Below are 61,223 nucleotides of genomic sequence, written 5' to 3'. Positions count from 1 at the left end.
AGCAGTGGTATCAACGCAGAGTACTGTGGTTTATTGACTTCACATAAATCGTACACTTATTTGGATAATTTGTGTTTATTGAGCTTTGAATATGGTACCAAAAAACCATAGAGAATACGTAAACTATTGTTCAAAATATTCATGAAAATGATTTATTAATTTAGAAGCAAACACTTGAAATTATTTCAACTTGTAGACGTCCAAATGAATCCATGCGAACTCTTGTAGGACCGTTCTAAATTTGGCACTCATATAAATTATCATTACCTAATCAAAGGGTTTGTTATAAGAACTTGTTGGAAATGTTGTCTCAATCAATGGATTAAAATTTCAAGTCGATTTTGATTTTTGAAACAAACATATAAATGTGAGTATATTAATAAATATGTAAGCAAGTTATTCTATTTTTTTGGAGTTCAATACTAGGTTATTAGGATGTGGCGGGTTCTATTGGTTGTGTTCCTAGTAAAGCCCCGTTCACTTATTTAGGTCTCATGGTGGGTGGTAATATGTCTCGTATTGCTTCATGGGATGTTGTGATTGAGAAAGTTACTTCTAAACTTTCTTATTGGAAGGCTAAAAGCCTCTCGGTAAGGGGAATATTGATGTTACTAAAATCAATTTTGGGTGCTGTCCCGACGTAATTTATGTCTCTTTTTAGAGCTCCAAAGTTTGTGGCAAATCTATTGGAGTCATTTAGAAATTCTTTCTTCTTGGGGGTTGATTTGGAAAAACACCAAATGACTTGGGTGAGATGAAAGAAAGCTTTTGCTCACAACCAATATGGTGGTCGCGGGGTTAATAGTATGTTTGCTTTGAATCGTGCTCTTCTTTTTAAATGGGTTTGACAGTTTCTTTCGTTTCCTAATGTTTTATGGGTTAAAGTGATAGAAGCCATTCATGGTAATCATGGTTTGATTGGGAAAACTTTACCTAGACATATTGGTAGTTCTGTTTAGGTTTCTATCATTAAGACTTTCGATTCCTTAAGATCTAAAGGTCTTGAACTTTTGTCTTTTTGTAAAAGAGTGATTGAGTTTACTACCTCTTTCTGGGATGATAAATAGATTGGTAATGGGGCGTTGAAGTTAACCTTTCATAGGTTGTATTCTCTTGTGGTGGATAAGTAATTTACAGTTTCCTTGAAGATGCAACAACTAGGGTGGAACATTTCTTTTAGAGGAAGTCCGAGAGGACGGGTATAAGTGGAGCAATGGGCCAACTTTTGCACCTTATTGTCTTCGGTTTTGCTCTCTTCTTCTGCTGACAGATGGAGTTGGTCTCTTGATGGCACGGGGTTATATTTAGTGGGGTTTGCTAGATCGAAAATTGATAAGCATCTTCTTATTGATGCTCTTATTGGTATGAGATGGTGGTGGCTTACTCCTATAAAAGTGAATGTTTTTGTGTGGCGTCTTCTTTTGAGGAAAATTCCTACTTGAAATAACCTTTCTTCTAGAGGTTTGGAGATGAATTCGATTTTATGCCTATATGCAACAAGGAAGTGGAGAGCGTTGGTCATCTTTTTCTTGGGTGTGATTTGATTTACTACATCTTCTTTGTAGATGGTGGAAAATTTCAACTCCTATTATTCTTTCTTTTCAAGATTGGATTGACTAGTTTACTTCTCTACGTTTGTCTTCGGTTTGTAAGGAGTTTTGGAGGTCGTTTTCTACACTATGTGGTGGTCTATTTGGTGTTTTCGATATTCTTTGGTTTTTGGTAAAATAAAACCAAAAAAATGTTTATTGTTTGATAAGGTAAATGTCAGGAAACTAATATTAATTGGGTTTCCTAACTACAAGATCCTATTATGTCTATTTCCTCCTTGTAATTGGTTGTTTTGTCTAGTTTCTTGTTAGCTTTCATGTTCTAAAAAAAGTTATTATATAATTACTTAAAATGATTTGATAACACTACACTCATCATCATAAAATTCCCTTTGTCAATAATTTTTCTTTAAATTGTAACACCGTAAATTTCAAAACAATTTTTCGCATTTTATAAAAACATAATTCATTCATTATTCATAAAAACATCATTGTTTAAAACTCAATTCATAACATATATCAATCCCAAGATCTCATAACATAAAAATCCCGTGTGTGTACTGATCAAGTCGACGCCTTCCCGCGATCCTTACTCGTACCTGAAACACATAACACAAAACACTGTAAGCACGAAGCTTAGTGAGTTCCCCAAAATACCATATATAACACATATTAGCCACTCGAGGCTATAACTCTGTGGGTCCGTGCACCCAAACTCTGTGAACCCTCAGGTTCTAACTCTGTAAACATGCACATCATAAATCACATAGAATAATGCAATGCAACACATAACACATATAGCATACAAACACTGTATCACATAACTCTGGTTACCTACTCAAGGTAAAGTATAATGAGAAGACTCACCTCGGATATCTCAGTAAATCTCTGACTCGGTAAACTCTGGTCTAGCCCCTTCCTAATCACATGAAATAAATACTCTAATTAATACAACCCTCAGGGCTAGGCTAATCTCTCTCTCTCTCTCTCTCTCTCTATATATATATATATATATATATATATATATACATCCTCTAGTAAGGGTAAAAGACTATCCTACCCTTCTGATGACTCTAAGGTCCAAACATTGACTAACCCTAAAAGTCAACGAAGTCAATGGTCAACCTTGACCAAACTCGCCGAGTGCACAACTGTGACTCGGTGAGTCCACACACGTTCTTCACTCTCCTAGTCCTCATTCGACTCGCTGAGTCAACCTCAATTCTGCAAATCATCACTGATCACAATCTGTGAAATGTCTCGACCCAACTCGCCGAGTCTGGCTCCCGACTCGGCGAGTACCATCGTGCACTCTGTCCTCTAGATTCCCTCTGACTCACCGAGTCACTTCCCCAACTCAGTGAGTCACCAACTGTGTGATTATCGGAAAAACCCTCGTCCTACTCGTCGAGTCGGCTATTGGACTCGGCGAGTTCACGCCATGCTTGAGCTGAACTGACCTCCTGAGGTCAGATCCACTCCTCTAAACCGTAGATCCAGCTTCCCAAAGCATTATAATCACGTAAAGCTAACATCTTGGTGCACATGCAAAGGCTCAAAGGCCTTATTTGAAGATATGACCTCTAAAATGACATCCTAAGCTCATAACCCCCATTAACACCCATAAAGCTCAAGGGAAAAGGGTCTATGGATCTCTTTGGGTCCAGATCTACAGCACCAACCCAAGAAGGGACCAATTACTCCATATAACCATCCTCTCAAGGGGCTAAAAAGCCCCAACTCTAAGAATTACACCATAAACTGAAGAAGGGTCGAATGAATACCTCAAAATGAAGTCTCTGAGCCCTGGAATCACTGGATTAGCACCCTCTTCAGCCTCCTCTTGACTTGGTCCTCTTCTATTTGCAAAAACACTAACAAATGATCAAGAAATGACTCCTTTCCTCTCACAAACGCTCTAGCTCACTTAGGGTTTCTCTTTGGGTCTGGTAGCCGCAAATGACGGCCATAAGGCCCTTTAAATAGGCCCCAAACCCGAGGAATTAGGGTTTCATTAAACAGCGTGGACTCGCTGAGTCCCCGGGGCGACTCGCCGAGTCCAACCATCCACCCGGATAATGATTCGCATCACTACTCGGCGAGTCTACGCATCAACTCGCCGAGTTCTTCCACAAAACTTGAAATTCAACGAATAAATATAATACCTGAAATTCCGGATGTTACATAAATTTATATTGACTATATTATTATTTATCTGGGTTCACAAACATAATTATTTTATAGAAGATAAATCCACAATAATGTGATAAATAAATGAGATTATGACCCAAATAGACATATTTTGGGGGTATTTTCCAAAACATAAAAATAAAAAATGTTCTTTCCACATATAGCTACGGATTTCGCAAAGCTACCTTCGATGGTTCTGCGGAATGAACTTATGCTCCGAGGAATCGATCCGTAAAAAAAAGCTGAAGAACAGTTCCGCAGAGCTCCGTCCGATGAATGAACGTTGAAGAACAGTTCCTCGAAGCTCCCACTGAGGAATCGATCCGTCAAAAAAATAATTTGAAGAACAGTTCCGTAGAGCTCCCTCCGAGGATTTGATCTGTCATTTTTATGCATATTCCCCTCCTTAATTTACCTAATTGTCATTCCACGGAGGGTATCCTAATTCCTTCGAGCCGTGGAATGCTTGTCTATTTGTGGAAACATGATTTTTTACGTCATTGATGTGTTGCATGTACTGGTGTATGTAAAAATATTCCGGGTCTCCTGAACGACACATGTATGATGCAATTGCACATCCGACACAGGCCCATGATTGGTCGTGTGTATTATGAATATTGCTTTGACTATAGTCTATAAAACAAAACTGGAAATGTTAAAATTTATTTTATTTAAATATGGGTAGTCCATATTGCTTTGCCTATAGTTTTTAAAACAAAACTGTATATGTTAAAATTTTTTTTATTTAAATATGGTTAGTCCTTCAACCTATATACTTTATAATCAAAAGGCTATACAAAATGATCAAATATATTGTCTTATAAAAATAAGACAAAAGTGCAAAAATGCTCCCTATGACATGTATTTTTTTTCAGAAACATGTCCAAACCCTTCCAAAATTGGATGAATGGTCATTTCAACAAGTTTGTTTGCGGTTTTAGTCTCTGTCTAAACTGAATAACTATTATACAATTATTCCTTATATTTTAATGATTTCTATAATATTTAATAAACATTAAAAAGAAAGGGCCCCACATCTCTCTCTCTCTCTCTCTCTCTCTCCATTCTTTCAATCATTTTCCTTCGATATTTATCAATAATTCACTCGAGATCGTAGAGTAAAACCCCATTCAAATAATTACTCATGTTCCTTGGTTTTTAGCTCATAATTATAGCAACCCCAATTCATTCCTTATAATTTAACCCTTTTTTCTCACCGACTTCTTTTTTCATGGTTTTAAATAAGCTCCCTTTCTCTCTCAAAACCATCATTAAAAAATCATTTGCTATTTTCAAGTGTTTACAGATTAAAGTTGCAGGTTTTTGTCCATAAGTTGTAAAGTCGTTGGGTTTTACTCAAAAGTTGTAAGCTTTTCTTAATTTAAAAGGAAAAGTTTCACATGACGGAGGACAACAATCTCTTTGAGATTGTTAAGGAGGATGATATTTGGAATGAGAAAAACCTTGGTGTTCTACAAAGGAAGAGCTCCAAAAAGTGAAAACTGATGTGTGCTTCCTTCTTCGTTGTCTCTATTGATGGCATCTCTCATTCCTTCATTCATTGACGCCCAGAAATCACATGTTACTGAAGGATGAGGGTGGGGCGGTGACTAGAGGACAAGGGAACAATTTCAGATTCACACACACATACACACACCTTCTTGAAACACTTTCATATTTATATACAAATCGATTTCAAAAATGAAAACACACACACACACAAACATACACACATACACACACATACACATATATATATATATATATACACACACACACACACAAATCAAAATTCAAGGATGAATATACACACACAGCGTAACACCTATTTTCCAGATTGGATCGATTTAGGGCATTAAGGAGTCAAAAACTTGGTTTTGGGGGAAAACTGAAGGACACTATGTGACCATAGGGAGGTCATGACGTGACCAACCAAATGAAGAATGCGTATATGGATGATGGTCACGAAGTAACAAGGGCTGCAACCCAAGTCCATGATCTTTTATGGCTTCCTTCGTTTTTAAGCACTCTAAACTTAGATTTAGGGTTCATTTCTTAGTCTCCATATCACTCAGACCTCATAAACCCTAACCCTAGTCCTTTTTGGTGGTTTTGGCTCATTTTAGTGGGTTTGATGCTCTTTGAAGGAAGTAGAAGGAGAATTGGTGCAAGTATCAAGCAAGAAACACTTTCCCATCTTTAATAACACCTTCTGGACCATTTGTAAGGATTCAAGATTCTACCTTTATGGTTTATTCTCTTAGATCTAAGTTGTTTTAGTCCCTTTTGGTTCATAGTTTTTATTTGAGTGAATGGATGGAATAAATTTGGCAACTTTATTGTCTTCCAGAGTTCTTAGAGCATCATAATGGATCTAAGGTTTAGTTGTGGATTGTGAACCTTGCATGAGCGTAGGCAATTTTCTTTCCTTTTGACCTAGGTTGGGTAGAGGACATGCATGGAGCATGCATGTCCATAAAGTTGCTAATTTTTATGAACCTATAGAGTCCCTTAAAGATTTCTGGAAAGTTGGAGTTGAAGACTTAATGGATTAAGGACTCAAATCATTGAGATGTTACCTCATACGGTGGTCATGATGTGACATGGAGAGTGCCACGACGTGACGATGGAGGATTCTTCGATTGTCTTGTCCTGTTGTGTTCGCGATATGACCAAGGAGCATTCACGTCGTGATACCTACTAAGTGGGTTATCCATGACCAAGTTGGTTGAGTTGGTGCAAGACCGAGTTTGGAATCGAGTTAAGTGCGTTCTCACGATGTGACCAAGGGATGGTCACGGCGTGAGGGTCAACTATTGGTATTGTTGGATGTTGATGTTGACTTTGACCATTGATTTTTTGCTATGGTTGACTTTTGGTCAAATGGTTGGATTTAGGGTATAGTCTATGGTTCGACCTTATATGATTTGATAGGTGTGTTGTAGCACCGGTTGCATGGCATTGAGTAGTGGTTTAGTTGACTTCGTGAATAAGGTGATTCTTCTTATTATACTATAAGATACTAGGTGTCGTTTTGTGCATGTTGTCTTCGTTAGGGATGTCAAAAAGTCACGTGGGACCTCGATCCCGTGGGAGCCCCATCCCGTATGGGGGCATTTGTTGAAAAACATCGGGGACGGGGGCAGGGGCGGGGGCAAGGTTAACCCCCGTTTTAATTTCAGGGGCGGGGACGGGAGGTGGTAGTCCCGTCCCGAAACCCCCATGAGGGCCTCGTTAATAAATTATATAAATTAACATATATTAATTATATAAATATAATAAACATTAAAATGATTTGTACGTACAAAAATACAACAAAAAACATGTTTTTAAGTTGTTTGTAACATGTAAAATTATATTATAAATATCTATTTGTTATCCAAAAAATATTTTCTTATAGCCCAAACAAGAACTTCTTTAAACCCAAATAAGGTAGCCCAAAATCAATCGGGGGCGGGGGAACAGGGGAGGGGGCGGGGGTCATAAGGGGAATTCGGGGGCAGGGGCGGGGGCGGGGCAACGGGAAAATTTTGGGGGTGGGGGCGGGGGATGCAATCCCCATCCCGTTTACCCCCGTTGACATCCCTAGTCTTCGTGACTATTGTCGGTATGCTTGTATGTTATATGCATATGGGTTGATACGGACCCGATGTCGTCGATATGGACTCAGATTCAATACGAAATCGAGGTTGATACTAACCCGTGGTTGATACGAACCCGATGGAGTTGGTTTGGACTCAGAGTGAATACAGACTTAGGGTTTTACCAACCCGTTATAGCTACTTGTTGTTATATATGGTGTATGTGGTATTTTTTGGAACTCACTAAGCTTTGCGCTTACGATTTGTGTTTTAAAATTTTTAAGGTACTTCTAGTTCCAAAGGGAAGAGTCTGACATGATCGTATGACATCCCCCTGATTTTATTCCTCATTTTTAATTGGTTTCACTATGATGTTGAGAATGTTTATACTATGATTGGTTTGGAACAATTGGTTGTATCTTTTGGGTGTTTGAAAAATAAAAATTTTACTACTATTTTTGGGATGTTATACACAAATTGATTTCCAGAAACAAAAGCACACACACAAATCGATTCCCATAAACAAAAACCACAAGCACAAATCGATTTCCATAAACAAAAACCACACACACAAATCGACTCCATATTTGTTTTCTGGACTTCTTTTAGTTCCGGAAACAACTTTGAAGAACAAACGATTTCATATTCATTTTCTGGGCTTTTTTGGAGTTCCAGATTTGATTTTACGAATTTTCATTTTTTTGAGTTCTAGAAATGTTTTAGATTTATGAGTGTGCTTGTTTTATGTGTGTGTGTGTTTTTTTTGAAGAACCTTAGAAAATATGGAGTGTGTTAGGGGTGTGCAGAAATTAACTAATCCAATTGAAACCGACCGATCCAATTGCGAACCAACCAATTGGATTGGATTGGATGCGAAATTTCAAAATCCAATTGGATTGGATCGGTTATTGGATCGTCCTGAAAATTCAATGGATAACCGAACCAATCCAATCCAATTTTAATCTAATAAATATCCAAGATTATTATCCAAATCCAATTAATGTTATTATTCAATAAAAATATAAGTTGAATGCTTGAAGTTAATGTTACTTTGTTAGTCTTATTTAGCGTAATTGTATGTGGTTTATTTTTAGTTATCATAAGTGTATTTGGTTATTCGGTAGAAAATGATTATAATTGGTTGGATAACGGATAACCAATGGATTAAACCAATCAAAAATATCTAATGGATAAGATCGATTCAATCCAACATCCAATTGGATCAATTTGGTTCTGTTTTTTATATTGAATTGGATTGGATCACTTGACAAAATTCAACATCTAATGGATGATTGGATTGGATCGGTTCCATCGAAATCCATTGGATTTGAACATACGAATACCCCTAGAGTGTATATGTATATGTTCTTGATTTTTGACAAATGAACCTTGAAATATATATATATATATATATATATATATATATATATATATATATAGAGAGAGAGAGAGAGAGAGAGAGAGAATCTACAACTAAAGATAACCACTTGGGTTGTGGTGACTTGGTGTTACATGTGTAAGATATGGTGAATAACCTATTGACCTATGTTCAAATCATGATACTATTCAACCCGTGTAACCATGAGATGTTCATCTGTAATGACTCTAGGACAGGAGACATAGTTTCATGTTTGCAGTCAGGATTAGTTGGTTCGGGAAAATTAGTCTGGAACCCTCATTTGGGAAGTTCTCCTCCAAAAAAAAATCTACAACTAAAGATGGTTAAAAGGATCATTTATATAAATTTATTAAGGTTTGGACCAAAACTTTAAAAAATGTAAAATACAGGGACCATTTTTACTGTTTTTTGACTTTTTCTAAAATTAATAATAATTGTAATTTTAAAATTTCCATGAAAATCCTCGATCGACTTTCACAAAATGTAATATTTTAAAATCGTATACATCTAGCACAATCTTCTTATTATGGTTTTTATTTCGCAATTTCATTATTTTACAGATGAAAACAATCAAATGGATTCGAGCAAAAGAGAATACAGATCGAACTTACAACAACCCTGCAGACGGTTGCCATGTCCATAACGCCCATCGAGATGTCCTAAAACCTGGCATTCCAATTAGTCAAAACAGGTGAAGACAACAACAACAAACAATTCCCATGGTGGATCAACAACCTCCTCCGCCAGGTCGTACCAAACACACATCCATTTTTACTACAACGACCTTCCACAAATATAAACCTCCACCTCTGCTACTCCTTCATTCTCACTTCATTCACCACCTTCAATGGCTCCTAAGGATTTTCTATCTTCCTTGGCTTCAGCTTTCCTTCTCTTCATTGCTTACACTGCTGCTGCTACTGATGGAGGTGATGAAGGCACGGCGTTGGGAGCTTCTTATATATTCGGCGATTCTTTGGTAGATGCCGGAAATAATAACTTTTTGCCTACCTTATCTAAAGCTAACATCAAGCCCAACGGAATTGATTTCAAAGCTTCCGGAGGAAAACCTACCGGCCGCTACACCAATGGTAGAACCATCGGAGACATCATTGGTATGATCCTCAACTCATATCTACTCCTTTTTTTTTCATCAATGGTGAACTAACGAAATGTTATACATTGTTTACAGGGGAGGAACTAGGGCAAAAACACTATGCGGTGCCGTTTCTGGATCCGAATTCCACTGGACAAGCATTATTATACGGTGTGAATTACGCCTCCGGCGGTGGAGGAATCATGAACGCCACCGGGAGAATTTTTGTAAGTTTTAAGCTTACTGAAATCACAAAAGGATATCATTCTGTTCATGACAATTATTCTGAATTTGTTGTTACAGGTTAATCGATTATCCATGGACATCCAGATTGATTACTTCAACATCACGAGAAAACAGATCGATAAACTCATCGGTGCATCAAAAGCAAAAGAACACATCATGAAGAAATCAATCTTCTCAATCACAATCGGATCTAACGACTTCCTCAACAATTATTTGCTCCCTGTTCTATCGATTGGAGCTAGGGTTACTCAGACCCCCGATTCTTTTGTCGATGATCTCCTTAGTCACCTCAAAGCCCAGCTTACTGTAAGTCTCAGTCTACAGTTACAATCATCCATCACACACATACATTGTATTTGATTGGAAGAATATGTACGTAGTTGAAATTTGACTCCAATTATTACAGAGACTTTATCAATTGGACGCAAGGAAATTCATCCTCGGAAACGTCGGGCCAATTGGATGCATTCCATATCAGAGGACGATTAATCAGTTGAAGGAGGATGAATGTGTGGCATTACCAAATCAACTCGCACTTCAATACAATTCTAAATTGAAAGATTTGATTGCACAACTCAACGATAATCTCCCCGGAGCTACTTTTGTTCATGCCAACGTCTACGACTTAGTGATGGAGCTCATTACAAATTACGCCAAATACGGTGAGAATCAAATCAAATAATCAATGCATCAAGTATTCTTCAGATCTAAATTACATGGAATTGTTTGAATGTTGTAGGATTTAAAACTGCGAGCAAAGCATGCTGCGGGAACGGAGGTCAATATGCAGGGATAATTCCTTGTGGTCCGACGTCGACTTTGTGTACAGACAGAGATAAACATGTGTTTTGGGATCCTTACCACCCTAGCGAGGCTGCAAATGTGCTAATCGCCAAGCAGTTGATTGCAGGTGACCCAAAATATGTGTCTCCGATGAATCTCAAGGAACTTCGTGATCTATAGGTCTATAGCTGTAGCTTCCGTTTTGTATTGTGAATCTGTTGGATCTTTATGGTTAATATGTACTTATATGGTTGATTTTATACATGTATGTGGATTTGAGCAAGGTTTTTTTCTTATGGAATAATGGAAAGAATTGAATTAAATGTGTACTACATGAATCTAGGCAACTTAAGAAAAAATTGAATCAATTCAAATGTGGTCCGGCCCAACCTCGGTTTGGAACCGGAACCAGTTTAGAGTAATAACTAGATTAACTTATTATAAAACAAAATAAGAGACGAGTTAACGTTATCTTTGATATCTTTTCCATCTGGCACTGATTACTACGGTGAATGACATCTTTAACATGACGGTCAAATAATACAAAAGAAGCAGACTCAGTTTCATATTGAACACAAATTAAGACCCTCACCCTAAAAATTATAAAATGACATTTTAATGGGCGATGAAATAAAATTGGAAACATTCGAATATAGATTAATGACAATAGAACTTTACAAATGTAACTAATGAACTTACTTGCTGTAAACATCAGAAACTCCACCACAACCATCACAATTAAATGGTTCAACATTAATATCATCATCATTGTTACTTACTTTATTTGAACAGTCACGACAATAAAACGAATATCAGTGTTCATCTAAATCAAAACCGATAATAGTAGCAACGATGGACACACCAATTTACTATATCATAAATGTTTTAAAAAATATATAAATTTTTTTTCATATATATAACAATTAAAGTTATAAATTAATTTATCTTATAAATATAATATTAATGTAATGACATGGACATTTATAATAAAAAAACATTTTTACCATCCAAAGTTTTGAACTTTGCCATACTTAGGAGGATGATAACACCTGCATTATCATCTTGATGTAAATAAAGCATCTTGCAGCAAGTATGCATAATAAAGCAATATCAAAAGTACATGGTCTTGGAAAAAAAAAGAATATGTTGATTGAGAAACACAGACACAAACATATATTAAAGAAATATATGAATCATTCCCAAAAAGGTAGTTTTTACTACAAGGGTAAATAAGTCATTTTGAAGATCTAATATATGTAGATACTAAACCTTTCAGGAAGGTACTCCAATTTTACTTTTCTTTATTTCTATTTTCATCCGATCCAAACGCAAAATCAAATCCAAATACATAACTAATTAAATTGAATTTTATATCATCAAATACAAACACTGAATCCAATCCAATCCAAGCACACACACACACACACACTGAAACACAAACAGACACACATAACAAAGGTAAATAGGTCATTTTACAACAAGTATGTATAATACGACAATATCAAAATTACATTTGCCTTTTTTTTTACCTTTGGACAAAAATGCATATGCTGATTGAGAAACACAGACACACACATATATTAAAGAATATACGAATCATTCCAATTAAAAGTATTTTTACAGCAAGCCAAAATAAGTCATTTTGAAGAAATAACATATGTAGACACTAAACCCTTCATGAAGGTACTCCATTTTTACTTTTATTTATTTATTTTTTCATCCAATCCAAACACATAATCCAATCCAATTAACACATAACTAATTAGATTCAATTTTACTTAATCCAATCCAAACACATACACACACACAAAGAGAGAGAGAGAGAGAGAGAGAGAGAGAGAGTGAGTGATATATATATATATATATACACACACACACACACACACACACACAGAGAGAGAGAGAGAGAGAGAGAGAGAGAGAGAGAGAGAGAGAGAGAATAGAAAACCCATTTATCAAAAACCCACTAATAAGCCATTGATAAATATATTGAACACATAAACTATAATCAGGTGTAAAAAAATTAACCAGTAAATAAAAATTTTGCTAAGCTTATGAAGTTGGTATTCTAACGTGATGCTGCAAAGTCCATATTTCACGAAATTGTGATAACAACTAAATGAGATTATACTTATACATAATTTTGAACAACGATTTTGGAATTGATCCGAAGAAATTAACATTGTGATTCATATCATACTATTTTGAATTATTTGATTTCAAATTCTATAATTATGAAAGGTATATAAAAGTTACTTGATTTTAAATTGCAAAGAACCATATTTATGTTTTGACAATTATGCTGACATTTATTTCACTTCAATACATTCCAGTTAAAAAATTTCAGTCACCATTAATAAGTTTTCAACTTTTCAAATATAGTCAACTTAATTTAGTTCATATTAATTTAATTTAATTTTATGATGAGATCATCAAAATGATCCAGTGATTGAAATTAATCATGAAAACACAATGAATGGTCATGATTGTTGAAGATGATGTCATCAAGTTTCTCTTTTACTATATATATAAAGATGAGAATCTATATCTGGACTAGTTAGACTACAAAGGTGCTGGTGTCGGACTCTCAGTGTTGATCCTAGTTTTTTTGGTCAAATACCATGTTAAAATCAGATACACGTGGTACAACTACTTAATGCTTTGAACCCAAATGATTATAATAATACCTAATCAACCAATAAAAAAATAACCCAATACATAAAAAAAATGTTTACACGATGATTTCAGTTTTGATATTTTATATTATATGACCTAAACTGAAATACAAATGTTAAACCCCATATTGAATTAAAAATAATGTCATTTCGACTTCAAAGTGAAAAAGTTATGACAATTTAAATAAGTGCAAATTATGTATAATGTTGAAACAAAAAATAATTTCAAAGCCTACAACTCAATCAATGTGTGACCAATTGCGAGTGGTGGATCAATCCGAAAGTCAAGTGGGATGCATAGTTGACCGGTGACCATCGAAAGTTAACCGTTGACCTTTGTCCTTAGTCCCTCAACCTATTACCTTCGACCTTTGACTTTTTAAATTTTTTTCCATTTTATGGTAATAGAAATAAAAAATCATTATTCATTTATATATAAAACTCAACAATGAACAAAGAACATGTACATCTCGACAAGAACATATCAAGTTCAAAGACTTTACAAAATGAAAAAGAAAATAATCAACAAGGGAGTGAGATTTTTATGAAAAATTTATATGTATCTTTTACTCTAAAACAACCCATATGGTAACAATACATTATACGTTTATAAACCCATACCACTTCCAACAAATGATTTCCAATACAACCATAAAAATCATATATCCAATGATTTCCACAACAAAAATTGTACAGGCTATAGTCAAAGATTTCCACAACAAGACATTATACATTTACACAATCATAAAAAATACAAACCAACAAAAATTGATTTCCCTTAAAAATAAAATCAAACTGATAAAATAAATATAACACCTAGTTTCCATGATGTTTCTAATTTCGGGATAATGGGTTGTAATTTAATCGATTAAATGTTTTGGGCTTCGAAGGAATAAAGTTTAAACCCAATCGGATATTGATAATGTTGGTTAGGTGATTAAAGCTCTTGAATTGTGCCGTGAAGCAAAGGGTAAAATGGGATAGATGATATTTTGGGTTTCTTGCATGAATTAACGAGTTTAGTTCGGTATGCTTTAAGTCAAAAATAATTATATGGGATTGTGGGGCTTGTCAATACCTTCAAGTGCATATAAAGATCACTGAATACGGAGTTAGAGCGACGAAGTTATAACTGTTTGAAGCCGGAGACTTAAATTCGGAATTCAACTGGAGTACGGAGCGCAAATAAAGAGAGCAAGGCGCTTTACGACCCAGCCCACATGTCAAATTTTTTAGGGTATTTAAATACCATTAACCCCTATGCTTTGATACATGCTCTTACACACATATTCTTCATCTATCTTCATCCCAATACTTTGGGGCACTTACTTAGTGCCCCAAGCTCCAACATACATACATATATACATAAAAATATAACACACACACACACACACACATATATATATATATATATATATATATATATATATATATAGAGAGAGAGAGAGAGAGAGAGAGAGAGTAATAACTCACCTTATCAGTTAGTGATGACTAATTGTCCCATCTTGCTCTACTTTGTCATTGATGCATCTTGATCCATTTTCCTCTCTCTTAGGCCTAATCATACATGCATTCAAGTGTCATATTACTTGTCTTAGCCTATTAAGAGCTTTTGACTCTTAAAGTAAACATAACCACTTAATGGATCAATTTTCGATCTCTTCATTCTCTATCTCTTATTCTTAATCAATTAATGAATTAAGTATCCCATAATACCTAATTAATTACAATCTATCAATATAATGCATCAATTTTTAGTAACATTAGTTAGGGTTTCAATCCCTAACTTCACATACATTGGTTCCAGCATGGAAATTACTTTCTAAGTTTTGGCTTCATCTATAGACCAATCAACCCAACCAATTTAATCAATTCATCAAAACACTATTAAGTGCTAACTAGCTTAATTAAGGAGAAGATGAATACCTCATGCATTATCTACCTTCAATCCAAGCCGTAAACACCCAACATCGCCTCTTGATCACATCCTTTCCTCGGAATCGTCGGATCTCAACTCATATGGCTTGGAGGTGTATAATGTCGAGGATGAAGGGCTTAATAGCCTTTCATCTGTCTCATAACCGCGTTGTGGTTACCTATTTGCCGCATCGCAACGACCTTTTAACCTAAGGTCATAATAGAAAATAAAGGAACCTTTGTCATGTACCACTTGAATTCATGACTTAATTTGTGGATATTGTGATTATTAAACATGGCCACAAAAGTCAGCAACATTAATTCACCTCCATACAAACTTGACTTCTGTTCCCCTATGTTCGAAAAATACCTTATACCTCTACTAGACTAATAAGTGTGGTATTTGCCTTAGATGATCCTTAACTTTTAATGCTAGGTAGTTAGTATTTGTAAGCTTAAATAGAAGATGAAACGTAGCAGCTTTTAATATCTCTTTTCACCTTGTAATTTGTCTTTCATTTTAATCTAACAAAAAGCCTTCGGAAGCCCCTCTACCCTTCTTTCATTTTCTGTTTTAGATAGTAGCAAAACCCATCTTTACTCACCATCTTTTTCCTTTTAAAATGGGATACATACTGTGTTTTCTAATTTCCAACAATTGCTATCAGATAGAGGTTGTGCGAGGTTATGTATGCCAAAGTATATGTCAAGACTGTCAACATCGACTACGTCATCTTCTCAACCCGAAGTAGAAAGTGCTCAAAGTACTGGGAAGAATGGTAGTGTTACGTTGCACTATCCGATGCTTATGAAGTTTAATTAGTTGGTGTGGGCTATAAAAATGCGAGTAAATTTACAAGCACAGGGAGTGTGGGATGCAACTCAAAAGGAAGACGTGGAAGAATGGAAATATCGGATAGCTCCTGCGGCTATTTATCAAGCGATTCTGAAGGATGTACTACTTGTGTTAGCCGAGAAGGACACGACTAGAGAAGCATGGGAAACGCTTAAGATGATGCACATGGGCACCGATCGGGTAAATGAGGCTAAAGTACAAACCTTGAGAAGTGACTTTCAGGTTATCCAAATGAAAGACAGCGAGTCGGTGGATGATTTTTTTTCTTGAGATTAAATACCATAGTGACCGGTATTCGATCTCTAGGCGAGAAAATTGAGGAGACCATGGTGGCGAAGAAGTTCCTTCGAGCTATCCCTTTACTATTTATATAAATCGTAACATTTATCGAACAATTTGGTGATTTATAAAACATGACTGTGAAAGTGGTTGTGGGTTGTTTAAAAACCCATGAAGAGAGTCTTCGAGGTTATGGAGAATGATAACGTGCCCTAGCCAACATGAAAAAGTCGCGCCCAACTCAGAAGGCTGGCGTGCCCGGCAGACCAGACCCAGCGGGCTTAGTGCCCACCAGCGCCCCTAAGGCAAGGCGCTCTGGCAAAAGGATAAGCGCCCGCTAGAGACGCCCTTGCAAGAGGCTTGCGCCCGCCAAGGGCGCCCTCAAATCCAAGACAAATGATACAGTCAGGCGACAAAGCAAGGGATCAGAGCATTACCGGCAGGACCAATGGCAGTTCTCTGACAGATAGAGGAGCACGATCCTCCAATAAGTGCCCCGGATCCTATCGGTCCTGGTGATCCTGTCTCATACGGACGAGCAGGAATGTTGAGTATAAAAGGAAACGCTAACGACCCCGACAAGTAGGTCGTCTTCCCCAAGCTACTCTCATACACACTCACAGAACCCTACCAACTTGACCGTCAGAGCGTCTTTCCGGGAGCCTCCTTCCGGGAAATGGCTGACGGCCTTCTTTATCTGTGATCTTGTAGGAGCAGCTCAAGAACTATTGCCAGAATCTAGCAAGAACAAGAGCAAGGTCGCATCAGAGAACAAGGAGATAGACCTTCTTTGTTGCTTACGCATACCGAATGGGAATCACGATTCAAGAAGACCGACGGGGGGAGATCATCAAACACCTAAAAGGAGAGAGGTGGTCATGATGGATGAGGCAGAAGAGGAGGACGAGGACGAGGGCGTGGCCGATGAGGTGGCCGTGAATCCAATGCAAACCACGAAATGAAAACAAAAAAGATAAAAGAAAAATAAAATGCTTTAGATATGAAAAGTTTGTTCATTATGCATTGGAGTGCCCAGAAAAGAACTGCGATGAGGAGGCAAACCTCACACAAGCTAACGAAGACAAACCCATCTTAATGATGGCAATCTCACAAGAATATGTACCTAGAAAGGTGTCTCTAAAAGAGAATATTTGTGTTAATCTTCTTGCTTCAGGGAGAGTCGAGTTAATTCCAAAGTGTGGTATCTAGACAACGGTGCTAGCAGCCATATGATGGGAGACTGCTCAAAGTTCCATGAGCTAGATGGAAATGTGACGAGTCATGCGAGATTTGCTACGGTTCGACTATTTCTATTTTGGAAAAGGGTCGATTTTATTCGATTGCAAAAATAGCAACCAAAGACTTCTAAATGAAGTATACTACATTCCAAGCCTCAAAATAACATCATTATTCTTGGACAAATGACAGAGGAAGGAAGTCGAGTCATTATGGATGGGTCCAACTTGATGTTATATGATAAAAATAAAGATCTACTTTTAAGAGTTCCAAGATCCACAAACCGGTTATAAAAAACTCCATTAAGAACCGGTAGAGCAACATGCCTCTTAGCCACGAAGGAAGAGCTGAATTGGATATGGTACTCTAGACTTGGTAACGTTAACTTTCCCACATTGAAAAAGTTGTCCGAAAGGAATATGGCAACCGGAGTTCGAAGGATCGAACATCCGAATCAAGTGTGTGAAGGGTTGGTTCTTGCAAAACAAACCCGAATCTCTCTCCCAAATCAAACAATTTTTCGAGCTCAAAAACCACTCCCACTTTTTCATGCGGACCTGTGTGGTCTGATCACACCCACCTCTATTAGGGGAAGCACATATTTGATTCTTTTGGTTGACGATTATTGTCGGTGGATGTAGGTTTATACGTTATCCAGGAAGTTTAAAGCCATGGGTCCTTTCAAACAATTCAAGTTGTTGGTCGAAAAAAGTATGGGTTATGAATTAAAGACACTGCATGTGGATCGAGGGGGAGAGTTTACGTCAAAAGAATTCTCATTATTTTGTGAAGAAAATGGAGTAAAAAGGCATCTTATGACACCATACTCGCCTCAACAAAATTGCATCGTAGAAAGACGAAATCGTACAGTTATGGATATGGAAGGAAGTTTACTTAAAGGATGAAATGTACCAGGTGAATTTTGGGGAGAAGCTGTTAGACATGTGGTTTATCTTCTCAATCGCCTACCTACAAAAGCGCTTCCTTACATCACACCGTATGAAGCCTGGTTTGAAAAAAACCAAACCTTCAACACTTTTGGTTGCGTTGTCTTTGCCAAAACTGTAGGTGGTCACTTGAAGAAACTTGAAGACTGAAGCAAAAAGATGTAGTATTTTTGCAGTAGAAGATGGAACTAAAGGGAATTGATTATTTGATCCTGAGAGCCGGAAATTGCGGGTCAGTCGTGATGTTGTTTTTGACGAAAATAAAGGATGGAATTGGTACAAAACAAGGAAGAGGAAGACATGACTCCTAAAACCTTCACAATAATCGATCTGGACAGCGATGAAGTCAACTCGGCGAATCCGAACAACCCTGCAGTCAACTCGAAACATCCGGACATCCCCCATCTCGAATCTATCCAGCAGGAAACAACCCCAAATATACCTAATTCAACCCCATTTTCTTCTAGTTTGACCGAAACGGAAAGCTCTCGAAATGAAGTTGGGCCAAGTGGATTCTGTTCGCTTACCGATATATATGATGATGCCGAAAATGTGATCCTAGAACCCAGTAAGTTGTTGATGATTGCAGCGGATCAACCCTTGAATTTTAAAGAGGCGGTTACCTCTAAACCATGGTGGGAGTCCATGAAAATGGAGTTGGATGCAATCATGAAAAACAAAACGTGGCAACTTACTGATTTGCCACCGGGTCACAAAGCAATTGGTTTACAATGGGTCTTTAAAGTGAAAAAAAAAAAACAATCTTGGAAGCGTGATAAAACATAAAGTCCGGCTTGTCGCAAAAGGTTATGTATAAAAGCAAGGAATCAATTTTGATGAAGTTTTTACACCGGTAGCGTGACTTGACATAATAAGGCTTATTCTTGCCTTAGTGGCTATGTTGTCCACCATTTAGAAGTCAAGTCGGATTTCCTTAATGACGATACTGAAGAGGAGATTTATGTAAGTCAACCAGAAGGATACATTGACAAAGTACACATTCACAATGTGCTCAAACTCTCAAAGGCTCTTTATGGTTTACGACAAACTCCTTGAGCCTAGAATATCCGTTTGGATAAAAGCTTAAAAGGACTTGGTTTTTTGAAATGTTCACAAGACACGGCGGTGTACAAAAGGAACTCAAAAGGAAAAAGTCTTTTAGTTGGTGTTTATGTTGACGATTTGATCATAACCTGATCGAACAACGAAGACATTATCGAATTCAAGGAACAAATGAAAAAAAGAATTCAAAATGAGTGACTCTTGGGTCTACTTTCTTACTATCTTGGAATAGAAGTGTCGCAAAAGAATTGAGGAATTTCATTACAACAAACAACATATGCAAAGAAGATTTTAGAGAAATTTGGGTTACTAGATTGCAACCCGGCAACTTCACCAATGAAACCAAGGTTGAAGATCAATAAAGATGAAAATGGTGAAAAAGTTGACCCAACCGGATACAGGCAAGTAGTGGGATATTTAAGGTACTTGACACACACTCGACCAGATTTGTGTTGGAATTGCAAGTCGTTTCATGGAACAACCAACTACTTTGCATTTCCAAGTAGTAAAACATATTTATGATACGTAAAAGGAACCATTGATTATGGGCTTAATTACAGAAATGGTCGTGAAATTGAAGACTTTGTTGGGTTTAGCGATAGTGATTATGGAGCTGACAAAGTTGGTGGAAAAAGTACGAGTGAGATGATTTTCTAGCTTAGAAGAAATGCAGTGACATGACAATCTCAAAAGCAAATGACTTTTACTTTGTCTACATGTGAAGCTGAGTTCATGGCAGGCAAAGTGCCAGCGTGTCAAGTCATTTGGCTTGGGAATCTAATGAAGGAGCTTACAGCCTTACTGGACATCATGTTATGCCTATCACATTGTATGTTGACAAGAAGTCGGCAATTGCCTTGATGAAGAATCGTGTGTTTCATGGTAGAAACAAACACATTGACACGTCATCACTCCATAACGGGATGTATTGAGGAAGGGAAAATTGTAGTGGAACATGTCGTTTCCAAAGAACAACGAGCGGACATTTTTACTAAAGCCTTGACACACGTGAAGCATGGTGAAATGCGACATATGATCGGAGTGACGGATATCGAGCTTGCTCCGGTTTAAGGGGGAGAATGTGATTATTAAAACTGACCACAAAAGTCATCAACATTTATTCACCTCCATACAAACTTGACTTTTGTTCCCCTATGTTTGAAAAATACCCTATACCTCTACTAGACTAATAAGTGTGATATTTACATTAGATGATGATTGACTTTTAATGCTAGTTAGTTAGTATCTGTAAGCTTAAATAGAAGTTGATAGCAGCTTTTAATATCTCTTTACCTTGTAATTTGTCTTTCATTTTAATCTAAGAAAAAGCCTTTGGCAGCCCCTCTACCATTTTTTCTTTTTCTGTTATGGATAGCAACAAAACCCATCTTTATTCACCATCTTTTGCCTTCTAAAATTGCATACAAATTGTCTTTTCTAATTTCCAACGGATATATCATATGTATCATTTCTTCTGGATATATTCTCCATTGGCGATTGATAAAACTTCTTGAAATAATAATTTTAATATCTTACAAAAAATTAATTACTGTTTTTGTGTTGAACTGCCGCATAACACATATACTCCATCTCATTATAACTTATATTTTAATTATGTACAAAACTCGTATGCTTTCAAGAAAAGAACTATAATATCCTTCCTACGTAATTTTCTCGTGTTAACCATTTGACGCAAAATGAGAATTACAGAATGGCTCCTTCCATTCAATCAAACAAAACAAAAAACTATTAGCTCAAATTATTACGGGTAAAAGAATTGGAGAAAAAGTGTTCATTCCAAGAATAAGTCTAATAAATAAAGACCTTAAAGGCTTAAATTGTTTTCAATTTTAAATGAAAACAATTTCAAGTTTCATTTCAACCCTTGCACTTTCTGAATCAAGCAAGCGTCCACTTCTTGAAAATCCTAGTAACTCCAAAACAGCTTTACATATATGAAAAAAAAATACCAAGTTGATATGACACTAAAATTCATACAAAGGTGCCACCGAGGCACCGACAAGCCCTACAAATAAACAGAAAGTGTTGACAAATCTACCATGAATTAAGCTAACAATGATCATATGAGGTGCACAAATCTTGAATAACAATCACATCACCACTATTCCATATATTTTGTGATTCACCTTTGATAAACATTTATTATATGACAAGACTTTTTTTGGCTATCTGGACTCACAACCACTCCCAACTCCCTCCAGCTCAGCCAATTCCTTACCACCACACCCTTGGGATGCCTCTTTGCCATCCACTCATTCAAGCCTTATATATATAAGCACAAAATTTATGGGTATGTATTAGCAATTTCTTGTAAATAGAGGGCTAAATCATTCGGTTTTGATAACATGATCATATGACCAGCTTCAGGAAAGGATTTTACTTCATCTGGGGGGCTGTCTTCAACGACGAACTTTTGAAATTCTTCATCCATCACCTGGTCTTTCTCGCATATTACATAAACCCTCTTAATCGATCCATATTTGTTTATGGTAAGAATAGAATCCTTGCTCATGTCCTCCAAGAATAACCTACTCGGTCTTATCAACATCTTTGCCAATGCTAAATCCTACACCAAATTATCACATGAAAACTAAGATTGTGATACAACTGATCATATCTATATATATGATCAGTGCACGTCAAGATTAGGACGCACCTCCGATTGGCAACTCCGGTACATCATGGTGGCTAGGTAATCGCATCCTAGTTCCGCCGACACTGGCAACCCATCTTTGAACGTGAACCGACAATCCATATAAGTTTCCGGCTTCAAATTCTTGAAGTACTAAAAAAACACATGTAAAACTATGAGAGAGAGAGAGGGAGGGAGAACTAAAAAGAAACGATCGTGTGTTTATTTATACGTACCTGGTTCATCTGGAGTGCTGGTGGATCCCTGCAATTGGGCATGTATGCGGTGATGAAAATGGCAGCTGACACAATGTGTGAAAACTTCTCCATGGCGACGGAGATAGGAAGTCCACCAAAGCTGTGCCCAACTAACACCACCCTTTCATCGCCAGATAACGACTCCATAAACTGAATCAGTGGTTGTACATAATCGGAGAAGGTGGCTATTTCCTCAAGTCGACTTGGGTGCACCCCAGAACCACCAAGGTCCACCGCCGTCACACGGTGGCCGGCGGATTGCAGGTTGCTCACGACCTTGTACCAGCACCATGCTCCGTGGGATAGGCCATGAACCAGCACGAAGTGCTTCGGTGAAGTGGTGGTGCTCGGCATATTCTCGACGAGAAATTAAGGGGTTTTCTTTTCTGGATGTTTATAGTTTTTGTAAAATGTGTTGAAATTTATATTCAATCAAGAGTAGAATCCCTGTACACAAAAATTAAACTCACCCACTTATTGCATCAACCATCCTCAAATTTAATGCCCTACCAATAATGACATTAATTAACATTTCAGTCACAATTTTAATTTTGTAAATTTAATTATTAATTATAATTTATAGTTTCTGTGTGAAATAATAATTAATTTAATAGCAGGACTTCCTTTTGCAATATTAGAAAAATGTCAATAAGAATTTATAAACAATATATATCGGCATGAGGTGTACAAGCCCCACCCCCTGCTGTGAGCTTAGTTAGTCGTGTGATGATGCGGTGAACACCACGTATATTTTGTGTTGTGCGAGCTGCGGTGAAGACCGCACTTGATTCTTTTTCCTCATTACTTTTTCCTTTTTCTTTAATTTGATTAATTTATTACTCCGTATTAAAATAAATGTATATATTAACAAATGTAAAAATATATATTGAAATTCATGGTTTTAAATTCTCTGTGAATAAAATATATAATATTGATATATTATTTATATACATTTGAATATTAAAAAGTAATAATAATGAGTGACATTTTTAAAATATTTTAATTAATACGTGGCATATAATATTAATATTATATTATGTTCTCTTTCGTAAAAAAAATTTCCTCTTTCGTAATATTATATTATATTTACTATCGTGTTTAGACTTCAAACGAAAATGTATATGCCACATGATTTGTACCGTGCACAGTGCGGAACACAATGGTTAGATTTAGCGGCGCCGAAACTAGATATTCAAATGGGCAATTTAAAACAATAAACACATGTTATACTATTAATAGTTTAATGTTGTAGTATTAATAGTTAATTAATGCCAAAATTAAGTATAAATATAAATATTTATCTTTTTTCTGAATCAGCAAAAGAGAAATATATTATAAAAAAAAAAAAAAGCACCACTAGCAAGGTATTACGAGTGAAGAGTATATAACTAGACACAAAGATAATAAAATAAAATTACAACGATTTGATCGGATGGATATTCCAATCAGTCCAATTTAAGTTTTTTCCACTGCTTAGTTTAAACCAAAGGAAGGTCGTCGATTTGACATTGTCCGCTACTTTCGTAGCGCACAACCGTTTGTCACCAAATATTCGTTCGTTTCTTGCTTTCTAGATATACCAAAAAGTTGCATAACAAATGCCCCAACAATCTTTTCTTTTCCTTGGGACAGTTTCCCCAATTGGAGGCATAGTCGAGAACCTCATACACTGTGTGGATGTTTAATAATGGAACATTACACCATTTGAAAATTCATTCCATGACAGTTCTAGCAAAAGCGCATTGCACTAAAATATGATCAACGTTTCTTCCATCGAGTCACATTGACAGCATGTGGTGGTTGAAAGTTTATACCCCTTTTGGTTAAGGTTGCATCTAATGGAATACAACCCCCTTTCGCCCTCCAAATGAAACACAAGACTTTTAAGGGTATCTCCTTGATCAAACTAAATTTGGCAATATGCACATGTCCATTATCTTCCAAGATATGTCGAAGGCCACTTACCTTATAATTCCCGTCCCCAGTGAAATCGCATTTCCACAATACACAAATCCCATCCTGATGTTTCTTGATGATTTTGTCGTCTGGAATGTCCTTCCTTTCGAGTTCGCGTTTAATAACTGCTATATTGTTCCATACCCCTATCATTGTCTTCATAGAGTAGTAATCGTCTCCTTTGTCACTTAGTTTGTAAACCCATGTGATGACTTTTTCCCATAGTGTGAATGGTTCCGACCTCAAACGTCACCACCATTTCACCAGGAGTGAGATATTTAGGGATTTTAAGGATCTAACTCATAGCCCACCATTGTCTTTATTCGTGTTGACCTTCTCTCATGATACCCAATGTATCGTCTTCTTACCATGAGTCACCCTATATAAATATTTACATATCATTTTTTTCTTAATTTATATTTACCATATTTTAGAGTCAGTCGTTTTTATATGTAATTCTCAAAATTGTAAACAGTGGCGGTGCCAGAAATTTTAGTACAGGGGTACAAACATTTTCAAGATTCAAAATAACAAATGCAAAGAGTTTCTTAATATTTAAAGTTATAAATCGAAAAAACATAGTTTAATCAAAAGTTACAGATGAATCCACCTAGGCGCCATGTCTTGAAATCGATCAATGCTATTGTCATCAAAAACTTGTAGAAAGACATCATTCTCTATAAAAGTGACTAAACAATCATTTAAAACTTGATCATCTTCTCTACTTATTCTCTTTACACTTGTTGTAGTAAATGAAAAATATATATTTTATGTAGTTATCTTATCTCAGACATTAAAAACATGGTATAATCCATTTAGCTAGGGGTACAACAACATAGAATATGTTTACAAATAATTTTTTTTTCATATATAAAACAATTTTTTTGGGTTGTTGTACTACCCGTTCATCCCATGTAGCTCCGCTATTGATTGTAAAACACACTTAGCTATAAACAACAATCATACATAATCTTGCAAATTTTATGAGTATTTATAATTTTAATTACAACCCATAATTAACATAATTAACAATCAGGTTATTGTATAACTAATTGACAATTAACATATAACAAAGTCGACAATATATATATTTTTTAAGACAAAAACTCATAAATAGTCCTTGTGGTTTCTCGAAATCTATATATAGTTTCTAAGTTTAAAAAACCTCATCCATGGTTCTTTTGGTTTCAAAACTTTTAACAAATAGTCCCTCACCCACATAAAAGACTTTTATACCTTTTTAGTTTCTTTTACATTTTTTCAATTAAAACCATTTAAAAGAAAAAGAAAAAAGAAGTAATTAACCATATACATACATATATACATACATACATACATATATTCATACATACACACACCAAAGAAACAACCCAGAAAAAAAGTCCATCACTTTCACCCCCAATTTAAGGATTCCATCCTTGACACATCCATGTATGGCACCCTCTCGTTCTCTTTCTAACCTCACAGTTCTGCAACTCCTTGACCTTAGCGCACTTAAAGATTTAACGGGTCGAATCCCGCAGGAATTCAAGAAACTTTCATGTCTAACCCATATGTTTTTTTGATGCCAATAAGGTTTCTGATTTAGTTCCTACCCTCGACTCCTGTTCTGGCTAAAAAAGTTATACCTTAGTAATAATCATTTCAGTGAGAGGATCCCACCAGAGATTTTCCAATCTTATAGATCACTTTCGAAACTTGGTCTCTCAAGGAATATTCAGAATTCCGGTGAGATTTCATCGTCGATTGGTGAGATTTCAGTGAGGGGATCACACAAACACACACCTGTTTTCAGTCTCATCTTTCTCGCACCCTCAATCTTTCATCTTACATCATACATGCAACTCTGAAGAAGCCATCTAAGCTCTTCGGATTTTTAATTGGTGGACCTTCCGGTAATCGTCCCTGGTAGATATTTTGAATTCGTTATTGATCAACCTAGTGACGTAAGGAATGGTGGTGATCGGAGAAAATCCCTTTCACATCATCTAAAACCACCAGATCCCTTCCCTTTTTTCGCTTCTTCCCCAGTAATTAAGGAGGTAAACCCAATACCAAGTGGTTCGATTTCAAGTTAGTTTATCTCACTTATGCAAACTGATATATGGTTATCTGCTATGACTCAAGTAGTTTTGTCAATCCCCCAAAAATAATCCAACCCCAAAACCTCCTATGTTATTTTCCCAGAGAAAACAACCAAAAAATAGGGGAAGTAGGGTCGACAGAAGACAATGAGGTCTGCCACCATCTCTTTACCATTATTGATGGTGTTCTTCATTATATGTTTATGTGTGTGAGTATGTGTGTTTTGGAGGTGTATGAGAGTTGTTAGATTTTGATGATAATTGGGGCTAGGAAATAAATTATCAATGGGTACTCTATGATTCAACTTGTATATCAAAAAGGGGAGAGAAAAAGATAAATAAATAGATAGAGAGATGTAGACACATGTTGGGTTTTTTTATTTTCTTTTTCCTTTTTGTTTTAAAATAAATTTAAATAAAGAGAATCAAAAATATATTTAAAACGGTAAATAAGACTTTTTATGTAGGTGAGTGACTATTTATTAAAAGTTTTAAAACCATACGGACCATTTGTTAAAAGTTTTGACACCATAGGGACCATCTATGAGGTTTTTCAAACTTATGGGCTATATCCCATGAAACGTCCCAAAAATATGACCCAAAAATTTCATTTTGAATTTGAATCAAACGGTATTCGAAAAACATCATCAATACATTCCAAATGAACATAAGTGTATCAAACATCACATCCATCAGAGTAAATCACAAAAGTGGAACTATGTGGTGTGTGTGGTGCAGTCATCCCGAGCTCTTCCCTTTGGAACCAGAGGTACCTGAAACATAAATTGAAAACCGTAAGCACAAAGCTTAGAGAGTTCCCCAAGCTACCCCATATCATACATAATAAATAACATATTGGGGCCCCGCTCGATATGCAGATATGTTATTATTAGGCCCTACCCACTATCCACATACAATATATATCACATAATCGTGATAACACATACAATAATCATAAGACACTAGCATACATTTCAGTCATCGGGCCTCGCCCGACATCAAGCCCCGCCCAGTATACATAGCAGCACATAACACATGCAAGGGTCACGCAGACTCCTAGCATCCTAACATAAATAATAAGGGCCAACATTGGTTCTTTATACCTGCTAAACCCAATGAGGAAACTCAGATCGACTGCTGAATCTCACTGTAAATATTTGGCTGCTGGTCTGACGAATCCCCTAGCAATCAATACGAAATAACACCCGATTAACATTTGGGTTCTAATCGATATCAAACAATCCATTCTTAGGGTAAAACGACCATTTTACCCCTCACCTAGTTTGGTTCAAGACTATGGCACAAACTCACAATCTAAAAAGACCCAAAACCAATTAATCATCCAAGGCCTACTTATGGAAAATTGGGCCAAACCCCTACATGGGCCTTACCCTAAAGCCCAACAATTTTTCATAGTCCAAAGCATGTGCACTTAGATGGCCTAATAAGAACTCAAATACCCAAGCCCAAAAGAAAGCCCAATCTCAAAGCCCAAACGCAAAAACCCATCTAACTGGGTACGCAGGGCGTATTGTACACTAAGCGTACATGCTAAAAGTCTTGTACACCGCTTGTACAGACTTGTACGCCCAACTGTCACACCCCCAAACCAAGGATGGCGGAAACGTCCTTGGGTGGAGGACTTCATGTATAGTATCACAACAACGTGTATAATAGTGCTCAAAGTAAATACAACCATCATTAATTGAAAAAGTTACACCAATGTATATGTTTACATATTTCAAATCAATTACATTATGATGACAAAATGAACTGTTTGATGATTTATCGTCTCATCCTCAAAACGCTGTTGATTTCTTGTTTCACTGAATTCCTGAGAATACAAGTAGTTTTGAAAAAGTGTCAACACAAAGGTTGGTGAGTTCATAAGTTTTTGAGATAAAGAGTTTGGAAACCGTTCTTTGTAATGTGTTGTGTGTCACCAAGAAAAATCCAATATTTTCCTTTAAAAAGTTATGTGGTCCTAAATACCAGGACCGAAAATGAACAAGTATTTGTCATACTTAAAGATATAAAATGGTTTCAAATTGGCGTAAAACCCTTTCTGATTTGAGAAAACTCCCGTAATGAATGGTGTGTAGTCTTAAATACCAAGACTGAAAATATACAACAATATCTGTAATTATTGATATAAAAAGTGATTTTAAATCGACATAAAACCCTTTTTGATATGAAGGCGTACAAGTATTTTTTTTCCATACTTAAAGTAATTTTAGTGAGCTAAATCGACATAACTCGCTCCTTTAAAGTTAGAACCCGTAAATCTTATGATTTGTTAATAGCACATGTGAGCTATCATAACCATACTTGACATAGACGGCCTCGTAATACGACGTTCTTCAGGCGTCGCTGTTAAATGACACTTGTCACCATAGACCTGCCGGTCTAGCTGTTGCAAGCAGCTCAGGTGTGGGTTTGTCAAACCCAATATAGATCTATACACAACTATCACGTTTTCCCTACAAGAGACTCTGGTTACAATTTACAGGACTTTTTGAATTGGTTACTTTGGAAGTAACCCGAAGCGAATGACTCACAAATTTATTCGTTAACAGATTTACGTAAACTAAACTGAAAACCTTTGGTAAATAAGTTTGAGAAGTAAATGATACATAAACTATACCTATTATAGTTTATCCAAAACGTTGTAATGTATAAGAACTCTTTTATGAAAATGCATTAGTGTTATGAATCCATAAACTATGCTTATTATACCTTAATATACGAGTTCTAAATGAATGAATAATCTTATCATGAATGACTAAGTTTCACTTTATGATGATAAACTAACAAGGAAACACATTCTATATTTAGAACTTATTGTTATACACTTTGCTCAACATAATACAAAGTGTTATGAAAGTTATATGTTGTTAACTAATTTTTAACCTTTCTGCGCTGTTTTAGAAAAGTCATAGAAAAATCATACGAAGTCGAAAACTAAATCCGTAAATTCTGAGAGTTCCCAAAATGTGTCTAGTTTAATCATAATTTTTATCATGATTTTTAATGACCTCCAACTTGGGTGAAAAATTCCATAATCACAGACTGGTCCGGATTGGTGTTTGAAATGATAGGCAGTTTTGTAAAAATCACCATAAATTGTAGAAAAATCGTATGGAGATGTGCAAGTAGTCATTTTAAATCTAAGAACTGGAAATACTTACACCTAAAACAGTTTTGAAAACAAAAATGTTTATGTTGCCCAAAACAGTCCGTGAATGGAGTCCAACTTTTCTGATGAAAGCTGTTAGAAAAGTTTAGTTATGTTCTTAGTGTTTTAAGTAGATGGATGGTGGAGAAAAGAAGTGTTCAACTCAAGAACACTTTGGGAGATTGCTTGAAGATTCAAAGATCTAACACCAATAGGATGGAGTTTGTGTAAGATATCTATGATTTGAGTATAAGGAAGTGAAATAATCATATGGAGGATGTTAATACTTACAAAAAGTAGAAGAAAAACTTGGAGTATAGCCTTGAATCTTGAATTTTAGAGAGAGAAAATGAAGTTTTTTCTTGATGGGGGAATGAGAGGAAATGAAAGAAATGTGAGGAGAGAAGAGGGTTTTCTAACCATTGACCAAGTGTGTGGCTGAAAAAGGGTGGGAAAAGTACCATGAAATGACTAGGTATGGGCTGATGATGAATAGTGACATGGAGTGGGTATGGTGAATAGTGACACTCCACATCTTGTACTTCACCCACTCTTCTTGGATAAGGTTTATCCCCAAAAACGTGGATAATTAGTAAATATGGGGCCTTATATGTTAAAATAAAGTTTTGGGTGAAAATCCCGCGTTAAAACAATTAAAAACGGGCCTAAAACGCAAAACTAGTCGAAAACCGGGTGAAAATGAGCTCCATGCGAAGCCTCTCGGTCCTAGGCCGAGGTTCGGTCCCTTCTGATCATGGGCCGAAGGCGAAATGGGGCGAAAGGAGTAAGACGCGAAATGGAGCGAAATGGATGAAAATGGACCGAAGGTTCGGTCCGAAGGGAGGGTTCGCTTCTGATGCCTTCGCTTCTGACAAGTTCGCTTCCTAAGAGGGGTTTCGGGTCCTTAAGAGGGGTTTCAGGTCCTTAAGTCCTTTTTATCCGTTCTTACCCCGTTTTAAGAGGTTGTTGACCGGTTAAGGGTCGGGATGTCCCGAAAGACTATAAAAAGTTTAAGGAACTTTTGAGAGAGATTTGGGAGAGATTTCACATACATAGAGAGATTTGGGAGAGATTTCACATTCTTGGAGAGATTTCTCATACAAAGAGAGATTTGGGAGAGATTTCACATACTTAGAGAGATTTGTGAGAGATTTCACATACTTAGAGAGATTTGGGAGAGATTTCACATACTTAGAGAGATTTGGGAGAGGTTTTACATTCTTGGAGAGATTTCTCATACAAAGAGAGATTTCAAAATATAGAGAGATAGAGTGAAAACGATTGAGAGAGGTTTCGTGTGTGACAAATGTGAACGTCCGGCTTCGCAATGCAAGGTCCGTAAACCCCGTTAAGCCTTGTTTAAGGATCTTACACACTCCCGATGAGTATGCAACATTGTTTTATCGGTTTGGTTCATTACTTACCACAATTTTAGGTTAAGGAGATCTAGATGTACGTACTTTTCAATTTATGACTTCTTATTAGAATAGCAAGTTGTGAAGTAATTACCTAACGTAAGCCCTAGAACCCACAGGCTAATTGAGTCGACCGGTTTGACTTGTTGACTTCAGTTGACTTTGACTTGACCGGAAATTGACGGTTGTCACATCATCCCCCCGTTAGCAAGAATTTCATCCCGAAATTTGAATTTAAGCAAGGAGTAGGCATGAAAAATCGAGCCAAGAAGTGGGGATACTTCCTAATCGACTGATTCTCGCGCTCCCAAGTGACTCCAGGTCCTTGGTTAGTATTCCAGCGAACTTTCACTAATGGGAAGCGGCGTTGCTTCGTCCGTTTGACCTCTCGGTCCATGGTCACTACGGTTCATCCACGAAGGTGAGGCTCTTGTGGAACTCGATCTCGTCGAGGGGGATTACAAGAGTCTCGTCGGATAGATATTCTGACGAGAATCCTGAAGGTCCTAATTATCCTGGATTTTAGCTTTCCATGCTTTCCGAAGCGTACTAAGCCTTCCCAGAGTGAGGCTTCCAGAGGAATTTGGTCTCTTACTCTGGAGTTCTAAAGGTTTCTCCCTCTTGCTTCTCTTCCCAGAAAAGGGTTGCTCCCTTCAGGGTCAAAGTCGTAAGGGGGGTTCTGTAATTTGTGAGAAGTTCTCTAGGGACTAAGACGGTAGGTCAGCGAGACCCAGAATTTCGGCGTGTTCCTGTTGACGCTTTTGGTGCTGACAATTTCTCAATGGTTTTGATTAATTTAAAAGGGTCCTCAATAATTTCCACATCAATAATAGTGTGTCTTAGGAATTTGACTCTTCAATTCCAAAACTCGTATCTAGAGAACTTCAGGTAAGGCTTCTCTGATCGAATTGTTCCCACGGTTGGTTGTAGATGCTTTTTTTTTGTTTTCTTCTTACTACTAGGATAGATAAGCAAGTCATTTTCAAGGACAATGACAAACTGATCCCAGTAAGAATGGCATACCCTATTCGTTAAGTTCATGAAGACTGCGAGCGGGTTGGTCCTATCCGAGGGTAATCACTACGAACTTGTAGCGTCCGCATCAAACTTGGAGGATTGTCCTCGGACATCCTTCTCCAATACTCACGATTGGTGATATTCGGATCTCGGGTCCAATTCCTGAAGGGTACCTCGTTCCTTGCGGTTGGTCGGCCTATTCGTCTATGCAAGGCAGATAGTAAATGTTTCTACTGGAGATATTGTCGGGGCCTCTGAGGTCGATGGACCTATGAGCAATTTGTCTTTCTATTTGAAGAATAAGACCGGATCTCTCCAGGGTGAGAAGCTTGGTTCTTCAATTTCATTGTTAAGTAGTTCGACAGGTTTGACCTGACAGTTCTTGTAGCTCGTTAGGAAGCATGTGGGTTTGGTTTACGCGACTAGACCTTTTTCGGATATTAGGACATTCACCCGTCCTTATGGGCAATCTTGGCCCGAAGTTCATGGCAGGACTCGTACCTGGTCCTTCTATCATGTACTTGCACATATAGGTCGTATGTGTTTAAGATTGGCAAGGCAGTTGGATGGGTGACTCTGCCCCAAGTCCACAACAAAACATGGAACAGAAAATAGGGCGAAAGCACACATCCAATGTCCGTAGAATCTTAATTATACATTATCCTCGCGTATACACGTAGTAGTGGTAGACTAACAGTATCCGTCCAAAGCTTCTGTGCTTGAACCTTGTCTGTTGTATGCGTGACATTCCCGAAGGTCTCCTGTAAATACTTGTGATAAGGTTTCGGGAAGTATAACACTCCTCTGGTGCGTGTTTTAGAGTTTCACAGCGAGAGATGACCCGGAGGTCCGTGCTGGACGCGTTTATGGGAGACAAAGGTTTCGATATTCGGTGGGTTAGGTGAAGGGTCCTTTTGTAGTCGTTAAATCGGGAAGATGAGGACTATACTAATCGAAACTGAATGGTGACAACCGGATCTTTTTAGATAACATGCGTTAAGCTGTATTCATAAGAAGAGCTCACCAGAGTGATAGAGTATCTTGTGTTTCTTTTCAGGGTGTTCCGTTTTATTTGATATCATTATTATTGTAGATGATTCATACCACAGTGTCTAGCACTAGTAGTGGGTGTGTTTCGATAGCCAGTAATGATACTTGATATCATGATCCCTGACAGGTCTCCCTACGATCGAGCGGTATATGAACGTCGTATGTAAGTTGATGTTGGTGAAATCGTCGAGTGGGTGGCCCCACTCAATTCCTACTACTAGACATGGAATAGGAGTCAGGATGGAATTATTTGTTTCAAGACTTCAGTATTTTGATTATAATTAACCCCGATGTATGTACAAAGTCATCACATCTTATAGGTAATGGTCCTAAGGTCATATATGAATGTCTTTGGTTTGATTTGAACGAGAGAGTATTTTAACTATTTTTAGAAAGATGGTGATTTTACCAAACATACCAAATTCATTACAAACATATGGTACTTAAACGTTTTTGTCGTTGGAAACATTATAAAAGTCCTAATATGGTTCCCTGTTACCCTTGCTGGTTCGTTTGTCACACTCCTCCGGCTCCCCCGTCATTCCTCTCAGTTGGAAACATTACAAAAGTCCTAATATGGTTCCCTGTTACCCTGCCTAAGCAGGCGTATTGTTTCTTCCATCTGACGATCCAACATCATTTGAATCATCATTTGTACACCAGCCATTGTTATCGGCTCAGGTGCATCAGCTACAACAGGTACTTGTTGATTTACAGGCGGTTGATTCCTGTTTTCATCAGCATTTCCAACTCCGCTTTATTTTCTCACCATTTTTGATCTACACACCGAATAATTTCACCTTATTACTCCAAACGATTACATGCTAGTTCTAATATCGTATACATACGCTTAGAATCCTAAACACATAAACCTTCAGATCCGGTTGGCAACAAACCGTAGATCCGAACAAATAATATCATATATGGCAACATATAACATTTAGCACATAAAAGCATTTTAGGCAACTTTCCTAAAATAAACTAGTGCTCGTGTCTAAAATTTATCAGACACACATCTCACAATCTCCACTTAGCATACTAAGTTTAATCTAGAAATTCTACAAATTCCTAGTTTGCTTAAACTAATGCTCTGATACCAACTGTGACATCCCCAAAATCTCGGCCAGAAAAAACCGATTTCATTTATGCTTTTTAAACATTTTCAGAGTAAATCCTTTTACTTTTAAAAGAGATGCGGAATTTGTTCCCAAGAACAAAACATGTTAAAATAGATATTTATCAAAACGTTTCATAAAGAAATATGATTTCATTTCATAATCAAAAGTCGGGATGTCATGTTCCGATACAGATCATAAAGCATAAACGATAACATTACAAGTCGTTCAACAAATATATACATATACAGACTTGTAAACAAAACAACTTGATGATTCGCCCATCTTAAGCTCTTGCGCCACTTCCTGTAATGCAAATAAACTGAGTGGGTCAGGCTTGGGAGCCTGGTGAGCATATAGGGTTTTCAAACCCACAATAATTATATTTAATTACAACAATCAACAATAAACCCGATTACCCATTCCCGTTATCCTCACCTTACGTTCCTAAAAATAACGTCTATTACAAGGAACTTATTTCAGGATTTTCATCGGGACGGACATTACTGCAGAGGGGCTTCCTCAACAATAAGTGTCCTAAAGGCAACCATGTGGGGGACAGAGTACACCGGTGAACACATCGTTCACAACTCCTACAGGTAATGAGCCTGCTAGTGTTCCACAGGACAGTCTAGAATAGTCTGTGGTCGTCATCCATACTCTGCTGAATGACTAGAATAACACCAATAACACCGATGCCTCTCATCAGTTTATTTCACACCAATTATCTACCCATGTTCTACCCAACATATTAGTAGATAAAAATATACATTTTTATACATTGTTTAAAAACCTGTATAGCATGCTTTAATCAATACATATTCCACATAACAGATGAGGCATACACACATAACACGTATTTCATAGAGAATATATCAGATCTATGAGATAGAAGAGAGTGAATATACACTCACACATATAACCACAAAATATATACACGTAGCATGTATTTTATATTAAATACTTCATAATATTGCGTTGGAATGAAAATAACTACACACTCACTTGATTAGAAGATGATCCGACAGCACTACGGCTTATAGAAGTAGTATACTTCGATAGATCTGGAAGATCTTCACAAAAACCGGGCTCCTCGCAGGTAGGGATTCGGCTCGGAAATCTCACTTCTCGGGATCCTCGGGACTTCGGAACTTGCTTCGGGGCTCGGGAATATTACCGGGGCTTCGGGGTACAAATGGCATGCAAAACGAGGCAAAAACTAGAGAGAAGGAAGAGTTTGAACAAGAGAAAATGGCTGATTTCGAGTTCTATTTATAGGCTGAGGGTCTGGGATTACGCGGGGCGTAATCTCAAATTACGCAGGGTGTACTCAGTACGCGGGGCGTAATCGAGTTACGTGGGGCGTACTCGAGTTACGCGGGGCGTACTTTGACGTCACTGCATGCGTCGACTGGTGGCACTCGAGTATTGGTCAGACAAGTTGCATCCGACTGAGTACGCTGGGCGTACTCAAATTACGATGGGCGTAATTGACTCGTCGAACTTCTAAATTGCGTAACTTTCGCATACGAGCTCCGTTTTCGACGTTCTTTATATCCATGCGAAGGTCAGACCATACTCTACAACTTTCATTTAGACTCCGTCGGCTAATTTTGACATTTATTTTTATTATTTATTTTTAGAAGGCCGAGACAGAAAAACTTCGTTATAAATTCATAACTTCTTCATCTGACGTCCGTTCTCGCCTAACTTTTCATTGTTTCGCTATTAACAACGAGATCTTCGATTCTCGTTTAGATTGTTTCGGCTAAAAACCGCTCGATCTCAAATCGAGTATTTGGGGTGCATACTGTCACGTCGAAACTTCATAAAATCATAACTTCCTCATACGAAGTCAGATTTGGGCGTTCAATATATATTCGGAAACCTCGTTTCAACTACTACAACATTATCTAAAGATATCAAGTTTATTTTACACTTAAATTTTGACGCTCATTTTATTCTTAATTCATTAAGTTATAATAATTAAGAAAACACACACATAAATCACATAATTCACAAATAATACATTTTATTATTTCAAATTGGGGTTACAAAGGTTAACCTAGACTATTACATTGCTGTGACAACCTGAAATTTTCATTGTACGAACATCACCTATTCAATAGAAACTAGTTCAGTTTCTGTGGTTTTCAAGCTTTTCCGAACAAGTTTGTGTACATTAGGGTTTATGTTTTAGATGATATCAGGAGAGTGGATACTCCTGGTTTTGTGAAACTTGGGCATTTCAAGTTTCATAATGTTACAGTCCAACATCAGGAATAAAAATATTTTCTGCCAAAATATTCCAGGACTATAAATAGTTTTCTGAATTAAATTAATTCATTATTCACAATCTTCGGGTTTTCGTCCCAGATTGTGAGTCTACTTTTCTATATGTGATTCAATACTTGTTAGGTGTTTATTAACATCAATTGCATGCTTAGATTACAAGATCCGGGAGTTTACCGCCCAAGAACGTTCTTGGGGAGTAAACTCCAAAATGGAACATTATGGCTTCCTAGTCCCGATTCCTTGTTAGACAACTTGTTTAGGAGTTAGGGTATGACCTTTATGGATCAAAAAGCAACCAAGAAACACAAGTTCTTGGAGTTTACGGTCAAGGAACTCCCTTGGGCCGTAAACCCCTTTTCAAGGGCAATTAGTGCCCTAAACTCCCCCAAATGCTTAAGGACTTTAATCCTCAATGGCTTGTGCTTATTTAGAACATCAAAAACCCTTCAAAACCATAGATTAGTAGGAGTTTACGGCCAAGAACTCCTCTTGGGCCGTAAACCCCTTTTTGTAGGGCAAAAGTCACTCCAAGCACACCTAAGGCCTTAAGACGATTTACCTTGAACCCTTGGGACTAGAATGGAGAGTAGAACACAAAATAATCACTCTTTGACAGGAGTTTACGTCCAAGGAACATGTCTTGGGCCGTAAACTCCAAGTGAAGGCACCAAAGTGTGCCTCTTGTCCCCATTAGCCTTAGATAAATTCATGGAAGCCATCCTTGATGTTTAAGTGCCTCAAAACAATTAAAATCCAAGAGTTTACGGCCGTAAACTCTAGGGTGAATGACTTTAGGCCGTAAACTCCCATATGGGGTGTTCTAGAGCCTTAAACTACTTCATGTGTTATTCCAATAAAGCTAGGAGTGTTCTAGGATCAAGATAGCACCACAAAACACCCAAAACCACCCTTTGAGGAGTTCACGGCCATAAACCTATGAGTTTACGGCCGTAAACTCCAAGGTGTGGGGTTTTTTGGGTGGTGAACTCCTATACAAGGCCCTTTGATGTTTCAAACCCTTTTGCCTTGTCCCGTAGCAACTTAGATGCAACCATTTGAACCTTAAACACTCATAAAAGTGTTTAAATGTTTTCTAAGTGTCTTAACTTATTTATTTAAGTTATTATATGTCTAATTAGTTATATATATGCTTATTATATGATAACTAGGCTCGTGCGTGTAAACCAGTCTCCGTTTGCCACCTAGCACGGTGTCCGACACTGCAATTCAAACGACTCACCACAAGTGAGTTCATACCCCTTGAATCAACCTTTGAAATGATTTTAAGTGTTTTAAATACTTTATGGGGGGGGGGGGAATACAAGTCAAATACTTATAGTTATTGCTTCAATCACATGTGATTGCATTTAATCACATGTGATTAATAACTGGGAAAACAACGATTTTCACCACTGTTCAAACTGTTTTTCAAACTGCTTTACTATTGAAATGTTTTACAAACTGTTTTACTATCCAAACTTACTTATAGACTGTGATTCAAACAAATGCTTCTTATACTTAAACTGTTTTATCAACTTATGCCTTCAAAATGTTTTATAAATCGACATCAAGTCGATCTTCTCTTGAAATTATATTTCTGCTTCAAATGTTTTAGGAAAACTTATTTATGCTCTTATATATCCAATTGCATGCCCATATATGTATAGATATATAAATAATGTTCAAAGGGCTTAGGAAGGCCATCCGCCCTATTTCCTTTTCCTCGATTTGGATGTGGTCTGGTGGGATTTCGGGTGACCATCCGAAGGTCGTTTCCATATTACTTATATATCATATATACATGTATAGACATAAAAGTACTTCAATATTCATACTCATCAGTACATCATTAGCTGGTTACCATCGGGGTAACACAGGATCATACATATACAGATATACTAGAAACAATACATATACAGATATACTAGAAACAATACATATACAGATATACTAGAAACAATACATATACAGATATACGAGAAACAATACATATACAGATATACTAGAAACAATACATATACAGATATACTAGAAACAATACATATACAGATATACGAGAAACAATACATATACAGATATACGAGAAACAATACATATACAGATATACGAGAAACAATACATATACAGATATACGAGAAACAATACATATACATAAATACGTAATAATTGTGATCCACTGTGTCGGAGCATGCCTTAAGTGTCATGGCCCGAGTTGTAGCCAGAATTCTCTTGGAGGGAGAGCGTGAGTTTGCGTATAGATCTATACTGGATTGACTATCCTACACCTTGCTGCTAGCTACAGCCGGACCTGCAGGTCTGCGGGTGCCAAACGTCATTTCTTTATTACGACCATTCATTATGTCGTTGTTACTAGTCGATAGCATGGTGCAATTTATCACAATATACCTTAATATAAATCCGGTTTAAGGTAGTAGTATTTAGTACAGCAGTAGTCTTATTATACAAAGCTACAGTACTACAATGATTTACCCATTACATATTTTAGTGATAACATCACTTAAACATTAATGTACAAACTATATTTTTAACAAATGATAGTTATACTTGGGTAATTACACACTTTACAACAAACAAGTTTACAAAACAGTCTAGCCTTGGTAGAAGGTTACTTTTATAGAAAATATAGGATTTTCTGAGAGATTCAAACTTTTACAAACACTTTCAAACATTTACTTACATTTTCACAAACTTATACATTGAGACAGGTTCAAACGATTTTGACAAGAAACATTGACACTAAAATACTTATGAACTCACCAGCTTAATGCTGATAAACTCTTTCAAAATAACTTGTATTCTCAGGTCATCAGTAGACAGGTACCGAGGCCAGCTTTTGAGAAGATGGAGTGCATTCAAGACTCATCTCATATTATTTTGTGTTTCATTATTTTTGGTGTCTATAACTGTACAGAACACACTTGTATTGAAATTATATATTTAATGCAATGGATGATGTTGGTTGCTTATTTACATTTACTGTGTTGTGATACTATACATGACGTCCTCCGCCCCAGAACGTTTCCGCTGTTCAAGGTTTTGGGGTGTGACAATTGCTAAAAATGGTAAGCCCATAAACACGGGCATTACATCGGGGCCTTACAAAAACGGACGGTATGCCCTTTCCTGTCGCAGTTTTTACAGTGTATCTCCCGGCAAGCCCCATTGTGATGGAAGCCACATTGGTTACACTTTGGGAGTGATCCCTTATATGGTCTGGCCGGCGTTTGGGTGGCAGACCCCATGGCTAGTGTCGAGGCATGTGTCGTGACTGCTGTTGTAATTGTAGGGGTGGCCATGGGTTGTTGTCTTTTAGCGGATCTTTGAGATTGGTTGCGCTCCTGTTTGTTCCAAAACTTTCGCTTCTTGTTCGTAGGTTTGTGGCCTGAGGTATTTTCGTTGGCAGACACCCGTTGGTGTTCCTGATTGTTACCACAATCTGTATTGTCAGTACCGCTTCCATTTCTGCTGGCGTTGTTAGCATTAAATTGCGCCATGACGGCTGTCACGGCTGCCGTGACTGCAACCTAAAAAGTAGTAGAGTCTATCTGCAGAGTTGGCGCCTTGCTAGTTGGTTGGTTGCCTCTTGGTGAAGACATAGCTCTGTTTCACAATGAAAAACGACTTCGTTAGTGGAAATAATTATCTTAAGTGCATCCTTACGATTTATATTTACGCATATAAATTTTTGCACATTACTGTACTATTCCTAGTGTTTCCGCTAACGTTCCTGAGATGGAGTTATGGCAATGGGTAGGAGTAGGTTTCATACGGGCATTAAGCTTTACTCATCTTAGAATCATGTTTGTCCGAACACACTTGGCTGAGGAGTTTTGATGGGACCCGGTGTATTAGTTCCTAGACGATCGCACCCCATAGGTCTATGAAGAAGGAACTTCTCAACAAAATGTTTAAAGGTGAGACGATAACGAGTTTTTAGAATGGCCATACGTCACGATTTTTCTAACTAAGTTTATCTTATATCGATTTGTAACATAATTCGGTTGTTAAGGGTGTTCTGAAAACAATTCATAACGAGATTCTTTATATGGTAAACTCATGTATTTTAGTAGTTCTGTATCCAAGTGAAACCTTATACTTGACCCAAGCTAGGTCCTTATTATGACCAATTGATGTATGCTTAGTTATATAATTAAGACTAAATAGACCTTCGAGTCTGTTAGGTATATCCTAAGCCCATCTTGTTAATATGACTCTAGTAATTATGGTTTCAGTGAAAATTTTGACCTCGATGCAGGTCTACCTCACATCCTTGCAGTGTCGTGCTTTTACCTATAATTGAGTAGCACCAACGCATACTCATGAACCTAATTTACCAGGTCTTGTGAGCGGTATGAACTCTACTCACGATGATCCATCCCTTGTGATGCCTGAGGCAAGGTCGATGCATCTTGTAGCTTTTCCAATCGACGCTTGGCTGCAATCATCCTCTCTTTGAATGTCGTGTGTCTACCCTGTTACTCTCTTTCCTCTTCACGAGCGGCGATAAGGTCCTAAAAAGAGAGTTGGTCTCGGGAATAGTAGTCTAATTCTGAGTCTCGGGTACGTGAGATGGTAGGGTCCGTAGTAGCGCGCAGTTTTCTGAACTCGGGTTGTAGTCTTCTTGTTTTAATCCCCGATGTTCGCGAGCCGCCGGGTCTTCACCGAGAGGGCCCTGTTAGTCGGTCCCCCGTGGTTGAGGTCATAGCCTAAACATTGTAACTAGGAATCAAAGTTATGCCTAAACATTGTAACTAGGAATCAAAGAATTTTATATATAAATGAATGGAATAAAAAACTTTGATTTTATCAATTAAATCAATTAAAAATGTGTCACAAGTATTTTTTCTAAGAGATTGACGATGTTTTATTAAATAATGTTTTATAAATTTTGACATAAAAAGTATAAGAATATAATATTTTTTCATATTTATATAAACAACTTCAACGACCATTATTGTAATAAACTTTTATTTATAAATTTGTCAAAAATATCTGTTTGTGTCATCGAACTTTTTTTTAAAAGTATTGTAACTTTTTTTTAAGTATTTTAACTTTTTTTTTTCAAATTGTTTATCACTAATAAAGTTGGAATAAATATAAATTCAAAAAAACTAAAAACAAATAAAGTATATGTGTTTTTTAGGCTAGAAGATTTCTGAAGATGTTAGAAGACTCTAGTCCACGGCTGCGCCAAGTAGAGGGCGCACAGACAATTTTTGGTCTGCAATTTTCAAAATAACAAATAGTCTGCGAAGGCTAATGTCTGCGCGTGGTCTGCGCCGCGCAGACAAAAGAGGCCAGGAAGATCTGCGGACAAAAAACAAACACCATCTTGGTGTATTCCAAGACTAGAGAGCAACATGAGGAGCATCTTCGTGAGCTTCTAAGGGTTTTGAGGCGAGAATGACTTTATGCAGTGAGTTATAGTTACGAGAGGTTCAATTCCTTGGACACCTCGTTAACCAGGATGGGATATTGGTAGATCCAGCCAAGATCGAGGTCGTGATGCAGTGGGAGGTTCCGAAGTCTCCCTCGAATATCATGAGTTTCTTGGGTTTGGCAGGGTACTATCGGAGATTCATTCAGGCTTTCTCCAAGATTGCAGTGCCCCTCACTCATCTGACAAGGAAGGGGTAGATTTACGATGGGGCCCTAAGCAACAATCAACATTTAAGACCCTTCCGCAGAGATTATGCGAGGCCCATGTATTGACCCTCCCGGATGGAATTGAGGATTTTGTGGTATTCTGTGATGCATCCATGACTGATTTGGGGGCGGTCCACATGCAGAGGGGACGGGTGATAGCTTATGCTTCGCGGCAGCTGAAGCCACACGAGACGCGATATCGCACCAACGATTTGGAGTTGGCGGCAGTAGTTTTTGCCCTCAAGATTTGGATGCACTATCTATATGGGGTCCGTTGTACTATCTACACGGATCAAAAGAATCTGAGGAATATTATAGATCAGTTGAACTTGAACATGAGGCAATGCAGGTGGTTATACGTAGTCAACGATTATGATTGCGAGATCCTTTACCATCCAAGTAAATCGAATGTTGTGGCGGATGCCTTGAGCCGCAAGTCGGTTGGGTCTTCAGATGGGGTGTCGTGTATAAGGATATCAGCGGATTCTCCGCTTTTGGGATTGATTAGGGAGGGTCAGGCCAAGGATATTCGGGAAGAGAATTAGAAGAAAGAGAGGATCAAGGGTGAGATTTCCAGATTTGTCACGAATAGGCATGGGTTGTTGACCTTATGTGGTCGGGTCTGGGTTCTGATGTCTGGTGGGGTCAGATAGATTTGTATTGGAGGAGGCTCATAAGTCTCATTTTTCGATCCATCCGGGGGCCACCAATATGTATCGGGATTTGAGATTGAGCTATTGGTAGCCGTGTATGAAGAGAGAGATAGCCTGGTACGCTGAGAGATGCTTGACCTGCAAGATGGTCAAGGCTGATCATCAGAGGTCGAACGGAAAGCTGCAGCCTCTAGAGGTTCCCATGTGGAAATGGGATCATATATCGAAAGATTTTATCACCAAGTTTCCGAAGACGACAAAGGTTTTTGATGATATATGGTTCATCATGGATCGATTGACCAAGAGTGCCCACTTCCTGGCGATTCGGGGGACTTCTACAGCCGAGAAGTTGACCAATGTGTATGTTCGCGAGATCGTTGCTCGTTGTGACATCCCAATTTTCACGGCTAGAAAAGACCGATTTTGTTTATGCATTATAAAAATTAGAGTACTTCTTTTAATAAAAATGTTGCGGAATTTGTTCCCAGAAAAACATGATAAATACGTTATCAAAGCATTTTCAAATAAAGGTATTTTTTATTCATTTAAAACACTTGGGATTTCATTGTCAATACATAAACATAAGCATAAACAGAACTTACATTCATTTACACTAGTGATCTACATCTCTTTTAAATCTCTCAATGCAAAGTAGCTTCGTATCAACACCTGTGATACAAATAAGCTGGAGTGGGTCAGGTTGGGAAACTTGGTGAGTACATAGGGTTTTCAACCCACAATAATATAATTATTATATTTAAGCATCAAACAATCAAACCGATTACTCATCCCCGTTATCTTCTTTGATATTCCTTAAAGAATTATCTTAAGGGTCGTCTCCTATATCATATTTACCTCTAATCTTTTTACCTCACATTTCCTTATATGCTCGTTCCTAAGGCATGACTACGTAGTTACAACGTCGCCTGAACTCGTAATTCATAGTAAGGGTTAGAGTATCATCACATGAATATACAGTCACAACATGACCTGGACTCGTAATTCATCACCTACAGGTTATAAGTTCGCTGGTGTTTCCACGGGTTGTCTAGAATAGTCTGTGGTTGCCATCTATACTCTAGTAGATGACTACATCTCCAAATTGTCGGACAAGGTTATAGTATCTTTCATCCTACATCACCGATTCATCATCACCTATCCATCACCTAATCATCATCACCTTCCTATCATCACCTATCTCTCATCATTTTATTTCATCACACACCAGCTATTTCTTCTACCCATGTTTTATCCCAACATATTTGTGGATATAAAATAAATATATATTTAAATCATTTAAAACATGTATAAAATCATTCATCCATCATAGACAGCAAGTGTTCAGATAATATGCACACATAGCACGTAATTTATATAAAATACTTCATATCTATGTGTAAGATGAAAGGTTCCATGCACTCACTTGAAAATGTGGTGAATCTGAACTCAGACTCGCTTCTTAAAAATAATTTCCTTCGACGAAACCTAGTATTATTACCACTAGAGTTTAGTCTGTTATTCGCCAAGACTAAAGACTAATTAATAGTCTAGCTATTATTACTATTATATAGGCGTTAAACAATATTTATATAACCCATAATAATAGCCCAAATACTTATTATAAGTTCCTAATAACGTTACTATAATTAAATAAACGATATATTAAAAATAGCGTAGGCGTAGCTCAGTTACAGTGGGTTTTATAGAAAACCGGTATTTGCTTGAAGCAGCGTTCCTAAGCTAAAAAGCTCTTCTTCTCGGAGCTGTCGAGCACTCTGTGGCTTCTGCCTCGTGCTAGGGAGGTTCCCTAGGCTTTTCGGGGGGGGGGGGGGGGGGGTTTGGGGCTAGAGAGAGGTTCTAGAGAGAGAATAAAGTGAATAAAGAATGAGAAAAGTGTGAAGAAAATGAGGGTGGAAGAGGTTCTATTTATAGGGTGAAAATGGTTGAACTTGGTGCCACATGTCACCATCTAGTGGCAAGACTTGGGGAGAAAGCAATGGCCAAGATTGTGCCACATCACCCATTTTCGCACAGCACACTTCCGGCTTCTAAAATCCGTAACTTTCACATACGATCTCTATTTTTTATGTTATTTATATCCACACGTAGGTAAAAATGAGATCTACAACTTTTATTTTGACTTCGTCGGCTAATTCTAGACCAGTCTTAAATTTAACAGTACGGGAAGATTATACTGTTAAATGTCCGTGTAAAATTCATAACTTCTACATACGGACTCCGTTTTCGTCTGTATTTTTACTGTTGAGTTCCTATTAATGAGATATTCAATTCTCATTTAGGTCGCTTAGGCCAAAAACTGCTCGATCTAAAATTCGCGTTTCGGGCTGTGCATTGCTAAGCCAAATCATAGAAAATTCAAAATTTCCTCATACGAAGTCGGATTTGGGCGTTCTTTTTTTTTTTTTATGTTCTTTGTTTAACGTATACTAAAACTTTTGTTTATATCACTAAGGCTAAAAAGTCATCCATTATAAATTCACTATTTACATCTCCCGGTGTCGTGTCGGTTTTGCCGTAAAACTTCGACGGACCATAACTTCTTCGTTATAACTCGGATTTCGACGTTTTTTATATGTACGGAGCCCTTGAGATGTATTCTACAACTTGGTTAAGATTATTTATTCTAAATAATCTTTTGTCAAAAAGTCATTTTCGACCCCTATTATCTCTAAATTGACTAGCCCGGATCTATGGGCGTAACACTCGTCATGGGGTTCTGGTCTCCATTGTGTCAGACTGTGATGTTCGGTTCACCTTTCGTTTTTGGCAGAAGTTCCATAAGGAATTGGGCATGAGGTTGCCCTTCAGCACTACTTATCATCCACAGACTGACGACCAGAGTGAGTGGACGATACAAACCCTTGAGGATATGTTGTGGGCATGTGTTATCGATTTCGGTGGAAGTTGGGACTCCTAACTGCCTCTTGTGGAGTTTTCATACAACAACAATTATCACTCCGGCATTGGTGCTCCACCTTTCGAGCTCTTGTATGGGCGGAGATGTCATACCTCGATTTGTTGGGGTGAGGTTGGGCACAAGGTTATGGGGTGGACCGAAGTGGTCCTTCAGACCACCGAGCTGATCCAGCAGATCAGGTAAAGGCTGCAGACCGCTCAGAATCGCTAAAAGAGCTATGTCGACCGACGCCGATCCAAGATGGAGTTTCAGGTTAGCGAAATGGTATTACTGAAGGTCTCAGATTGGAAAGGTGTCATGTTCTCCATGAAGAGGGGAAATTTAGGGCCCCGGTATATTTGGCCTTTTCAGGTGATTGACAGGGTTAGGAAGGTTGCTTACAGATTGGATCTTCCTGAGGAGCTCAGTCAGATTCACAACACTTTCTATGTTTCATAGCTACGAAAGTGTGTATTGAATGAGGATGTCATGGTATCATTAGATGATATTTAGGTCGATGGGCGCCTAAACTATGTTGAGAGGCCGGTAGCTATCCTTGATAGGAAGATGAAGATTCTGCGTAACAAGGAAGTAACTTTGGTAAAGGTTGGTGACATCATCGGAGGGGCTCCAAGAGGACCTATGAGCTAAAGGCTGAGATGCAGGATCACTATCCGCATTTGTTCACTGCAGCAAACTTCGAGGGGGAATTCTAGTTTATGTGGGGGAGAATTGTAACATCTCGATGTTCGGCTACTTCTAAATCCATCCCTATAATTCTATTACATGTCAATTGTTCAAGTGGTAGCCCCCTTGGGTATAACTAGAGATTGGACATGGTGTGTTGGAGGCACCAACACAGCGTATCTAGATATGAGAAGATTTGGGTTTCATTTTGGGCAACACAGCGTGTTTCCTCTTGGAACATGGCGTGTTGATGACTGGAATGAAACCCTAATCTTCCGGATTTTTCTCATTATTTAAAGGAATGTGGAGGCTAAGGTTTGTTTCACCCTCAGCCCCCATCAGCCCCTCAAGAACTTAAAGAAACCCTAATCATTTTCTCTCCCATTTCTGAAGCTATTTTGGTGTTTTGAGGCTAAAGAAGGAAGAAGGTGGAAGAAGGAAGCAAAGATCCAACAAGCAAACCCCATTCTTCAGTTTGGAACTCTTCTGGAGCTTTGTAAGTGTCCAAGACCCGATTTTTATCACTCAAAGTTGTTAGATCTTGAGTTTTGTCCCTTTTGCTACTTGTTCTTAAATGTTTCAATGGTTGGATCTCATAAAGTTTGCAACTTTATGAATCTCCAGGTCAAGGTAACCTAGTAGTGTCTTGGATCTGGTATATGATCAAGTTCTGATGACATGCATATATATTAGGTCATAAATCCTCATTTTGACCTAATATTGGTTCAAGCCATGCATTGGACATGTATTTCTAAAAAGAACCAACCATTGGGATGGTTTAAGTATTAGAATCACTTCTGGAAAGGATGGAATTTAGATCTCAAGGATTAGGTGTATTGTGGTTGATCCCTTGCATTATCAAGCTTATGATGTGGGTTTTTCGACCTTTTTGGTAGTCCTAATGGATAAATTTGGAAACTTTTATCCTTCATAAGCACATTTTGGTCTAGATCTGACCTTTGGGGCTCTTGGAGACGAAAAGGCAGCTGGATGTATTAGGTTGTTGGAACTTAGGCGAACACGGCGTGTTTGCAAGTCAACACGACATGTTGGATGAGGTTTTCCCGACTGTTTGGATGCTCGAGGAACACGGCGTGTTGGGTCAACATGGACTGTTGACCTTGACCGTTTACTTTGACCAAGTTGGACCTTGAGGGTATTTTGGGTATTTTGGGATCTTGATGGAATGGGTCACTTGCTGGAAACAGGTATCATTTAGAGAAATGAGATTTCGAAGTCGGACTTCATCAGTTATGTTCAGTCTGCGAGGTGAGTTTTCCTCATAGTATATTACGGTTCGAAGGCACCAATGTCGACCCATTGGATTGATATCATGTTATGCATGATATTGTATTGTAGTGATCTGTTAGATCGCTATCTTGGTATTTAGGATGATGTTATGCTTGGTGATGTTTCGGTTTTGGGTTATGTTTCAGGTACTTCAGATGATCATGGGAAAGCAAAGCCATTATCGTGCACATCCTCATGTTTTGATTTATGATTTTAGGAAAACTCTAATGTTAAACATATTTTGAAAACTATTTTGTAAACTGTGACGATTTGTGGGTTGATTTTAAAAGTTTAAATTTTTCATGAATTTTATGGGTGTTACAGAATGTGTGACTTGTTAAAGAGTAAAAGAACAACATCAGAAGCAATATGGATGCTTGGAACCTCTACCAGCATCCATAGGTAAGTGGTATGACATTACCATGTACTTCATAACTAAGTTGCCAAGGACGTAGAAGGGCCATGACATGATTTGGGTTATAGTAGACCGATTGACAAAGAATGCACATTTCGTAGCCGCATGAGAAAACTAGTCTATGGAGAAGTTGGCAGAAACCTACGTGAAAGAGATTGTCAAAATTCATGTAGTACCCTTATCGATCATATCAGACAGAGACAGTCAATTTACCTCAAAATTATGGAGAAGTATGCAAGAAGAAATAGGTACAAAGTTATGTTTAAGTACTACATATCATCCATAAATAGGTGGGCATAGTGAAAAAACTATCAAAACACTGGAAGATATGTTGTGGGCATGTGCTTTAGAATTCACTAGTAGTTAGGAATCACCTACCATTAGCAGAATTTGCCTACAATAATAGTTATCACTCAAGCATCTAGATGCCTCCTTACAAAGCATTATATGGAAGGAAGTGTCGTACACCATCTTGTTGACTGGAAGCAGGAGAGAAACACTTTGCGTGTCCTGAGATGGTTCAACAGACCGCTGATAAAGTGAAAAACATTTGATAGAGAATGTTGGTTGTTCAAAGTAGTCAGAAGAGTTGTGCAGATAAGAAGCGACGATCTATAACGTTTGAGGTCGGTAATTAAGTGCTACTTAAAGTCTCTCCACGGAAGGGACTTACCAGATTCGGAAAATATGGGAAGTTAAGTCCTCGTTTTATTGTTCCATTCAAGGTACTTCAAAAGATTGGGAAACAAGGTTACAAGCTTGAATTGCCACATGAACGGGAGGGTATCTACAACACCTTTCATTTTTTCTATTTGAGGAATTGCCTAGGAGAAGAACCCAAAATGATTCCACTTTTGGAATTAAGGATTGATGAGAATAAAAGGCTTATAGAAGAGCCTCAAGCGATCGTTGACTACAAAAGGAAGAAATTAAGACATAAGATGATTGACTTAGTGTTCGTGCGATGGAAACATTTGGTGGGGCAAAACCTTGCCTGGGAGATAGAAAGCAACATTAAGAGTTTCTATCCACGTCTATTTGTTGATACATGATTTCGGGACGGAATCATCCTAAGGGAGAAAATAAATGTAACATCGCGTTTATCGGTAGGCGTAGTTAAGAATCTATATGTATGTTGTTCGATGATTGAAATCTTATATAAATAGATAAAATTAAATCACTATATATATATATATATATATATATATATATATATATAGGTTATTATATTTAAATTAATTATTGTACATCTGCCGTATGCTATGACAATTACTAAAAGAATAATTTGTTTAGCAATGCAAATACATTCAATATTACAAGAATATCGTCATTTTCATGCACTTTCGTCAATTTTTTTTTGTTCTCACACATCGTTTTTCACTCATTTTCATTCTGACATAATACGACCCAATAAAACAATCTAACAGAAATGAGAATAATAATAATAAGTGTATAATAACCTTATAGACTATTTAATTAGTGAGAATGTGTGTTAGTGACAATAGTTATGTAAGATTGAACGTATTTATATTATCAAACAACATATTTTCTTTATCATTCTCATAGCATACGATAGATGTACAATAATATATATATATATATATATATATATATATATATATATATATATATATATATATATATATATATATATATATATATATATATATATATAGGCTTAGGTTATTTTGTTTTTACTAAGTATTGTGTGCCAGAATGCACAGATCTGGAGCAACGGATGAAATTAATCAATGGACATGATTTGAAAGTGTATGATATTACAATGGGGTAACATGTACCATATAATCACACAATTTTTAGCAAAAGGGTATTTTGGACATATAACTACATTTATAAAAGGAAATTTTCGGATTTTTAGGGATGATTAATTCTCCTAATTTAAAAAAAAATCTTAAAGTTTTAATTAATTCAATTTAAAATTTTACCGATTTTATTCTATCAGAATATTTTTTGTCAGATTGATATTTTTTTCAGAATTTTATTCTAATAGAATATTATTGAAGAAAAACAAAATTCTTGAATCAGATGTTGAAAAATAACAAACATTCTAATATATTCTTATACATCCGAACTTAAATACAAATTTATACATATTCTTACAGACTAAAAGTTTTATACATTTTAATATAGTTATAAATATTCTAAAAGAATATCAACAAAAATGAATACCATTCTTAAAAAACAACAGCATTCTGCTAGAATACTCTCGTTCTCCATGTTTTCTTCATTTTCCACATCAATGGCAGCCCCTTCAAAACCTAAATCCAAAAAAACATAATCAACTTTAAAATAGTATAACTTTCAGTATATTCTAACAGAATAAAACTATAATTTTAACAGAATGTGTTAGACATTAATGACTTTTAATTTATTCTAACAGAATGTACTCGAGTCACTTGATCAAGTATTCCCCGAGTCTTCTGATCCAAATTATCGACTTAATCTAATTACAATGACTACATTGTAGCTAACATAGAGGACACTACTTTGGAAAAAGGTCAACTTATTACAATTTAGAATGTGGTAAATATGATAGTTCAAAGATCACAAATGTTTCTGAACAAAAAGTGCTAAAAATACAGCTGTAACATCGCATGTTCGAAGGACTATAACTCAACCAATATTAATCAAATTTAAATGACTTCTGAACCTAACTTGGAGCTAACACAAGGGAGAATATGCAGAAACAAATTTCATATAATTCCAAGCTAGTATGAGAGAGATATGATAGCTCAAATATTACAAAAAAAATGGTTGAAATATTTGATTCAAGCATTTTATCAAACATTTGGCGGGCAAATCAGATGCACAAATCTTTATACTCCATTTGATGAAACATACAACATATGTAATTAATAAATACATGAATATGACTAAATTTACAATAAAAAAGATAATACAGTGCCTACCTGGAAGCCGATTCCTGCACAAATCTGTATACTCGATTCACAAGGCTGGACTGTTTTTCCTCTTTTCAATCGCGATCTTCTCATCAAGGATGAAGTTAAATCAAAGGATAATGAGATTCATGCTTCTGATTCTATCACCAGTTCATTACGGAAGCTGTTTATTGATGAACCAGAAGAATCTTCTTTGTGTTCATCATCAGAAGCCGAGGAATTGGAAGCTCTACCTTCTGGAACTTTCTGTGTTTGGAGGCCTAAGACGGAAAGTGGATCATCACCTGTTATGCGGGTGGAGTAGTTCTACCGGGTCTCTATGTGTGTGTGGGTACTGTATGAGATGAAGAAGGAGCGTACAACCCTAATCTGGTGGGGGTGAGGTTTTAAAACTGATATCTTTATTTAAAAGGGGATATTATTTAATTGTATCAATTTACCATAATTAATTATAGTATAGATTACTATTATACCCTTATATTTATTATTAATGATTTATTTTTTTCCTAAATTCCTATTGGTGCATTCATGCACACAATAGTTGCTGAAAACATTTGAACCTATCTCTCTCTCTCTCTCTCTCTCTCTATATATATATATATATATATATATATATATATATATATATATATATATATATATATGTGTGTGTGTGTGTGTTTATGTGAATTTTATAGATATTAGGTGCATATGATATATGGATGAAAACTTGCATTGAAATGTAATAAATAAAGCTATATAAAAAAATAAAAAATAAAAAATATTTAAGATAAATAATCTAAAAAAAAAGCTCATAGTAATCGAAAAAGTGAACTCTTTAATATAAAAAAACACCTACATCTGACTTCGTGATAAGAAATTATGATTTTTCGAAGTTTTCAGCTTAGCAGTGTGCGATACAGAAACCGAAAATTAAATCGGTTGATTGTTAGGAAAAAAATCTAACCTATAGTTGAAGATTTCGTCAATACCTATCCATCGATATAAGGAAAGTTGAGAACGGATATCGTATGTGAAGGTTATGATTTTTATACGGACTTTAGCAGTCTAAACCTATTAAAAATATAGCTTTAAAAAAAAAGTGAGAATTAGCCGACGATGTCTAAAAAAAGTTGTAGTACTCATTGATAGCTATGTGTGGATATAATGAACGTCAGAAACGGAGCTCGTATGAAGGATATATGATTTTTTTAAGAAAATTAAGTTTTCATGCGCAGACAAGGGGCACGGCACGCTTAGACAGCCAAACACGACCCACCAGATTTTTTCCAAGTGTCGCGCACCTGATGAGCCATGTCACTCTTCTCCAACAAGGGGCACGACACGCCTCCTGTTCCAGCCTATATATGTGCGTTTTCCAGCCATTTCCTCACGCCATTTCCATCCAATCTCTCTGGTTCCAACCCCTTATCCCTTTACTCCTTATTTCCCGAATACTTTAGTGAGGCCCTACGACATCAGAGAGCCCGAGAAAAAGAAGTTCCCAGGTTAAAGTTTTGTCCGCACAGTTACCGGTTCTCGCTAGAAAACTCTGTAAGTTAGGTTGCACTTATTTTAATTTATGTGTAACTTAGATTTATAGTCATAATCATTATTATGAACCCATAAATAAGATTTATTAGTGATTCGAAGTCAAAATACTGATTGATGTAACATCCTAAAAATCAAGGAAAAAGTTCATTTTTAAAACCATTCCAAAACCCATAAATTACACAAAACATAGTTTTCCAAACACCATAATCATGAATCAGAGTATCCCAAAATCATAAGTCATATAAAAATCCAGGATGAAGTGCACAATCAAGCCTTCGCCTTGCCCCTGTCCTCTGAGTACCTGAAACCATCAAAATCAAACTATAAGCCAAAGCTTAGTGTGTTCCCCCAAAGTACCCCCACACAACAAAACAGATAACAACATGCATATATGAGTCTTCAACCTAACTGGACCTCCTTGCAAGGCCTGCAACCTAGTAGGACCACTTTCCGGGCCTTCAACCTAACTGGACCGCCTCTCAAGGCCTACAGCCTTTCTGGACCGCCCCGAGTATCTTGGCCTTCAGCACTAAGCAAGATCGCCTCAACCCAACAAAACAGTAACATGTCGATATATACAATAACAATCAATAACCAGCAGGTACATGTAATCATATAGATCTACTAGTCGAACATATAACTAGCATAACATCATCCTATATACCATCATACATAACCTAGTGGACCGGCATTAGTGCCTTCGACCCACAAGTACAATGAGGAAAAACTCACCCCATAGTCTGAAAGATAGTTGAACTGATCACTTCTCCAAATATTGTCCCTACAGTTCACCTATACAATAAAAATGGACCCAATCTCAATCTACTATTCAAATCACCTCAAATAACGTAAAGTTAAACTTGGTCAAATTCAACGGTCAAAAGTTAAAAGTCATCATGCAGACCAAGTACGCCCTACATACTCCAACTCTACGCCATATGTAAAGTGTGTCTTGGCTTTTGCGGGGCAATATAGGGGTACGTGTTGCATACCCATATGTACGCCATGTGTACTCACACCGAAGCCAATAATCCCATAAGTGCTTAATATAGAAAGGCATCACGTCCGTCTCTCAGATCTGGTCTACATAAGTGTCTTAAGTGATAAAGTTCCAAACATTATGCACTTGCATGGCTAATCAAGGCTCAAGAGCAAGCATTAATCTCATAACAACTTCTAAGGATCTCAAACTCATGCATGAATGGTTAGAAATGTCCAAGATTCTATTTTTATGACTTAATAACCTTAAATATCTCTAGAAATGCACTCCACAAGTTCTAGAATCGTTCACACTCAAAGGGACCAAAATAATGGGACAAAATGGCATAACTTCAACATCTAAGTTAGATCTATCAATGGAGGCATAAAGGTAAAAACTTTATACTTTCTAAAGATAAATGGGGGTGAAGAACATCCAGATCCAAGGTTGATTTAAGCTTCCAAGTACCACCACCGCCTTCTTCTTTCTTCAGAGGCACCAAAAAACACCCTTTTAACCTCACAATGCACTAATATTGGGTTAGGGTTTTAAGGAGTCGTTTGGAGGAATGGAGGCTAAGAATGGAAAGTGTCCATGAAGGTTAAGGTGCTGAAATAGGGCTCAAAACCCCAAATTTAGGATTTGGACCCTAGTTGAGTACGCCACACATAAGTTTATAAAACCTCGCCTCCAAGTAACCATCTACGAAACACATAGAGGAAATCTACGCCCTGCGTAGATCATAAGTTTACACTTATGCTTATTGATTAAAGAAGGAATTTTACCTGAATGGATCGGGTGTTACAATTGATCTACTTATAGGAGTTATGTCTAGGCTAGATTTAGTGAGGTGTTTAAAGTGGGATTTCCAAACAGTATACTTTGTATACCAAACGAACCCTACCTCCGATATGATCCTACCCAGTTATTCCTTATTTGATAGATCTTGATGTGGACATTTGGATTATTGAGAAATCTAGACTATCATTATTATAGTCACAAGGAATATGAAAATAGATTAAGAATTAGTGTCATTTAAATCTAGGTTTTTTGAAAGGATAAAGTGTTAAGGCGAAGCGCTGCCCTAACCTCGAATCACCCAGTTTTGTCAGGTGAGTGTAATTACTTTCAAGAGCATAATTTAATAAAAGTGCTTATTAAATGTTAATAGTATTAATTACACTTTGTGATTTTTATATACTATAATAGTATTGCTTAGTAAGAACTGTATTGGAATCAGATTTGCCTTTAGTATAATTTACTAATTTAGGTTAGTTATAGACTAATAAAGGGTGTTTAGTTCCGAATAAGCAGTTATAGAATATGTCTCATTCTGGGGTAGAATGTGAGATCAGAGCGAAGTGTAGTAGTCCTTCTCTTTTTGGATAACCAAAAATGGTGGGTCTAGATCAGATAATTGGCTATTCTAGGTGATCTAGTCAGTTATGTTGCTAGTGTGGACTTATAACCTACAGACATAGATAAAATGGAATACCATATTTATCAAACACTGTGTACATTGGTTGCTCTATTATGACTTACACTGGCCAAGGACTCCCTTAGCTGTGTAGTCAAACAGTTACTCAGACAATTAATTATTTAAGGTGATTCTTCTAGATGATCGCCGAATTAGGATTTGTGAGAATCGATTGGGCAGGGTAGGTGGTCTTACATCAAATTATATACACATATAATGTTTGTTTGTAGGAATTTTATTATGATTTATAATTATTAGAATATTATGGGCTTGAAAACCTTATGCATCTCACCAGGTTTCCCAAACCTGACCCACTTAATTTAAATGCATCGAAGTTAGCGGAACTAAGGCTACTGGAAACTAGTTAGGATGTCGAGTGAAATTACGCTATAGCATATGTTTAGATATCAATGGTGACGCCATGGTATTTTAGTAAAATGAAATAACTTACGTTATCTCAAACTGTTTTAATTAAACTGAGATTTTCCACGACACAACAACTTAAAGCGTAAAGTGAAAATTTTAATTGGTTCTGCAAATAAAGGGATGTCACACCGCCCCATTTATATATGCATGTATGTGTGCATACATACACACACACACACACATATATATATACATATATATATATATATATATATATATATATATATGTGTATATATATATATATATATATATATATATATATATATATAACACTAAAGTATGCAACTTTATGTTTAAGTAAAATATAATTATTATTTTATTGGATTTTGAGTATTAAGTAATGTATATATTGTTTAAGTAGACATTTTATATAGAAAAATGGTTGGGTTAATGGGTTGGGTATTACTTGATTTGGTGGATACAGGTATGGATTCGATTATTCAAAACCCTGGGGGTTATTGGAGCTGGGCGAGTCATGTTTTTAGATTTTTTAAAGAGTTTAGATCAAGTATGATTCGCTCCATACCCGCTTCATTGATAGGTCTAGCCGCCCTGCATCCTTTGCGATAAATTCCAGATTTTTAGATTTTTCAACAAATGCGATTAAAGGCTTCCTGCATCACTATATCCTTCTACTTTCTTTTATACTATGAAATCCTCAATTTTTTTTCTGGTTCGGCTACACCGATTCCAAGTAAAAACCGGTTTTGGACCGGTAATTCTTGAAATTCTTTTAAGGTCCAAAACTTGTTCGTTTGGAATCAGAATGACATGATACTTGTATCAACATGTGTTTATTGTTTGTACTTCAATTAGACTATAATTTCACCTTATATTATTACATATTCATTGAGTTACAGCCCAAAACACGGTATATCAAATTTGAATTGTTTTCAGCATTTCTGTATAATGTTGAATCTGTAAAATTCTTTAAACTGTCATAACTCATTCATTTAAAGTGAAAATAACATGATATTTTTTCCATCATATATTTTATTATTTGTACTTCACTTTAGACTACAACTTCACCTCATTTAGTTGTATATTCATTAACTTAAAGTCCCCCGAAGACGATGAAATCTTAAAAAAACTGATGGGTTTTAACCGAAAGACATCTTATGTGCTCATGCAAACCCTAAAGCTTGGATCTAGGTTTCTCTATCGTACATGCCATTAATCCAAGACTTAAAACCCTAAATCTAATCAATATAACATATGAATAAGGGTTTAGATCATACCTTGATTGTTATATAGCAATAACAATCTCAATTCCTTCTTGTATTGACTTTAGAAAGCTTAGAGTCACAAATGTCACTCCTCTAATGGTTCACAAACACCAAGAGCAAGAGGATGAAGAGGAGAAGAGAAGGAGGCTGCCCAAAACGTGTGGAAAACCTAGAGAACAAGTTCACCACGTTTTTGGGGCTTAAGGGTTCCTTAAATAGTGAGGCTATTAGGGTTATCTAACAAGGAAACCCTAATTTGGATGCTTAAGCCCTAAGCAACCCATGGACTCTTTCCTTAAGGCCTTTGGACGATTTCTAATGGGTTTCCCCATAGGATTCGTCCACCCCTTTAATATGGAGTCCATTAGCCCAATATTCAACTATCACACAATTGACAGTTCTAGTCCCTTAAGTTTAATTAATGTCTTTTAGTCACAAACTTAATTCTTATTAATTCTTGACTAATATTAATTAAACAATATGATTTCTCCTTTAATATATTATTCTCATAATATATGATTTCTCCATAATTCATCCTGTCAAGTTGCTTTGGTGAAGGCAACCCAAAAGGACCATGCACCATCGGGTCAAGTACATACCAAAATAGCTATGGACTTAGACACTAATCTAACAGTCTCCCACTTGGATAAGTCTAATAACTATTCCACATATGACTTCAGATCCTGATCTGCAATCGTAGCTTTCCAAAGCCGTTGTCAACTCTGATCTTATCAGATATGTGTGTCCTTCAGATAAGGGATCATTTGTTCCTCCATTCTAGATATTGTCGTATAGACTGAGACATGGATCTAAATCATTCTCTCTGTCTATGTGCTGTTTCCCGAGTTCCGATTTATGACGACTGACAACAGACTACAATTGAACACATCAATTTAGTCCTGGCTTGGCCAAGCGCTTAGGTGCCATCACTAAATCATCGAGGGGCCCATAGATATCGCTTTTATCCTACCTTGGATAAAATGAACGGATAAACTTTGACTCAATGCTCGCTTGCACTCACTCACCAAATCACACACAACAATATGTTTTGTAACACCAAGTTACTGGTTCGTTTACATATTATCAATGTGCAACCAACTCGCAAGATACAACTCACACATCTCGGTTTCAAGAATATAAGATGTTATCGTCTCACCAATCACTCGTGATAAAATCCATGAAGTGATCCAAGTGAGCGTGGGTTTTATCCAATGCTCAATCATATTCATAAGCACTCATGAACGTTGCAGCAAACATTTGCTTATGTCTAATGCTCTTTAGACAATCCACACACCAATTCACGACAGTCTTCATTCATACCTACTTCCAACATATGAACGACTGTGGCTCGTTCGAATAATTTGACTGTTCTTAACCAATTAAATTATTCAGGAAGTCAAAACATGCAAAGTGGAACACAAGGATAATACTAATCCCATATGGCCTCAAACCTTTGAGTATAAATAAAACATCTTTTATTTATCACCATATCGATTACTCATTATTTGTCATTTTCGGTAATCAACTTCTTACTTGAATTTTACTACACTCGTCCCATGCTCTTAGCATGCACACAATGTGAATTTTTTTACTACACTTGTCCTATGCTCTTAGCATGCACACAATGTTTACCTATGTACCTTACTTTGTGATATAGATTAAATGAACACATTTCCAATCATACTCATTTCACAACTATTAATCCTTTCTACAAGTGAAAGAATATCAAATTCTTGCCACTTATAAAATATGCTAGATTCTAACATTTTATGCAATGATCCTTTCGTAATATCACTGCACTAAAGTCACAAGGACTATTGCCAATGAAACTACAAAGTCCTCTATCGGAGATTGTTACAAGAAAATTCCATAGATTTGATGTCTCTCACTCAAGGTACATTCCTTTGAACATCCTTTTGCATAAAAGTTTCTAATCTAGACATAGATTCTCAATATCTAACTCCCAATATGGAAACCTTTCCATACTTACCATTTGACAACTCATTCTTAATAGAATCTTATCTATTCATAATAATGTCGATATGGTTCATCCAATACTATACTTCCAACTACTCGCAAGCGACCAATCCTCGGCGAACTTTGGATTGTCCTTTGATAGTTGTTTAATTATCTTAGTCAAAACCGATTCTTGTCCTTTTCCCTCTAAATGCGCCAGACATTTGGAAAATTTTAGAATGGTCAAATATTATAGCATTTGCAATCTATCCTATACCTAAAGCGTATGGGACACAATGCATAATGTCTTACATAAAGATTTGATACTTTATCAATCCTCTGCCATAATATTTTATGTGCTACGTTCTCATAATTTGAAATATGAAGAGGAATGCCGTAATCATAATCGAAATTTAAGAACACACTATGTATCCTTGACTAAATTTATTAACATTCCACAACCTAAGTTTTAGATTTGAAATGAAGCATAATATTCTCTCCCTTAATTATAGCAAAACAACTTTACATCTTTACTACTTTGCAAAGTATGACTCTTGTTTTCTATAATTAATATTGCTAACTTGCAATACTTGCCTTAATAATCATACAATCATAACATTTATGCTCCCACTATCATGATGATTATTATAAACATAAGACTTATGCTCCTACTAGCTTTGACATGTATTTAGAAAACAACTTAACTTACAGAAAAACAATACCTATTGAATTTCTTAAGTTCATATTTCTAATACTTAATGCTTTGATAATCTTTTATCTAAGCTTCTTAATCTCATACACCTTTATCCAAGATAGCTCATATGTGCGCTTAAACAATTCAGACTAATTGCCAAATCTCACAATTCGAATTATGGAGAGGGATACCGTAACCATAATCAAATTTGAGAATGCAATTTTACAATTGCTATCTTCTTAAAGTCTTTCTTAGCGAAAGCATTTTCTCACAGTCATTTTCATGAGGGAGAAAATCTTATGACACTTAGATTTCAATGGTATATGTGTTCCAATCCATGTGAATTCGTCAAAAACAAAGTTTATGACAAATTCAAACCCATATGGACTGAACCTTTTCAATCTTGATTTCTTGCCTTATGGTAACACGGCTGCCCACCATGTCTTCCAAGTAGTTAAGCAGCTCACCCTTTCCCATCAATGTACATTTCATTGATTAAGGTCCTTGCCTTTTATGCATTCGAATGAGAACTCATAGATCTTACATGCATAATTAACTCAATTGGAACGGCACAAAAACAAGATAATGTCAACACGATAGGTTGTAAACCTCAAGTCGTGTGCTAGTGATGATCGATAAGGTTTATTCTTGATTAGTTCTTGAAACCTTTCAAAATCATTAAGACTCACACTGACTCCTTGATATATAAGATTCTCCTGTCAGTAAACATTTCTTGACAAACGAATATTCAAGAGTTAGTGTAGCTTTTATCAAAACAAAACACTTCATAAAATTTGGTCCTAGTTGGTCTTTGTCTTATCAAGACACCACAACTTTCCATATTTGATGAATGTTATAAACCTTCCTAATATTTGTCACTTAATGTCACAATCTTAACTCTAAGACTTGTTTTGGAACGAAGTACGATTTACTTATTGATTTAACCATTTCTTCAATTCTTAATTTCTCTTCTTAGACATATAATTGCACTAAGACTCACGTAGAGGATCAATTGAGATATGGTTCTTAATCATTAAGACCTATCATAAAACATAATAAAAGGTACTCTCCCTTCTTCATAGAATGGAGAAACTTTTATCTTTCTGCCTACTTGATTCTTCTTATTCGTTCTGCTATTGATTTAAACCTTTTTCAATCAACTAAGAATTGCACTTAATCTCATAAGTGTAATCATATTTACTTAACCTTCGTAAATAATGACGAATATCTTTGTTACTTTTGTGGTGGACTTGATCAACACACAACCTTGTGTACTTGATCTCCTAGTCCTTCACTTGACACTTTGTCAACGAATTAGTCTAATTTCCAAATATGAAACTTCTCATTCATCATGCAACACTTGTTGTATGATTCCAAGTCTCTATCCAATTGAAACTTGGGCGATGAGAAACTTTCCTTATTCGGTAAATTCTTGACCTTTTCCACAAATAACATAATTAAGAATCACATCCATTCGTTGTAGAAATATGCAAACATCAATTTTTCATTATAACGATTTCATTGCAAAGAAATAAATAAAAAAATAA

General features: G+C 36.7%; 2 protein-coding genes across 2 annotated transcripts; one reads left to right on the top strand and one right to left on the bottom strand.

Moving 5' to 3' along the window:
• The first annotated feature begins 9,321 nt into the window (after positions 1 to 9,321).
• LOC111876702 (GDSL esterase/lipase At2g23540) lies at positions 9,322 to 11,168 on the top strand. Its single transcript, XM_023873275.3, has 5 exons — positions 9,322 to 9,835; positions 9,913 to 10,043; positions 10,120 to 10,368; positions 10,469 to 10,724; positions 10,802 to 11,168. The coding sequence occupies exons 1-5, from the start codon at positions 9,568 to 9,570 to the stop codon at positions 11,023 to 11,025; spliced, it is 1,128 nt and encodes a 375-aa protein (XP_023729043.1). The 5' UTR covers positions 9,322 to 9,567; the 3' UTR covers positions 11,026 to 11,168.
• A 10,749-nt stretch (positions 11,169 to 21,917) lies between these two features.
• On the bottom strand, positions 21,918 to 23,168 carry LOC111876703 (methylesterase 10). Its single transcript, XM_023873276.3, has 3 exons — positions 22,707 to 23,168; positions 22,495 to 22,623; positions 21,918 to 22,404 (listed from the first exon to the last, which is right to left on the bottom strand). The coding sequence occupies exons 1-3, from the start codon at positions 23,079 to 23,081 to the stop codon at positions 22,123 to 22,125; spliced, it is 786 nt and encodes a 261-aa protein (XP_023729044.1). The 5' UTR covers positions 23,082 to 23,168; the 3' UTR covers positions 21,918 to 22,122.
• Between the last annotated feature and the right edge of the window lie 38,055 nt (positions 23,169 to 61,223).

This window comes from Lactuca sativa, chromosome 2 (genome assembly GCF_002870075.4).
Source record: "Lactuca sativa cultivar Salinas chromosome 2, Lsat_Salinas_v11, whole genome shotgun sequence".
Lineage (NCBI taxonomy): Eukaryota > Viridiplantae > Streptophyta > Magnoliopsida > Asterales > Asteraceae > Lactuca > Lactuca sativa.
Note: the sequence above shows the minus strand (reverse complement) of the source record. Positions and strands in the feature narration are given on the sequence as shown.

Coding starts and splice junctions, on each gene's coding strand:
- LOC111876703 (XM_023873276.3), bottom strand. CDS start 23,081: ATGCCGAGCACCACCACTTCACCGAAGCACTTCGTGCTGGTTCATGGC. Junction 22,624..22,706: donor CAGCACTCCAGATGAACCAG/GTACGTATAAAT, acceptor GTGTTTTTTTAG/TACTTCAAGAATTTGAAGCC. Junction 22,405..22,494: donor ACCGGAGTTGCCAATCGGAG/GTGCGTCCTAAT, acceptor AATTTGGTGTAG/GATTTAGCATTGGCAAAGAT.
- LOC111876702 (XM_023873275.3), top strand. CDS start 9,568: ATGGCTCCTAAGGATTTTCTATCTTCCTTGGCTTCAGCTTTCCTTCTC. Junction 9,836..9,912: donor AACCATCGGAGACATCATTG/GTATGATCCTCA, acceptor CATTGTTTACAG/GGGAGGAACTAGGGCAAAAA. Junction 10,044..10,119: donor ACGCCACCGGGAGAATTTTT/GTAAGTTTTAAG, acceptor TTGTTGTTACAG/GTTAATCGATTATCCATGGA.